The 70,975-nt window shown below is 45.7% G+C and overlaps 2 protein-coding genes and 1 non-coding gene across 7 annotated transcripts in view; 1 reads left to right on the top strand and 2 right to left on the bottom strand.

Moving 5' to 3' along the window:
• Window positions 1-2,252: 2,252 nt before the first annotated feature.
• Window positions 2,253-2,314, bottom strand: LOC112616709. Its single transcript, XR_003117739.1, has one exon. It is a non-coding gene; the product is annotated as a U7 small nuclear RNA (small nuclear RNA).
• Window positions 2,315-11,189: 8,875 nt separating this feature from the next.
• On the bottom strand, window positions 11,190-56,903 carry SYAP1 (synapse associated protein 1). 2 transcript variants are annotated; one of them, XM_025372736.1, is made up of 9 exons: window positions 56,577-56,903; window positions 39,075-39,155; window positions 38,192-38,258; window positions 32,013-32,086; window positions 29,960-30,099; window positions 18,678-18,826; window positions 17,054-17,112; window positions 16,466-16,613; window positions 11,190-11,867 (listed from the first exon to the last, which is right to left on the bottom strand). In XM_025372736.1, the coding sequence occupies exons 1-9, from the start codon at window positions 56,685-56,687 to the stop codon at window positions 11,740-11,742; spliced, it is 957 nt and encodes a 318-aa protein (XP_025228521.1). In that variant the 5' UTR covers window positions 56,688-56,903; the 3' UTR covers window positions 11,190-11,739. The 2 variants fall into 2 exon arrangements, with proteins under 2 accessions (XP_025228521.1, XP_025228520.1); XM_025372735.1 differs by having other exon boundaries at window positions 39,075-39,193; window positions 56,577-56,888.
• A 6,545-nt stretch (window positions 56,904-63,448) lies between these two features.
• CTPS2 (CTP synthase 2) overlaps window positions 63,449-70,975 on the top strand; it is a 128,906-nt gene continuing 121,379 nt past the window's right edge. The window contains exons 1-2 of one of the 4 annotated variants that reach the window (XM_025373271.1): window positions 63,904-63,941; window positions 64,082-64,148. The gene's annotated coding sequence lies outside the window, so the exon portion shown is untranslated. Of the gene's footprint in view, window positions 64,149-64,266; window positions 64,987-70,975 lie in introns of those variants that run through there. The other 3 variants (XM_025373269.1, XM_025373268.1, XM_025373270.1) reach the window with 3 other exon arrangements.

Here is a 70,975-nt window from a genome sequence, read left to right as displayed (position 1 = left end):
GTGAGACGGAGTCTCGCTCTGTCGCCCGGGCTGGAGTGCAGTGGCCGGATCTCAGCTCACTGCAAGCTCCGCCTCCCGGGTTTACGCCATTCTCCTGCCTCAGCCTCCCAAGTAACTGGGACTACAGGCGCCCGCCATCTCGCCCGGCTAGTTTTTTGTATTTTTTAGTAGAGACGGGGTTTCACCGTGTTCGCCAGGATGGTCTCGATCTTCTGACCTCGTGATCCACCCGTCTCGGCCTCCCAAAGTGCTGGGATTACAGGCTTGAGCCACCGCGCCCGGCCTACACAAGGCTTTTAAAACAACGGAGACCCCTGACCAGTGCTTCTCTCTCTGTAACTACCAATGGGTTCATTTTGCCCACTGCCCAGATAGAGCCGATTTATCAAAACAAGGGAATTGTAATAGAGTTTAATTCACACAGAGCTGGCCGAACAGGAGACCGGAGTTTTATTATTACTGTGAATAGAAAATATCTTGGGCCACCAAAATCACTAAGCTAAAGGGAAAATTCAAGCTGGGAACTGCTCAGGGCAAACTTGCCTCCCATTCTATTCAAAGCCATCCCGCTGCTCACTGAGATAAATGCATATCCGATTGCCTCCTTTGGAAAAGCTAATCAGAAACTCAATGCAAACCATTGTCTCTCACCTACTTGTGACCTGAAAGCCCTCTCCCTGCTTGGAGTTGTCACCTTTTGATTCCACTTGTCCCGCCTTTCCGGACCAAACCAATGTACATCTTACATATGTTGATTGGTGTCTCATGTCTCCCTAAAATGTACAAAACCAAGCTGTGCTCTGACCACTTTGGGCACATGTCGTCAGGACCTCCTGAAACTGTATCATGGGCACGCATCCTCAACCTTGGCAAAATAAAATTTCTAAATTAACTGAGGCCTGTCTCAGATTTTTGAGGTTCACTTTACTCAAATCAGTCTCCCTGAAGATTTGGAAACTGAGGTTTTTAAAGGATAATTTGGTGGGTAGAGGGCTAAGGAGTGGGGAGCGCTGATTGGTCAGGTCAGAGATGAAATCCTAGGGAGTCAGTCGAAGCTGTCCTCTAGCAATGAGTCGGTTCCTGGGTGGGGACCACAACACCAGATGAGCCAGTTTATTGATCTGGGTGGCGCCAGCTAGTCCATTCAGTGCAGGGACTGAAAAATATCTTGAGCACCAACCTTAGGTTTTACGGTAGTGGGTAGTGATGTTATCCCTAGGAGCAATTGAGGAGGTTTAGAATCCTGTGGCCTCTAGCTGCAAGACTCCAGAACCATAATTTATTTTTTATATTTTAATTTTTATTTATTTATTTTTGAGACAGAGTTTCACTCTTGTTGCCCAGTCTGCAGTGCAATGGCACTACCTCGGCTCGCTGCAACCTCTGCCTCCCAGGTTCAAGCGATTCTCCTGCCTCAGCCTCCTGAGTAGTTGGGATTACAGGCACCCGCCACCACGCCCGGCTAATTTTTGTATTTTTAGTAGAGACGGGGTTTCACCATGTTGGCCAGGCTGGTCTCGAACTCCTGACCTCAGGTGATCCGCCCACCTCAGCCTCCCAAAGTGCTGGGATTACAGGGGTGAGCCACTGTGCCCAGGCTATTTTTCTTTTATTATTATTATTTTTTACTTTCTTTTTTTTTTTTCTTACTTGCTTTGAGACGGAGTCTCGCTCTGTAGCCCAGGTTGGAGTGCAGTGGCCGGATCTCAGCTCACTGCAAGCTCCGCCTCCCGGGTTTACGCCATTCTCCTGCCTCAGCCTCCAAAGTAGCTGGGACTACAGGCGCCCGCCACCTCGCCGGGCTAGTTTTTTGTATTTTTTAGTAGAGACAGGGTTTCACCGTGTTAGCCAGGATGGTCTCGATCTCCTGACCTCGTGATCCCCTTGTCTCGGCCTCCCAAAGTGCTGGGATTACAGGCTTGAGCCACCGCGCCCGGCCTTTTTTTTTTTTTTTTTTTTTGAGACGGAGTCTCGCTCTCTCGCCCAGGCTCGAGTGCAGTGGCACCATTTCGGCTCACTGCAAGCTCCGCCTCCCGGGTTTACGGCATTCTCCTGCCTCAGCCTCCCAAGTAGCTGGGACTACAGGCGTCCACCACCAAGCCTGGCTAATTTTTTTGGTATATTTAGTAGAGACGGGGTTTCACCGTGTAAGCCAGGATGGTCTCGATCTCCTAACCTAGTGATCCTCCCGCCTCGGCCTCCCAAAGGAGGATTACAGGCATGAGCCACCGCACCCGGCTATTTTTACTTTCTTGGGCTTTCCAGTAAAGACCAGAAAACCTGCTAGATAAATTCTAAAACAGCTGTAACACTAAACCATAATATTGTGGCTAATTTGTTAGTCCTACAAAGGCAGTCTGGTTCCCACGCAAGAATGGGGTTTGTTTCAGGAAAGGGCTGTTATAATTTGTGTCAAAGTTAAATTATAAACTAAGTTCTTCCCAAAGTTAGTTTGGCCTATGCCCAGGAATGAACACAGAAGCAAGATGGAGCCAGTTAGGTCAAATCTACACACTGCCAAAACTGTCTCACTGTTATAATTTTTGCAAAGGCCGTTTCACATCCCCAATTCCCACTTCCCAGGAGCCATTTACAACTCTTAGCAGTTTTGTCTGTTTGCGTCTATGTCTCATAACAATATGCTTACGCCACTTGCCCTTGATTTTCAGTTGTAGATTGTGCATAGACTGCAAATTGCCCACTCTGATACCAGCTTTTCCTCAGCCTTCAGAGCTATTGCACCTCCAGAATTCCTGAGCCTTTCCAGGCTTCTGAAGCATGAAAGTGTTCTTGTTATCACTTGACTGTTGCTGGCCCTTCTGTTTTTGTCACTATGAATTTACAGCTTTTCTTTTCATTCCTTTATTGTCATTCAGTGGGGTTTGTGGATGGAGTGGCGATAAATGCATATATTTGTGTGAAAACCTAAGATATTGTACATTTCAGAAAACTAAAAAACAAAACCCCACTTTGAAAACAGAACTAAAACAGTATTTATTTTACAAAGGCCTCTTTATTTATTTTTTTATTTTTTTATTTTTTTGAGATGGAGTCTCCCTGTGTCTCCCAGGCTGGAGTGCAGTGGCGTGATCTCCTCACTGCAAGCTCCGCCTCCCGGGTTCACGCCATTCTCCCGCCTCAGCCTCCCAAGTAGCTGAGACTACAGGCGCCCGCCACCACGCCCGGCTAGTTTTTTGTATTTTTAGTAGAGACGGGGTTTCACCATGTTAGCCAGGATAGTCTCGATCTCCTGACCTCGTGATCCACCCGCCTCGGCCTCCCAAAGTGCTGGGATTACAGGCTTGAGCCACCGCGCCCGGCCACAAAGGCCTCTTTAAAAATAGGATGACATTTTAGACACAGGTTGTTAAAAAACGTGCAGTCCAACCCTTTCATTGTACTGTTAAAGAAGCTGAGTGTGTCAGGCTGAGTATTTTCACCAAGTTTCCTGACTTTCCACTCGAATCTCTTTCCCCGGCCCCGTGGTTCTCAATCTTGGCTGCTGTTACAAAGTCTTGGAGAGTTTCAAACAACCCTGTACCCTCAGGGCTACATCCCCGCCAAATAAATCAGTCTCTCTGCAGGGGAGCCTGGGCATCAGTAGCACCTGGACTTGCCAGGAGGTCCTACTGTGCAGCCATGCTTGAGGATGACTACCTGCTGCCAGGAGATTGACCGGTTTAGCCCCATTTCTAAAAGCATGGTAATGTGGACATCAAGACATCCATCACAAGCTCATTATTATTTGTTTCAGACAGGGTCTGGCTCTGTCGCCCAGGCTGGAGTGCAGTGGCCTGATCACAGCTCACTGCAATCTCCTCCTCCCGGGCTCAAGCCATCCTCCCACCTCAGCCTCCCGAATAGCTGGGATTCCAGGTGCCCGCCATCACGCCTGGTTAATTTTTTTTTTTAAATAGAGACGGGCTTTCACCCTGTTGCCCAGGCTGGTCTCTAACTCCTGAGTTCAAGTGATCTGCCCACCTTGGTCTCCGAAAGTGTTGGGATTACAGGCGTGAGCCTCTGTGCCTGGCCTATTTTTATTAATTACCTTTGTGTGTTATCCAGATTTTTTTTTTTTTTGAGACGGAGTCTCGCACTGTCACCCAGGCTGTAGTGTAACGGCGTGATGTCGGCTCACTGCAACCTCTGCCTCCCGGGTTCACGCGATTCTCCTGCCTAAGCCTCCCGAGTAGCTGGAATTACAGGAGCACACCACCACACCCGGCTAATTTTTTGTATTTTTAGTAGAGATGGGGTTTCACTATGTTGGCCAGACTGGTCTCAAACTCCTGACCTTGTGATCCGCCCACCTTGGCCTCCCAAAGTGCTGAGATTACAGGCGTGAGCCACCACACCCGGCCCCAGATTTAAAATAGTATCTATTTTCTTTTTTTTTTTTTTTTTTTTTTGAGACGGAGTCTTGCGCTGTCACCCAGGCTGGAGTGCAGTGGCCGGATCTCAGCTCACTGCAAGCTCCGCCTCCCGGGTTCAGGCCATTCTCCTGCCTCCGCCTCCCTAGTAGCTGGGACTACAGGCGTCCGCCACCCCGGCCGGCTAGTTTTTTGTATTTTTTAGTAGAGACGGGGTTTCACCGTGTTAACCAGGATGGTCTCGATCTCCTGACCTCGTGATCCGCCCGTCTCGGCCTCCCAAAGTGCTGGGATTACAGGCTTGAGCCACCGTGCCCGGCCTAATAGTATCTATTTTCATGCCTCAATTTCACAAGCATGTATTCTGTTAATCCAATTAACAATGAACACTCAACAATTTTGTTAGTGGCATCAATATGGTGTTCTTGTGCCACAGTCCTTTGATAGTGGCATATTATTTAGCTCAGTTCTCACATGCCACTTATACCCTAAAGCAAATCTCCATGAAACAGTTTAAAATTGCTGAGTGATGTGGTCATTTTGCTATATCAGGATGTTTTCATTGTCTAAGTGCAGTAATGGCAGAGAACATTATGCACTTTATGGCTACTATGCTGATTATAGCTGGACACTGGATACTGTAGGAGTAGTTACTCGAAACCTCCATTATGATGAATTGATCTATTCTATTTATTAGGTCATAGGAGCTGGTTAACGTCGCTGAGTTTTAGCTCTGGCCAGCAAAAAGCATAGTCACTGTTTATTATGGTTAGCAGGGAAGAACAAGAAAAATCACTACGTATTATCACTCCTTGGGGGCGGGTGGCAGTGAAGGAAAAATCCCACAACAGCCTTGGAATACCAGAGCTACTGACTGTGGGTTAGAATGGTCTTTCATTATGAAGGACAACCCATTGAATTTGAGAAGTCTACAGTGAAAGTAAAATGTGTTCTTAAAATGCAATACTATCTCGAGGCAGTTTTAATTCTAACAATAGGAGCCTACATACCAGATGGCTTTGAAATATTTACAGGTCCTCTTTATCTGAAATTTTAGTTACCCAGGAACAACCATTATAACTTATACCTTGCCACTAAAAGTAAGGTTTATTTATTCAGAAAAAAAGGGTAATACAATTTTTCATTTTGAAATAAATCAGGATGCATTGAATAAATGCTGTTTAAAAAGCCATACTTTCAACAACTGAAATCATAGATGGCTTTATCTAAGTAAATCCCTTAGTGTGAAGACCAGATAAATCATTTGATGATTTGTGAGAAGTATGTAACTGCATGTGATTAAAGCTTCATGTGTATTTGTCATGTCATGACTCGGTAGTTTAGCCTACAGAAGTAATCATTCATTAAAATGGCCCATCCTCCTCACAATAAAACTGATTATAAACCATATCAAAATTTCTGCCACTTTTGGTCAGGCGTAGTGGCTCATGCCTGTAATCCCAGCACTGTGGAAGGCCGAGGCAGATGGATTACCTGAGCTCAGAAGTTCAAGACCAGCCTGAGCAACATGGGGAGACACCCATCTCTACAAAAAATACAAAAAGTAGCCAGGTGTGGTGGTGTGTGCCTGTGGTCCCAGGTACTCAGGAGGCTGAGGCGGGAGGATCCCTTGAGCCTGGGAGGCAGAGGCTGCAGTGAGCTGAGATCCCACCACTGTACTCCAGACCGGGTGACACAGTGAGACCCTGTCTCAAAAAAAAAAAAAAAAAAAAATTGGCCGGGTGCGGTGGCTCAAGCCTGTAATCCCAGCACTTTGGGAGGCTGAGACGGGTGGATCACGAGGTCAGGAGATCGAGACCATCCTGGCTAACACGGTGAAACCCCGTCTCTACTAAAAATACAAAAAACTAGCCGGGCGAGGTGGCAGGCGCCTGTGGTCCCAGCTACTTGGGAGGCTGAGGCAGGAGAATGGCGGGAACCCGGGAGGCGGAGCTTGCAGTGAGCTGAGATCCGGCCACAGCACTCCAGCCTGGGCGACAGAGCAAGACTCCGTCTCAAAAAAAAAAAAAAAAAAAAAAAAAAAAAAAAAATTCTACCACTCATGCCTGTGATCCCAGCACTTTGGGAGGCCGAGGTGGACAGATCACCTGAGGCCAGGAGTTCAAGACCAGCCTGGCCAACATGGTGAAACCCCATCTCTACTAAAAATACAAAAATTAGCCAGGTGTGGTGGCACAGGCCTATAATCCCAGCTACTCTGGAGGCTGAGGCAGAAGAATCACTTGAACCCAGGAGGCAGAAGTTGCAGTGAGACGAGACGAGATTGTGGCCATTGTACTCCAGCCAGGGAAACAGAGTGAGCCTCCATCTCAAAAAAAAAAAAAAAAAAAGAAAAAAGAAAAAAAAGTTGAAAACTAAATTTGCTAAAATTAAATGTGCCTAATTTTCCTAACTAAAAAATGTTTATCTTTACTTAAAAATGGAGGGGGATATCTCACTATTACTAGAAAGAGTAACTATATAAAATAATTTGAATTACTGATGCACATTCAGAGTCCTGGTTTTTAATACCAAAAAGCCATCAAGGCCGGGCGCGGTGGCTCACGCCTGTAATCCCAGCACTTTGGGAGGCCCAGGCAGGCGGATCACCTGAGGTTGGGAGTTCAAGACCAGCCTGACCAACATGGCGAAACCCTGTCTCTACTAAAAATACAAAAATTAGCCGGGTGTGGTGGTGCATGCCTGTAATCCCAGCTACTAGGGAGGCTGAGGCAGGAGAATTTCTTGAACTTGGGAGCCAGAGGTTTCAGTGAGCCGAGACTGCACCATTACACTCCAGCCCAGGCAACAGTGTGAGGCTCTGTCTCAAAAAAGAAAAAAAAAAAAGCTGTCAAACAGGCAAATAAAATACTGCAAGTCAGACATAATCATAAGATTTCTGCTGAAACCTTTTAAATGTCTTGAAATCCTATTTTTAACAATATTTTGATTAAAGCAAATCATCTTGATTACAATAGTGCATCTTAAATCACTGGGAGTACAAGTGTAATTGCTGCTTTATCTCTGAAATGGTGTTTCTCTAGTTTTTTTTTTTTCAAAAATTACCAATTAAGGTCGGCACGGTGGTTCACGCCTGTAATCCCAGCACTTTGGGAGGTCAAGGCGGGTGGATCCTTTGAGATCAGGAGCTCGAGACCAGCCTGGCCAACACGGTGAAACCCCATCTCTGCTAAAAATACAAAAAAATTAGCCGGGCATGGTGGTGGGTGCCTGTAATCCCAGCTACTCCGGAGGCTGAGGCAGGAGAATCGCTTGAACTTGGGAGGTGGAGGTTGCAGTGAGCCGAGATCAAGCCACTGCACTCCAGTCTGGACGACAGAACAAGACTGTCTCCAAAACAAAACAAAACAAAATAAAACAAGGCCCGATTTACCAAGAATATTTCTCATCCCCCCCTTTTTTTTTTTTTTTTTTTTTTTGAGACGGAGTCTCGCTCTGTCGCCCGGGCTGGAGTGCAGTGGCCGGATCTCAGCTCACTGCAAGCTCCGCCTCCCGGGTTCACGCCATTCTCCTGCCTCAGCCTCCCAAGTAGCTGGGACTACAGGCGCTGCCACCTCGCCCGGCTAGTTTTTTGTACTTTTTAGTAGAGACGGGGTTTCACCGTGTTAGCCAGGATGGTCTCGATCTCCTGACCTCGTGATCCGCCCGTCTCGGCCTCCCAAAGTGCTGGGATTACAGGCTTGAGCCACCGCGCCCGGCCTCTCATCCCCCTTAAAACTTGCCCCCCGCCCCTTTTTTTGAAACAGGGTCTCTGTCACCCAGACTGGAGTGCAGTGGCATGATCACGGCTCACTACAGCCTGGATCTCCTGGGCTCAAGCGATTCTCCTGCCTCAGCCTTCCAAGTAGCTAGGACCACAGGTGCGGGCTACCATGCCTGGCTCATTTGTACTTTTGTAGAGGCAAGGGTCTCCCTATGTTGCCCAGGCTGGTCTTGAACTCCTGAGCTCAAGTAATCTGCCTGCCTCAGCCTCCCAAAGTGCTGGGATTACAGGTGTGAGCCACCATGCCCAGCCCTTGGGTCTCTTTAATTTTGGTAGTATAGAAATAATCGGAACCTCAGAGAAGACACCTGTAATGCCAACTAGAAAAACACTGCTGCAAAGGACATCTAGTGGAAGGGTAAAAAGTAAAAAGCAGTAGAAACTTCAGCTTCCCTGAAAGCATATTAGATCAGTGCTTCCCAAACTGTAAATAAAGTCCATTCTCATCCCCTGGGGGTTCTTGGTAACATCAACTGGTCTGGGGCAGGCTTGAGATGGTGCATTTCTAACATACTACCAGGCCATGGCCGAGCTACACTGGTTCCTGAGCCACACTCTGAGCAGTGAGGCATAATCTCCATAGTGTGATGTTCATATTTTAGCACTTTATTAAGTTTTACAGGTTTTCATGCTCGGTATATCTTGGTGGCTAATCCCTGGGCATGTAATAAATACTTAGAAATTTTCCACCAAACATGGTGATAAATTATTTTGCTCTTTAAAGGAATAACACTTATTACCTATATAATTTACTAAAGCAGAACATTTTACTCCTTGATGAATCCATAAAAATACAGCATAACTGTATTCTTACAGTATGTACAAAATCTTATTTTATCCTTTTATTTTCACAGGGCAATGCATAATTAGGTTGTTTTTAAATATAAAATTGATAGCAATAACTGTCACACACCTCTATTGTCATTTTAGGGTTTTTCTCTTTCTCTGATACTTTTTTTGGTGTGTTTATTCAACACTTATCAATAAGAATTTTAGTGCATTCACTAAGAGCCAAGCACCGACGCATCCTGATATGCTTCCATCTAGGACTTTTAGCTGCTTAAACACATTTAACATGCCTCTTTTCCTCCAGCAAACTCTATTTAAAAAAAAAAAAAAAGAAACTCTTTCCTGCAATGAGATTATTTCAGAAGTTGCCAGTCATCTTGGAACCCAAACTCAGTAATAAGCAACTGTGGGACCCCAAGTGGAAACCTTTTGATGATGGGGCCAGTGGTTTCATGGAATACACGGGTTTACTGCTATAACCCAAGAGACTCCAGTTGAGACAGTCTGGCTCATTCAGACACATGCATCCGCAACTATGAACAGGAGTAATGCCTGGACCCATACCCAGTTCTCCTGTTGACTTATCTTTGCCAAAGGACTACTGACTAGTTTTAATGGGGCCAAGAACACAAATATGTGTATTTTTCTTATAAAGAAACATTTTAATTCTATTCCCCTTTATGTAATAAAGGCTTCTTGAAAAACATGAAAGGTTTGGCGAGCAAATACTTAGGAAGTTTTCTGACATTAAACCACCTTGTTCATTCATTCATTCATTCATTCATTCATTCATTCATTTTTGAGACAGAGTCTCACTCTGTCACCCAGGCTGGAGTGCAGTGGCGTGATCTCAGCTCACTGCAACCTCCACCTCCCAGGTTCAAGTGATTCTCCTGCCTCAGCCTCCTCACCTTGTTCTTTAAAAATAATCATATTCTATGAACATGTGTCTGCTGGTGTAGCAGAAACAGAAGGATTAATCAATAAAGTCCTAGAAGGTGAACTCGGAGGAACACAATTTTATGAAGATTCAATTTAAGACAAAGCTCAAACATTTGTATGTGGTGATGATTAAAACAAGAACAACAACAACAACAAAAAACAAGAACACAGCCGGGCGCGGTGGCTCAAGCCTGTAATCCCAGCACTTTGGGAGGCCGAGGCGGGTGGATCACGAGGTCAGGAGATCGAGACCATCCTGGCTAACATGGTGAAACCCCGTCTCTACTAAAAATAAAAAAAACTAGCCGGGCGTGGTGGCGGGCGCCTGTAGTCCCAGCTACTCGGAGGCTGAGGCAGGAGAATGGCGTGAACCTGGGAGGCGGAGCTTGCAGTGAGCCGAGATTGCGCCACTGCACTCCAGCCTGGGTGACACAGCGCGAGACTCCGTCTCAAAAAAAAAAAAAAAAAAAAAAAAAAAAAAAACACAAGAACAACAGCCTTGCAGGGGAATGAGCTTCTGAAGGTTATTATAATAGAAAAAGGATGGAAGGTCCTACTTTGTATAAAAACTGTGATGTAAAATTTCTGGTATAGTTTAAAAATAAAAGAAAGAAAAGGCCCCAGAGAAAAACAAATATTTTCACACAGTTTTTTTTTTTTTTTTTTTTTTGAGACTGAGTCTTGCTTTATCGCCCAGGCTAGAGTGCAGTGGCACCATTTCGGCTCACTGCAACCTCTGCCTCCTGGGTTCAAGAGATTCTCCTGCCTCAGCCTCCCTAGCAGCTGGGATTACAGGCGCCCGCCACCATGACCAGCTAATTTTTGTATTTTTTTTTTTTTTTTTGAGACGGAGTCTCGCTCTGTCGTCCAGGCTGGAGTGCAGTGGCCGGATCTCAGCTCACTGCAAGCTCCGCCTCCCGGGTTCACGCCATTCTCCGGCCTCAGCCTCCCGAGTAGCTGGGACTACAGGCGCCCGCCACCTCGCCCGGCTAGTTTTTTTTGTATTTCTTAATAGAGACGGGGTTTCACCGTGTTAGCCAGGATGGTCTCGATCTCCTGACCTCGTGATCCGCCCGTCTCGGCCTCCCAAAGTGCTGGGATTACAGGCTTGAGCCACCGCGCCCGGCCGTTAATTTTTGTATTTTTAATAGAGACAGGGTTTCACTATGTTGGCCAGGCTGATCTTGAACTCCTGACCTCCAGTGATCTACCCACCTCGGCCTCCCAAAGAGCTGGGATTACAGGCCTGAGCCACCACGCCTGGCCTGCACAGTATTTCTTAATGTAAAATTGTGTGATGTTTATATCATTAAAATCAACTTATTTATTTTATCTTTTGGCTTTCAGGTGGAATTTTAGAAAATACCTGGCAAGCGAATAGTTCTGAAAGTGCTTCCTCTTAAGTTCTTTGGTATAATTTGGTCATTTTGATAGTAATCAACCCATTAAGTAGGTACTTTAACACCCACATATCAATTAAAATGGAATGTGGAGTACAGATATTTAGAAAACCATGACTGAGGAATAAATTGTATTTTTGACCTCATGAAAAACAGAACTCTAAAATTTTACTTATGTTTCTGTGGTAAAGATAGCCATACTGCCTACGAGGACATCTCTAACTCTATTTATACTAAAGAAACGTTCTACAAAACATCTCTTTCTGATTATTAGAAGTAACTGTTCTATATACTTTTTTAAAGTAGAAGAGGCAAGTTTCAACCTGAAAAAAGGGTAATTTTGAATTTCATAAAGTTATACTTTTTTATGCCTTCTGATTCAGTGAGCGTCAACATCTAGAATTTAATGTCAGTTTGCAGACTGTTAAGGATTATTATTCTATTTCAGGAACAGCTAATTTTCCTCTTGAAGCATTTTCTCTATTTCCTTATCCCAGTTTTCATCTCGTTTTTCGGATTCTGTCACCACTTCATATTCTTGAAGTTCCTGCTGCAGTTCTTTTTCCCAATCTGCAGAATCCTCTAAAAGAAACAAAGGAGAAGAAAAAGATTCTCTCTGAATTCATACTGCTAGTGTTCACAATTCGGTCCATCTCAATTACCTACGTAAAGTCCTAGCTGCCGTAATTTTTAACATCTCAGCCTTCATTACTGTGTGTGCTCAGAAAAACTCAGTAAATTTTAAGTGACCAAGGATAAATACAATTAGAAAGATAAATCTGTTAATGTAGAAGCAAAGGTATCAGATGTCATCAATATATTTTGGGTATTATTTTGCTTTCCCTATGCCTCTGCTTTTCCTTTTATTTAAATGGGTAATTGATAATTAATACTTGGTTGCAAGTTAATTTTTACCACTACCAATGATGATGATGGTAGCAAAAGCAGCTAATGTTTATTGAGCACTTACTGAGCTGGGCACTGGCCTAACTGCTTTCTGTGTATCATGCTTTTCATCCTTAGAACAGTCCATGGACAAGGTATTACTATTAGCCACATCTTACAGATGGGGAAATGGAGACTTAGGAGAGGTTAAGCAACTTGCCCAAGATCACACCGTTTGACAGCGACAGATGTAAGAATGGAACCACATCTGCAGGCTCCACAGTCTATGCTTAACCACTATGCAGACAAAGAGTTGTCTCCTTAAGAGTGGAGACAGACACCGGGGTCTGAAGTCAGCCTGGACTCTCTCATGGTGTTCTGACTGGAGCTCTCACACTGGTCTTTCGCGTTGAGATGTAGAGCTGCAACTTTCCGTGTGGACACTCAATATACCTGTGTGTGTGTGGGATAATGCATCTGCTATGTAATGTTATAAAACAAACTGGCTATTTAAAAAGTAAAGCTAAGATTCATTTTTGTCTTTTGTTTTTTGAGACGGAGTCTCACTCTGTTGCCCAGGCTGGAGTGCAATGGTATGGTCTCGGCTCACTGCAACCTCTACCTCCCGGATTCAAGCGATTCTCCTGCCTCAGCCTCCCAAGTAGCTGGGATTACAGGTGCCGCCACCATGCCCAGCTACTTTTTGTATTTTTTTTTTTTTTGAGACAGAGTCTCGTTCTGTCGCCCAGGCTGGAGTGCAGTGGTGCAATCTCGGCTCACTGCTAGCTCCGCCTCCTGGGTTCACGCCATTCTCCTGCCTCAGCCTCCCGCGTAGCTGGGACTACAGGCGCCCACCACCAGGCCAGGCTAATTTTTTTTGTATTTTTAGTAGAGACGGGGTTTCACCATGTTAGCCAGGATGGTCTCGATCTCCTGACCTCGTGATCTGCCTGCCTCGGCCTCCCAAAGTGCTGGGATTACAGGGGTGAACCACCGCGCCCGGCTTGTCTTTAAAAATAAACCTTAAACTGGCCGGGCGCGGTGGCTCAAGCCTGTAATCCCAGCACTTTGGGAGGCCGAGACGGGCGGATCACGAGGTCAGGAGATCGAGACCATCCTGGCTAACACGGTGAAACCCCGTCTCTACTAAAAAATACAAAAAACTAGCCGGGCGAAGTGGCGGGCGCCTGTGGTCCCAGCTACTCGGGAGGCTGAGGCAGGAGAATGGCGTGAACCCGGGAGGCGGAGCTTGCAGTGAGCTGAGATCCGGCCACCGCACTCCAGCCTGGGCGACAGAGCCAGACTCAGTCTCAAAAAAAAAAAAAAAAAAAAAAAACCTTAAACTTAGCTATACAGAAAACAAAAAATGAAATGCTTTAATTGTTCTACAGCAGCAACCTCAAAGGAAAAGACACCTTGTGTTATGCAGGAAGCCACCAATTTCACAAATATTTATTAGGGTGCTTACTGAGTGCTAAGTTCCATGTTAGGTACTGTAGGGGGATAGAAAGACAATGTGTAACTGCCCTTGGGGAGCTTATAATTTAGTCCTGGAGCCAAGACATATAATAAATAAAAGACTATTGGGGTCAGGCATGGTGGCTCATGCCTGTAATCCCAGCACTTTGGGAGGCCGAGGCAGACAGAGCACTAGAGACCAGGAGTTCGAGACCAGCCCACCAACATAGCGATACAAAAAATACAAAAATTAGCCCGGTGTGGTGGTGTGCACCTGTAGTCCCAGCTACTTGGGAGGCTGAGGCAGGAGAATTGCTTCAACCTGGGAGGTGGAGGTTGTAGTGAGCCACAGTTGTGCCACTGCACTCCAGCCTGGGCAACAGAGTAAGACTCCATCTCAAAAAAAAAAAGAAAAAAAAAAAAGGTTGTTGGGCTGCGTGTGGTGGCACATACCTATAATTCTAGCACTTACAGACACTGAGGTGGGAGGATTGCTTGAGCCCAAGAGTTTGAGATCAGCCTGGGCAATCTGGCAAGACTCCACCTCTATAAAAAATTTAAAAAATTAGCCTGATGTGGTGGCACACATCTGTAGTCCCAGCTGCACTGGAGCCTGAGGTGGGAGGATGCTGTGAGCCTAGGAGTTTGAGGCTGCAGTGAGCTATGATGGCACTATTGCACTTCAGCCTGGGTGACAGAGTGAGACCCTATCTCAAAAAGAAAACTGGTTTTTTTTTTTTTTTTTTGAGACGGAGTCTCACTCTGTGGCCCAGGCTGGAGTGCAGTGGCCGGATCTCAGCTCGCTGCAAGCTCCGCCTCCTGGGTTTACGCCATTCTCCTGCCTCAGCCTCCCAAGTAGCTGGGACTACAGGCGCCCGCCACCTCGCCCAGCTAGTTTTTTTGTACTTTTTAGTAGAGACGGGGTTTCACCGTGTTCGCCAGGATGGTCTCGATCTCCTGACCTCGTGATCCGCCCATCTCGGCCTCCCAAAGTGCTGGGATTACAGGCTTGAGCCACCGCGCCTGGCCGAAAAACTGGTTTTTAAAAGCAGCCTGGTCCTTCCCAGAAGCAATGCTCTTTTGGCATGCAGCAGCTGGGAAAAGAATCTTCCATGTACATGTCTACAGTCAAGCAGAACGCTAGCTTTTAAAAATTTATTATTATTATTATTTTGAGATGAAGTCTTGCTCTGTCACTCAGGTTGGAGTGCAGTGGCGCGATATCGGCTCACTGCAACCTCCACCTCCCAGGTTCAAGTGATCGTCCCACCTCGGCCTCCTCCCGAGTAGCTAGAATTATAGACGTGAGCCACTGCACCAGGTCCAAACATTTATTATTATTTATTTATTTTTGAGACGGAGTCTCGCTCTGTCACTCAGGCTGGAGTGCAGTGGCACGATCTCGGCTCGCTGCAAGCTCCGCCTCCTCGATTCACGCCATTCTCCTGCCTCAGCCTCCCGAGAAGCTGGGACTACAGGCGCCTGCCACCACGCCCGGCTAATTTATTTTGTATTTTTAGTAAAGACGGGGTTTCACCATGTTAGCCAGTATGGTCTCTATCTCCTGACCTTGTGATCTGCCCGCCTTGGCCTACCAAAGTGCTGGGATTACAGGCGTGAGCCACTGTGCCCGGCTGCCAAAAATTTATTTTATTAAATTTTTCAGACACAGGGTCTTGCTCTGTGTCCCAGTCTGGAGTGCAGTTGTGTGATCATAGCTTGCTGTAGCCTTCAAGTCCTGGCTCAGCTGGGTGCGGTGGCTCACATCTGTAATCCCAGCACTTTGGGAGGCCAAGGCAGGTGGATCACCTGAGGTTGTGAGTTCGAGACCAGCCTAACATGGTGAAACCCCATCTCTAGTAAAAATACAAAAATTAGCGGGCATGGTGGCATGTGCCTGTAATCCCAGCTACTCGGGAGGTTGAGGCAGGAGAATCGCTTGAACCCAGGAGGCAGAGGTTGCGGTGAGCTGAGATCGTGCCATTGCACTCCAGCCTGGGTGACAGAAACTCTGTCTTTAAAAAAAAAAAAAAAAAAAAAAATTATCCTGGGCTCAAGTGATCCTCCTGCCTCAGCCTCCTGAGTACCTGGGACCATAGGCACGTGACAACATACCAGCAAAATGCCAGCTTTTAAAGCAGAAGGCTGGAGGGCAGTATCTCCATGTGCCCAGGGGTACATGCCCTCACCCCATTCCTGGTTACATGTCCTTGGGGCTGAGATGCCCTGGGTGAATTGCTTAACCTCTCTGAGTCTCAGGCTTTCCCCTTTACATTGGGGGTTTCATCAGAGGAGCTCTATAGTCACACCAGACTCCCTAACCCTTTGATTTGCTTCTGTGAGTGCTTAAGGCAGAAGGACATGAGTGAGGTCTGGTCATGTTTGTTAGACTCCACCTTCTAGTAGGGAACAGAATATCAATTTTATTTATTTATTTATTTGAGACAGGGTCTCACTCTATCACCCAGGCTGGAATGCAGTGGTGTGATCACGGCTTACTGCAACCTGGAGCTCCTGGGCTCAAGCCATCCTTCCACCTCAGCCTCCCGAATAGCTGGGACCACAGGCCCATGCCGCCATGCCGGGCTAAATTTTGTATTTTTGGTAGAGACAGGGTTTTGCAGTGTTGGCCAGGCTGGTCTCAAACTCCTGACCTCAAGCAATCCACCCGCCTCAGCCTCTCAAAGTGCTGGGATTATAAGCGTGAGCCACCGTGTCCGGTAAGAATCAATTTTGATGCAAAATTTACAAGATTGTGCACTGGCTTCAGAATAACAATTTTCTACAATTGGCTTTGGAATTAGGGAGGTGAATAGTTTCTTTGTTTTGTTTTTTACCTTCCAGTACAGCTGTCTCTTCTTGCTTTTTGTCAAGCACTAGTTGCTCCATTTCTTTCCTTAGATCTTCCTGATTTAAGTTACAGGCATCGAAGGCATCACTGACAAACTCAGAAACACCTGGGCTAGTAGAAATTTCTTCCTCATCCTGAAATGCAACAAATGAGCTCTTGAAATGGTTTGCTAAGCGACATTTGTGTTATTCTGGTTTGCTACTGTCTCACAATTTAATGCCATGCTATTTTTATTTCTTTTCTCCGTGAGCTGTAAGACAATGAGCACTGCTCTCCAACCTTCTAACATGCAGTTGCTTGGTAACTACATGAGTTACCACCTGAGGCTATTATTCTCCCTCACAGCTTGAATCACTCCAACCATTCTCTCCAATCCCTGATGAGCACATCTAGAATTACATATGCCAGTAAATCACCCTCAAGTCTCAGCCATAGTTCCTTGACTATTCAAGTACCAGATGCTGCTTCTTCCAAACCCATATTCATACATAGTTTTAAATGGTATCAGAGATAGTTAACACAGTTACTTTATTTCCAGATATCAACTACTAAGTACAATGTAAAACTGGATTACCTCTTGAGTTTTAAGCTGAGATTTGATTACAACGGGTGGCGTTTTGGGCCGTACTGCCTCTAAGAAGTGAGAATAAGAGAGACAATAATTGCTTGGTTCAGTTCTGAATATATATTATAATCACAGTAAAATATCCACAAGTATTATGATACTAAATAATTTTCAGAAATAAATTTTTATGTTATGCTTTCAGCTTTTCTTAAGTTACAAGAAACAGCCATGGTGAAACCATCTCAACCTCTTACTTTGGGGATATTTTTATCTATCTACCTACCTATCTATTCATTTATTTGTTTTTAGACATGGAGTGTCAGTATGTTGCCCAGGCTGGACTCAAACTTCTGGGCTCAAGTGATCTTCCTGCCTCAGCCTTCTGGGGATATTTTTAACATGTCATCATATTCAATACTCCTTATATAAAATTTCCAGCAGGAAATAATTTTTAACTACAGTGTGAGCAAAATTCATTGAAGAATACTTCTGTACTTTTTTAGGATAATGAGGATTAAGTTACTTATCAAGTTTGCCTGCTGACATGAGTGCTAGAAAAAGGCAGTCTTTATGGAATACTGTCATAAGTCCATTTTGTTAAGGCAGTATTTGATAAAATGGAATTTTCCAACAAAATTAACATAAATGCTAAAGAATGATAGACAATTGGGATGCATGTTAACACTGATATACAAAATGACAAATCTTCCTGTGTAGAGCAACTTCACTCCATTTCGCTGACACTAAGAGCAGTGTCGGATCCTGTCCTAGTATTCTATATAACCTGTACCTCAGGACATGCTGTTTTGCTTAATCATTTAAAATTCCGTGAATGAAATCACCCCGCTTCTCGTGGGATGCATGTCCAGTTGTAATGAGTACCTACTATACACAGCAGGTACTCACTAAAAATTTAAAATATGACACAAAATGTGTTTCTTGTTTTAATTATTACAGATTTCAAACAGCTGCCATTATTATACAACACATTCCCACAACCAGTGGTAAGTTAGTGTCACAATGAGTCCAATGTTCATCAGTGCCTAGCTCAGAACTAGATAGATCCTTGTAACTTGGAGTGGAACGGAGCTTTGTTCTGCTCTATAGACTACACGCACTGGAGAAACATCAGGTTGAAAGAAACAAAAAGGAGGCGGACTGAATCAGAGTAGGGGACAGAAGTATAAAGAATCACATGGTTAAGGGCCAAAAATGAGAGGTGGGGAAGATGACAGATGTTTGAGAGGGAAAAAAAAATAAAAAAAACTCGCCAGGCACAGTGGCTCATGCCTGTAAGTCCCAGCTACTTGGGAAGCTGAGGCAGGAGGATCGCTTGAGTCTAGGAGTTTGAGGACAGCCTGGGCAACATAGTGAGACCCGTGTCTAAAAAAAAAAAACAAAAATAAAAACAAGGAATGAGAAAGGAGATAAGCAAAGTAAAGGAAAACTTGGGGAAGACATGATTGAGATGGGTTAGAGAGAAGGCAGTAAGAGAAAAATGAAGATTTCCTCCAGGAGGAAAATAATTTTTCCCTAAGACAATGACATTTCTGGTATGTATAAAAGGTCAAGCTCATTTGAGTCTCTAAGAACAATGTTTTCTGTAGAGTGCTGTCTTCTACCCGGAATGTACCTGTCAGCGGCAAATCCTGCTCTCTGCCATTGCTCTTCTCCTCCTTCCCTGCGGCCTGCTGTTGGGCGGCCAGGGCCGTGAGCTGGGCTGACTGCTTAATCAGGGAGACGCGGTAAAAGTAGTTCCTCCAGAACACTTCTTCCTTCACACTTTTAAAGAAAGGCAAATTAGAACAGTGGAAAAAGGCAAAATTAAAAATGAATAAAAAGCAGATAGACAAGAACACATTTGAGAACGTACAAAGACAAGTGCACGCAGGGGTTATTTTGTTGTAGAGGGGACTGCAGTAGATTATTTGCAGGAGCACTTTCAAAGCTGAGTGAGGTTCAGAGGGGGTTCGTACTGGCTTTAACAATTTTTTTTTTGACACGGAGTCTTGCTCTGTTGCCCAGGTTGGAGTGCAGTGGTGTGATCTCAGCTCACTGCAACCTCTGTCTCCTGGGTTCCAACAATTCTCTTGCCTCAGCCTCCTGAGTAGCTGGGATTATAGGTGGCTGTGACCATGCCCAGCTAATTTTTGCATTTTTAGTAGAGACGGGGTTTCACCATGTTGGCCTGGCTGGTCTCAAACTCCTGACCTCATGATCTGCCCGCCCCAGCCTCCCAAAGTCCTGGGATTACAGGCGTGAGCCACCGCGCCCAGTCCATATTCGCTTTAGAATTGAAAGCTAACAACAGGATAAACATAACAGCTATCTTCCCCGTAGCAGCAAAATACAAGTTACAGAATACCAATGAAACCTCAGCATTTCTTGGTATCTTAATGATACCAATACTGCTCTCAGTAGAAGAAAACAGGGCATTGCTGTGAAACTAGCATAATCAACCTGGGAAACGAGAAGCAGAGCCAGGACTCCACCAATCACTTGCTGTTTCTCAGATGATTAAATGCTTTCCAGCAGTGAGAAGAAAGCATTGTGGCTGTTGTTCCTTATGAAAGAGAATGTTTGGCAGCTTGCTAATAACTAGTAACCAGTAAGAGTTAGCAATGGGGTGGGAAATGCTTGATAAAAAGATTGAAGTGCAGTTCAATCTGAAAACTCTTGGTGGTTCTCAAACCTAGCTACCTATTAGAATCACCTGGTGTAATGTGTTGGTGCCCAAGTGGGTCAGGTAAGTGTCCACACAGGGGGGTGGCCTAGAATGGAGAATGAGAACCAAGCAGGGAGAGAAAGGTATTTGAGTAGAGGAGTGAGTGGCAGCAAAAATGACAGATCAGCCACATGCATGGGGAATAAGTAAAAATATTAAAGATAGTAGAAACCAGGTTTCTCACCACCAGAGAGGAGAGTTACAAACATGGGGAGGGAAAAAATGAAAATGATCCCTGTCATGAGGTAGCACCATGAACACATGGTTTTCATTCCACATAGAAATGAGCACACACACATTCCCTGGCTGTGTCCACTGAGAGCATGCAGAGCAGTGGCACCCCAATGGCAATGAGCACACCTAGCATCCAGATCTTGCTTTCTAAATACCAAGATTTAGACTTTCCACTAAAAGGATCCAGAGCTCCCTGGGTAAATGGCCAATTCCAGGGTAAGAGCAGAGGAAGAACACTATCTTGTGCCAGAAAGCAAGGAAACGCGTGAAGAAATGATGGGGACACTTGTGTGTTAGAAAGACACAAGTCAGTTTGAATAGTCTCCCACTGGCGAAACTGGTAATTTTTTTTTTTTGAGACAGGGTCTCACTCTGTCACCCAGGCCAGAGTGCAGTGGCATGAACATGGCTCACTGTGGCCTTGATCTCCCCAGCCCAGGTGATGCTTCTGCCTCAGCCTCCCGGGTAGCTGAGACTACGGGCACATGCCACCATGCCTGGCTAATTTTTTTTTTTTTTTTTTTTTTGAGACGGAGTCTCACTCTCTCGTCACCCAGGCTGGAGTGCAGTGGCGTGATCTTGGCTCACTGCAATTTCCACCTCCCAGGTTCAAGCAATTCTCCTGCCTCAACCTCCCGAGTAGCTGGGATCACAGGCGCCCACCACCACACCCGGCTATGCCCAGCTAATTTTTTGTAGAGATGAGGTTTCACCATGTTGCCCAGGCTAGTCTTGAACTCCTGGGCTCAAGTGATCCTCCCAACTAGGCCTCCCAAAGTGCTGGGATTATAGGTGTGAGCCACCATGCCTGGCCTCAAACTGGTAATAATTTGAGCATCAAAATAAACAACAGCATCGGATTATAATCCACTGCATGAGTCTGTACAAATATATATACATGGAAAGTCTGATGAACAGAATATTCACAGTTTCAGAGCACATCCCAGAAAAATACTAATTCAAAGAGGAAAAGAGTAACTTTACAGTCAAGAAACCTGGCAAACACCACCTGCATCAAATGACCCAAGTATGAACAGTAATGGGACAAATGGCTGCATGTGCCACCAGACAGCATGCAACAGACAGAAGGAGACTGATGAGACATGAAAACCAAATGTAACCTGTGAGTGTGAACTGGGTTCTTTTGCTAAAAAGGACATTATTGGGATGAATGGAAAAACCTCAATAGGGTCTGAGATTGAGATGGCAATAATGTGTAAATGATCATTTCCTGATTTGGATGGGCACACTGTGGTCATGTAGGAGAATGCTTGTATAACACTACAGCATTTGGGAGTGATGCAACATTAGGTTTCAAGTGATTTCAAGAAAGTTCTTTATGTTGTATCCCCAATTTTTCTGTAAGTTTGTGTTTCAAAATAATAATAATCATCATCATCATATCATCAATTGATAACTGTGCTCGCTTCAGAGAAATTAAATAAAAATCTTGAGGGCTGAATATGAAAAACAAAACTAAAAGCAAAATGGGTCAGGCATGGTGGCCTACAACTGTAGTCCCAATGCTTTGGGAGGCCAAGGGAGGAGGAATGCAAGTTCAGGAGTTTGAGACCAGCCTGGGCAATATGGTGAAATCACATCTCTGCAAAAAATATAAAAATTAGCCAATGTGGTGGCATGTGCCAGTAGTCCCAGCTACTTGGGAGGCTGAGGCAGGAGAACCACTTGAACTCAGCAGGTGGAGGTTGTGGTGAGCCGAGATCGCACCACTGCACTCCAGCCTGGGCAACAGAGTAAGACTCTTTCTCAAAAAAAAAAAAAAAAAAAAAAAAAGAAGGCTGGGTGCAGTGGCTCATGCCTGTAATCCCAGCACTTTGGGAAGCCAAGGCAGGCAGATCACCTGAGGTCAGGAGTTTGAGAACAGCCTGGTCAACATGGTGAAACCCCATCTCTATGAAAAATGCAAAAATTAGCCGGGTACACTGCATGCCTGTAGTCTCAGCTACGCAGGAGGCTGAGGCAGGAGAACGGCTCGAACCCAGGAGGTGGAGGTTGCAGTGAGCCAAGATTGTGCCATTGCACTCCAGCCTGGGTAACAATAGCGAAACTCCGTATCCAAAAAAAAAAAAAAAAGAAAAGAAAAAAAAGCATAAAAAAAGTACACACACATGCACACAAACATGTACACACTCCCTACCCAAGGAATGGCTTTGGTGACCTGCAGGGTGTGTGAAATTTTATTTTTGTTTGTTTTTGCCTGGAAGAGTGGCTCATTTTATGTTCTAATTTTTTTTTTTTTTTTTTTTTGGCGAGTAGAAATGACAAAAGGGTGGGAGAATGCCTCTGTATCCAGTTTTTTTTTTTTTTTTTGAGATGGAGTCTGGCTCTGTCGCCCAGGCTGGAGTGCAGTGGCGTGATCTCGGCTCACTGCAACCTCCGCTTCCTGGGTTCAAGCGATTCTCCTAACTCAGCCACCCAAGTAGCTGGGACTACAGGCACGTGCCATCATGCCTCGCTAATTTTTTGTATCAGTAGAGGCGGGGTTCCACTGTCTTAGCCAGGATGGTCTAGATCTCCCGACCTCGTGACCCGCCCGCCTCGTCCTCCCAAAATGCTGGGATTACAGGCGTCAGCCACCACGCCTGGTCAATCCCCTGTTTTTTAAGAAGGTTCTTAGAATGGGGGGAAAATTGAGAAGAAAGCCTGACAGAAAAATACTTTGAAAAAGTAGAATACGATCAGTGAGTACGAGGTGTGGTGGTTCATGCCTGTAATCCCAGCACTTTGGGAGGCTGCGGCAGGCGGATCACCTGAGGTCAGGCGAACACCTGAGGTCAGGAGTTCGAGACCAGCCTGGGCAACATGGTAAAACCCCATCTCTACTAAAAATACAAAATTAGCCAGGCGTGGTGGTGCACACCTGTAATCCCAGCTACTTGGGAGGCTAATGCAGGAGAATCGCTTGAACTGGGGAGGCAGATGTTGCAGTGAGCCAAGATGGCGCCATCGCACTCCAGCCTGGGTGACAGAGTGAGACTCTATCTCAAAAAAAAAAAAAAAAAAGAAAATCAGTGAGAACTAGCAGAAAACAATAAGACTCAGGCTTGTGAATCTGGACAGAGCTTGTCTTAGATGAGACATCAGAATGCACAGTTGTCACACCTATGAATGGAGAAGCTAGGCCTGGAAGTTAGTGTGTAAGTGATAGAGGCAAAATGCACGATTACCTATACAAGCGAGGACAGGTAACAAGATGGAATTTGCTGCTAGACACAGCCCCACTTTTATTAATGCCACCAACATTTACCGGTGGAATTATGGTGCCATGTGCATCCGGCACTATGCTAGGTGCTAGGGGAATAAGACAAGTTGTCTGCCATCACGGATGGTCACAGGAATATAACCTCTCACTTGTTAAGTTCTTACTACATGCCAAGCAGCATTTCCCAAACTGATGTGGCCACACAACTGTTGTTGTAACATCTCTTGGAAGTAGTTCGGCAAAAGGGATATTGGGCTTCATAGCAATTTGTAAAGGATTATAGTTGACCATGAGTTTAGCTGAGCAAACCACAGTATGTTACAGCTGCTAAAAGAGCTCATGAAATCTTAGGCTGCATCAAAAACATACAAGATATGCTATCGTGTGCTTTCTGCAATTAAGACAACGCATTATATTCACTCCTGAGGACTCACTTTAACGATGACACTTACAAACCAAAGGTATTTACAGGCAAATCACCCGGATGGTGAGGGATTATACAGACTAAGACATCTGGGGGAACTAAGAACTGGGTCTGTTTGTCCTGATAAGTTCCAGGGTCTCAAGCCATTAACACTGGAGCCAAACAAAAGTGAAATGAACCTTCCCAGGAGGTAGTGGGCTGCCTAAATATCTTTGAAATCACTTTTAAGTCTGAGCTCTGTGAAATGCCCAACATGAGACTTAGGTATTCTAGGTACCTATGGTAGATTGTGGGCACTGTTTGCTGTCTTGATTATAAAAACAAACATGTGGACTGCTTTGTTTTCCATAGTCTCTCCCTCTTGATATGAGAGGTGCAGTCAGAGGCACACTGCAGAAATAATCTATGTCACCCTCTGGGGAAGAGTCACAATACAGATGACTACTAAAGGTTCTGAGAAGTCAAGTCCTCTGGTAAAGAAATCCAGGTCTGGCAGGGCAGTGGCTCACACCTGTACTCCCAGCATTTTGGGAGGCTGAGGCAGGAAGATCACTTGAGCTCAGGACTTTGAGACCAGCTTAGGCAACAGAGTGAGACCCTGACTCTACAAGAAATGAAAAATTAGATGGGCATGGTGGCATGTGCCTGTAATCCCAGCTATTCATTGGGACGCTGAGGTGGGAGAATTGCTTGAGCCTGGGAGGTTGAGGCTGCAGTGAGCCATGATCACACCACTGTATTCCAGCCACGGCAACAGAGAGATACCTTCTCTTAAAAAGAAAAAAACTCACGGCCGGGTGTGGAGGCTCACGCCTGTAATCCCAGCACTTTGGGAGGCCGAGGCAGGCAGATTGCGAGGTCAAGAGATTGAGACCATCCTGGCCAACATGGTGAAACCCCATCTCTACTAAAAATACAAAAATTAGCTGGGTGTGGTGGCATGCACCTGTAGTCCCAGCTACTCAGGAGGCTGAGGCACAGGAGAATTGCTTGAACCCAGGAGGTGGAGGTTGCAGTGAGCCGAGATCGCACACCACACTCCAGCCTGGGTGACAGAGTGAGACTCCGTCTAGAAAGATAAGAAAGACAAGAAAGACAGAAAGAAAGACAGAAAGACAGAAAGACAGAAAGAAAGAAAGACAGAAAGACAGAAAGACAGAAAGACAGAAAGACAGAAAGAAAGAAAGAAAGAAAGAAAGAAAGAAAGAAAGAAAGAAAGAAAAGAAAGAAAGAAGAAAATTGAGCACAGCAACTCTCAAACATTTATCTATTTGTGTTCCTGGACAATTTTTTTTTTTTTTTTTTGAGATGGAGTCTCGCTCTGTCGCCCAGGCTGGAGTGCAGTGGTGCGATCTCGGCTCACTGCAAGCTCCACCTCCCGGGTTCATGCCATTCTCCTGCCTCAGCCTGCCAAGTAGCTGGGACTACAGGCGCCTGCCACCATGCCCGGCTAATTTTTTGTAGTTTTAGTAGAGACGGGGTTTCACCGTGTTAGCCAGGATGGTCTCGATCTCCTGACCTCATGATCCGCCTGCCTCGGCCTCCCAAAGTGCTGGGATTACAGGCGTGAGCCACCGCGCCTGGCCTCCTGGACTATTTTAAGGCATCGTATACTGTGAAAATCCTCTGGGAAACACTGGGCAAATGTCACAGGCCAAGGCCAAGGCAGGAAAGGACTTGTGATTTCCCTACTGTCATCAGAATGAGGGCCTCAGAGGGTGCTTGTGATGTACCAGCAGGACCCCATCTCGGTCACAGCATTAGACTGCCACAGGGAAGGGTTAAGCTACTAATATGCAGTTTGAAATCCAGAGCAAGAGTTTTGTTTTCTAAAGTGTTCCTAGTTAATGATGCATTAACTATCTGTTCAGAAAAGGTGTTTCAAAGGAGCAAAGTTGTGCTTCTGTGTGTCAGGGAGGAGAAGTCTGGAGACCGTATATTTGTGTCTGACAGCTTGTTTTTGTTTTGTTATGGAAATTTTCAACAAAACACACGTGGAGCGACTAGAACAATGAAGCCCATGTACCTGTGACCTACCTACCATGAGTATCAGCATTTCACCAGTTGCGTTCCATCTATCTTCCCCTCCCCTGCACACACGCTTTTCTTTGGGAACGGGTTGGAATATTTTAAGGCAAATGTGAGACATCACATTCTTTCAATTGTAAATACTTCAGCAAGCATTTCTTTTTCTTTTTCTTTTGAGATGGAGTTTCGCTCTTGCTGCCCAGGCTGGAGTGCAATGGCGTGATCTTGGCTCACCACAACCTCCGCCTCCCGGGTTCAAATGATTCTCCTGCCTCAGCCTCCCGAGTAGCTGGGATTACAGGCACGCGCCACCACGCCTGGCTAATTTTTGTATTTTTAGTAGACATGGGGTTTCACCAGGTTGGCCAGGCTGGTCTCGAACTCCTGACCTCAGGTGATCCACCCGCCTCGGTCTTGGAAAGTGATGAGATTACAGGTGTGAGCCACTGCGCTCAGCTTCAGCAAGCATTTCTAACAGATAAGGACTTATAAATAATAACTATAATTTCTAAGTAATCCTCAACAAATTAGTAGGAGGAAACTGGCATCATATTGAAATATTTGATGGGCAGGTTACCCTGTGACAAATTAGAAACACTAATTGCCAAATACCAATTCTCAGACGGTTTCAAAAAATCTAAAATTACTGTCAACAGTGAGGGGGGCGGTCCACAATTGTAAAGAACCAAAACTGTGGACAGCTACATGCCTGCTATGAGCACCCCAGGCCACTGGCCTCAGGCTCTAGCCACTCAGGGCCTCTTGCTGGTCTTGAGAGCCACAGCAGGAGCCCAGCATGTGGCTCAGGGTGATTCAAAGGGTCTTCAAGTTGATGGAGGCTGCAAGTGTAAAGGCCACCTGCACCCCGGAGCTTGGGTACCCTTCCCTCAGAGTCAGTTACTCAGAACAGGCACAGCCTCAAATTCTGAGGGAAGAGCTTGAAACACACACACACAAGCACATATGCATACACATTATATATACAAACTCTTCAAAATTCCATTCTACCAGGAGTGTGGGTAGCTCTCCTCTATAACCTCAACAACTTGAGAGGCTGAGGCAGGAAGACTGCTTCAGGCCAGGAGTTCAACACCTGCCTGGGCAACATAGCAAGACCCTATCTCTAAAAAAGTTAAAAACAGTACTAGACAGGCATAGCAGCACAGGCCTCTGAGCGACTTGGGAGGCCGAGGCAGGAAAATCACTTGAGTCCAGGAGGTCAAGGCTGCAGTAAGCTATTGTGCCACTGCATTCCAGAGACCCTGTCTCTAAAAAATAATAATTTTTAAAATAAAAAGTCAATTCCTATGATTTTGTGAGCATATGTAGTAAAACATAGATTAGATGGTACATTTTTAAAATATCCTTAACTAGGCTGGGTGTGGTGGCCTGTAATCCCAGCACTTTGGGAGGCCAAGGTGGGCAGATCACCGGAAGTCAGGAGTTCAAGATCAGCCTGGCCAACATGGCGAAACCCCGTCTCTATTAAAAATACAAAAAATAGCCTGGTGTGGTGGCATGCGTCTGTAATCCCAGCTACTTGGGAGGTTGAGGCAGGAGAATCGCTTGAACCTGGGAGGTGGGGAGGTGGTTACGATGAGCCAAGATCAAGCCACTGCACTCCAGCCTGAGTGACAAGAGCGCAACTCCATCTCCAAAACAAAACAAAACACCTTAACTAAAAATATCTTAATATAGCTATTTTAGACAAAGTCTAGCTGGGCGCGGTGGCTCACGCCTGTAATCCCAGCACTTTGGGAGGCCGAGGCGGACAGATCACCTGAGGTCAGGAGTTCGAGACCAGCCTGGCCACCCTGGTGAAACTCTGTCTCTACTAAAAATACAAAAATTAGCTGGGTGTGGTGGCGGGCGCCTGTAACCCCAGCTACTCGGGAAGCTGAGGCAGCAGAATCACTTGAACCCAGGAGGCGGAGGCTGCAGTGAGCTGAGATCACGCCACTGCACTTCAGCCTGGGCGACAGAGTGAGATTCCATCTCAAACAAAAAAAAAAAAGAAAGAAAGAAAAAGATAAAGTCGAAAGATGAAATTTGTAATGAGATTTTTTTTTTTTTTTTTGCCATGAAACATACTTTTCTTATGGGAGGGTTGGGGAGGGCTCTAGAAATTTACCACTAATATGTTAATAATTATGGAGGGAAGAGTTTCATTACAAAGAAAAAAAGATTCCATATAACTGTTATTCTGGTCTGGAAGAACACTTCCAGAGTGGTGTTTTCACAAACAGAAAACCTGTGCTGCTGTGTGAACCAAAAGGCTAGCAAATACTTGTTAAAACCACTATGTGGCTGGGTAAGCATAGCAAAACAAACGTGTTCATCTGTGCTCCCTCTGAAGATGTCAGGAAAGTAACAGAAAAGGAATTACATATGTAAAAACACAAGGACAAAGAGAATGAGAGAGGAGAGGACAGTGGAAGTTATCAAGGGCAGTCAAGTGGAAAGGTGTCAAGTGGAAATGTCAAGGGCAGATAGTAATCTTTTTTTTTTTCTTTTTTGAGACAGTCTCACTCTGTCGCCCAGGTTGGAGTGCAATGGCACGATTTCGGCTGGCTGCAACCTCCGCCCCAGGTTCAAGCAATTCTCCTGCCTCAGCCTCCCGAGTAGCTGAGATTACAGGCATGTGCCACCACACCTGGCTAATTTTTTGTATTTCTTTTTTTAAGTAGAGACAGGGTTTCACTATGTTGCCCAGGCTGGTCTCAAACTCCTGAGCTCAGACAATCTGCCTGCCTTGGCCTCCCAAAGTGCTGGAATTACAGGCATAAGCAATCGTGCCCGGCCTAGGCAAACAGCAGTCTACTTTGTTGACCAGACAAAACTGTACTGAGTTGCCTGCAGGAAGGGTGGAAGCCCAGAGAGCCCTTGGGCCTCCCATCTTGCCCTGCCCTGCTCTGCCCATGTCGGGAGGGGAGCCAAGCTGCTCTACACTCAGGGACCGGTGGCGCAGTTGAGACTGGGGTTGTGACACCAAGGTCAAGCCACAGGGGTCAAGGGACAGTCTGCCTATCAACTGGCTCTTCCCATTGTCCTGCCTGCAGCCAGGCAGGAGGCCAAGGAGTCTTCTGGGGGCAAGCTACCTTCCCACAGCTACTGAGCCTCTCCAAGCCAAAAGGCTTGTCCCCACATTCAGTGGCCATGTACCCTTTCAGTATGGCACTGCTAATGCGAAGGGACAGGTAAGGAGAGCCTGCCACATAAAAGACAGAGCCCCAAACAAACAGAAGAGTCCCGAGGAAACAGCATAGAAAAAGGAGTCTTTCTTTTATTTGAGACAGGGTCTCACTCTGTTGCCCAGGCTGGAATGCCAGTGGCGTGATCATGGCTCACTGCAGCGCTGACCTCCCAGGCTCAGGTGATCCTCCTGCTTCAGCTTCCTGAGTAGCTGGGACTAAAGGTGCGCACCACTACACCCGGCTAATTCTTGATTTCTTTGTAAAAATGGTGGTCTTGCTATGTTGCCCAGGCTGGTCTTGAACTCGGCCTCATGTGATCCTCCCGCCTCAGCCTCCCAAAGTGTTGAGATTACAGGCGTTGGCCACCGCACCCAGCTGAAAAAGGAGTCTTTTGAGAGAACTGTAACTCACGTTCTTGGGGAACAGTAAGATACTACACCCATATGACAAGGTTAAGAGAAAGGGAACACTGACAGAATAAGAAGGAACGCTGACTCCAAACATGTGACAGCTTCAATACAAGGGACTGAACTAGAGGAGGCACGGAAGAGCTTGAGGTAGAACACTCAAGGGAGGCAGCAGCAGGGAAGGTGGCCCCTGCTGGCCGCACCACCAGGGCAGGCTTCCAGAATGCATCATGCATGCGCTGGAGCCTACGGGACAAGCTGGGATTTGTGGAGCCCAGAGGAGCCGTCGGAAGAAAAGCCTTAGGAAAGAGAGCAGAAACGCTGCTGCTGGAGGGCAGACCCTAAATGGAAAACGCAATCAGCTTGGAAAAAGGATCCTGATGAGCCTCAGAGACCAGAATGTGATTCAGGGTGATGCAGCATGTTTGTGGTTTCTGTAGGGAAATGTGTTCTACCTTGTAACTGGGATTGAAAGGCACATTTCATCTCCACCCTGTATTTCCTGCCAAGTCAGCCCTTGGTTTTGATTCCAGGATGCCCTGACCAGGGGAACTGCCAAAGGGCTGCAGGGCCTGCTTTTATGAACAGATAGAGACCCTTCTGGCCCCTTCTATCGTTATGTGCTGATACTGAGCACATAACCGAGGCTGTGAGGAAACGCTGGGGAACACCCTGCTTACAGTTTAGGAACGAGGGCAAATCTCATCTTGCTCAGCAGCTCATCCTCCTGGAGCATGACCAGGGCCACAGGGTACATCTGATCAAAGTCGAAATTAAATTGCACGCCGGCCGGAGGGTCACGAAGGAAATTCCTCTTGTCCTTTGATAAAAAAAGAAAAAAACACAGGGTATTCCACAAAATGCGATTAATATGTAACAATGTTTTTTTGTTTTTGTTTTTTTGAGACAGAGTCTTGTTCTGTCGCCCAGGCTGGAGTGCAGTGGCACAGTCTCGGCTCTCTGCAACCTCTACCTCCTGGGTTCAAGCAATTCTCCTGCCTCAGCCTCCTGAGTAGCTGGGATTACAGGCATGTGCTAGCATGCCTGGCTAATTTTTGTATTTTTAGTAGAGATGGGGTTTCGCCATGTTGACCAGGCTGGTCTCAAACTCCTGACCTCAAGTGATCCACCCACCTCGGCCTCCCAAAGTGCTGGGATTACAGGTGTAAGCCACTGCACCCAGCCTACTACATAACAATTTATCATAGACTGGAGAAGTATTATATTCTTTCTTTATTTTGAAACAGTCTTGCTCTGTTGACCAGCAGGAGTGCAGTGAGACTGTCAAAAAAAAAAAAAATAGAAGCGGGCAGGGCATAGTTGTCGCTCATGCCTATAATCCAGCACATTGGGAAGTTGGGCAAGAGGATCGCTTGAGGCCACGAGTTTGAGACCAACCTGGGAAACATAGTGAGAACCCATCCCTACAAATTTTTTTTTTTTTTTTTTTTTGAGACAGAATCTTGCTCTGTTGCCCAGGCTGGAGTGCAGTGGCGTGATCTCGGCTCACTGCAAGCTCCCCTTCCCGGGTTCACACCATTTTCCTGCCTCAGCCTCCCAAGTAGCTGGGACTACAGGCGCCTGCCACCACGCCCGGCTAATTTTTTGTAGTTTTAGTAGAGATGGGGTTTCACCGTGTTAGCCAGGATGGTCTCGATCTCCTGACCTTGTGATCCACCCGCCTCGGCCTCCCAAAGTGCTAGGATTACAGGCGTGAGCCACCGTGCCCGGCCGTCACAAAATTTTTTAAAAATTAGCTGGGCATGGTGGCTTACGCCTATCGTCCCAGCTACTTGGAAGGCTGAGGCCGGAGAATCACTTGAGCCCAGTTCAAGGCTGTAGTGAGCCATAATTATGCCACTGTACTCTATCCTGGATGACCAACTGAGAATATGTCTCTTAAAACAAAACAAAACAAAACAAAAAAAATTAAATTAAAAATTTTGGCAGGGCATTGGTGGCTCACACCTGTAATCCCAGCACTTTGGGAGGCCAAGGCAGACGGACTGCTTCAGGTCAGGAGCTCGAGACCAGCCCGGCCAACATGGTGAAACCCTGTCTCTACTAAAAACACAAAAATTAGGCTGAGTGTGGTAGCTCATGCCTATAATCCCAGCACTTTGGGAAGCTGAGGCGGGCGTGGATCATGAGATCAGGAGTTCGAGACCAGCCTGGCCAACAGGGTGAAACCCTGTCTCTACTCAAAATACAAAAATTAGGAGGGCATGGTGGCGGGCACCTGTAATACCAGCTACTTGGGAGGCTGAGGCAAGAGAATCGCTTGAACCTGGGAGGAGGAGGTTGGTTGCAGTGAGCCAAGATCACGCCACTGCACTCCAGCCTGGGTGACAGAGCGAGACTCCGTTTCAAAAAAAAAAAAAACCCACACAAAAATTAGAATTAGCTGGGCATGGTGCTGCATGCCTGTAGTCCCAGCTATTCAGGAGGCTGAGGAAGGAAAATCATTTGAACCCGGGGGGTGGAGGTTGCAGTGAGCCAAGATTGCACCACTACACTCCAGCCTGGGTGACAGCAAGACTCCACCTCAAAAAAAAAAAAAAGTATGTGTACATTTTGTTAATGTATACATCATGTGTTAATGTGTACATTCCTAACATCTCAAAATATTTTAAAAACTGTAAAGAAAAATAAATTCTACTAAAGTCATATCAACAGAGATACATCACAACAGGAAGAAAGTATGTTCTATCTGGGGTACCACAAGATACTTACAGCTGATAAGGCCAAAATTTGTTGTTGAATTGTTTCTTCATCGTTAGTGTCAACCCATGGGGGCACAGCTGCTTCTATACAGTTTTTAATGGCAAAGAAAAGAGAAAAAAATAGGTCAGGGTGGTTACACTGCAGTCTATGGTTTCAAAGCATGAAAGTTTCTGCATGACCACTAAAAATAGCAATTTACCAATAAGTTCCAAATATGAACATTAACCCTAATAACCAGACTTATTATGAGTTGTATGCACATATGCATTTGATTTAAAAAATTCTACTTGAGGCTGGGCGTGGTGGCTTACACCTGTAATCCTAGCACTTTGGGAGGCCAAGGTGGGTGGATTACTTGAGCCCAAGAGTTGGAGACCAGCTTGGGCAACATGACGAAACCTTGTCTCTACAAAAAAATACAAAAGTTAGCCAGATGTCGTGGTGCGTGCCTGTAGTCCTGGCTACTTGGGAGGCTGAGGTGGAAGGATCACCTGAATCCAGGAGTCGAGGCTGTAGTGAGCTGTGATTGCGCCATTGCATTTCAGCCTGGGTGACAGAGTTGCGACCCTGTCTCAGAAAAAAACCAAAAACCAAAAAACTCTACTTAAATTATACAGTGGAGACACTGGACAACACCTTAATCAGGTGATCAAAATCAACATCACCAGTGAGGGAGAGATGAATATCAAGGCCCTCCAGATGTGACATCTTGAGGAGGACATCATCACCTATGTAGTATTCTGGCTAAAAATGGACAATCTGAGTCTAGTTATGAGGAAATATCAGATAAAGCCTGAATGAGAAAGAATCTATTAAAAAAAAGGAAGAGCAGTATTCTTCAAAAACATTAATATCATAAAAGACAAAGAAAGGTTGTTGGAATGTTCCTGATTAAAGAAGGCTAAGAGACATGACAAAGAATACAATACCTTATCCTCAACTGGATCCTATACTGAGGGGGACAAAAGTCATAAAGGACATTATTGGGTCAACTAACAAAATTAACTGATGAACAGTAAAGTATTGCATCAATGTGAAATTTCCTAATGCTGTTAACTATACTATGGTTATGAAAGAGAATATCCCTAATTCTTATGAAATGTGTACTGAACATTTATGTACACACAAGGAAAAAAGGGTACACATGACAACAAGAGCTGGAGAGAGGGCGTGAATAAGACAAACAGAATAAAACTAGAGCAATTTAGGTACTGGTATATGGGTGTTGTCTGCACTATTTTTATTCTTGCGACTCTTCTGTAAATTAAAATTTTTTCCAAATAGAAAAATTTTTAGAAAGTTACTTAAAAAAAATGAAAGAAAAATGGGTAAGTATATTTCTGGAGTAAAAAAAAAAAGTCACTGTACTTGATTCATGATAAAAGATGATGTTGTAAGACAGGTGATTAGAAATGAGAGGGTTTTCAGGAGCTTAAAAAAAAAAAAAAAAAGAAAGAAATGGACAAGTTGGAGGCAGTAAACAATAGGGCTGGAATCAAAACCTCGATGAGCCATTAGAAGCCAAATGCTGGGAATGCCAAGATCTAGCCCACCTCTTCTGGGGCTCACAGATAGAGGTGATCAGAATCCAGCACTCTAAGTGCCGTGCCAGGTGACAAATGACAATCCTCTGGAGAGGTGAGACCTACAAGATTTTCTGGTGACCTGGGAGCCCAATCTTGGACTAGGAAGAGGAGGTCAGTGGTGGATGGCGGTGGGGGTGTTTATAGTGGAAACGAAAACAACGGCAAGCTCGTCTGAGGATCTCTCCCACGTGGGCAGCGTGGAGCAGCTAGAGGGCAGAGTGAAGGCTGCAGATCTGCGAGATCGGCACAGAAGACACACAGGCAGGGGGCCCTTAATAGCCTCATTCAGCAGCCCACAGCGGCAAGATTACGAAGGGAAGCAGAAGTCACAAAAATGTGGACTAATTCATGAGCCACTCAATCACTCCTGCTGCCTTAACACTAGATTCTAGCCCTATTGGTCTTGCAACACAAAGTGAAAAGGCAAATCTTGCAAAACGCATGGTGCTTCACGAAGTCAAAGTAAAGTGACATGGGATAGCTGCCTGCATCACCACAAAGCAAATAAGGAGGACCTGGCAGTTAGGGCCCCTGTGCCTGAAGGAAACACAAGGCTGGTGACCCAGCAAGTACTTTAAAAGAAAATGATTTGATCCTAGCTACTCGGGAGGCTGAGGCAGGAGAACTGCTTGAACCCGGGAGGCAGAGGTTGCAGTGAGCTGAGAAGGTGCCACTGCATTCCAGCCTGGGGAACAGAAAGACTCCATTTCAAAAAAAAAAAAAAAAAAAAAGAGAGAATGAGTTGAAAACCAAAGGGGCAATTGAGGCAGGCCCTTGGAGAACAAATGCCTTGCTGTCCTGGAATATTTTGGCAGAAAGAGTCCCTTTACTATTATGCTCTGAGTCAGAGGGAAGACATATCATATCACGAGCCCACTGAGAGAAAAGTTACATGCATGTGTGGATGGACACAGGGACGGATGGGCAGATGAACACACGCTTCATTCTTTGGCTTGTCCCAAGTCAGCAAATGGTGGCAATTATAATCCAAATTCTATTAATGATAAGATAATCTAAACATATTTGCACACTTTAAAGAAAAAATTAGGGTAAAGCCCCCAAAACATTTTTTCTCGCACACTTGAGTCTCCATTCCAAGTCTCTTTACCTTGGGTAGTCTCTCCTGGTGTTATTTATGCTCAGATAATGAGGCCCTCCTAAGATACTTGTATGAGGAGATGCTCCCTACCCCGAGTTCCTGAAATTACTCTTTTTAGAGTGACCAAAACCTCTTGGTTCCCCAACCCCAACGACGCTTCTTAGTTCCCTTCTCTCTAGGCCAGTTTCCTTATCTGGAAAATGGAGGTAACAGTAAGTACTTCATAGAGTTACTGTGATTATGAAGTGAAGAAATGCATGAAACACATTTCCAAGGTGCCCTTCTCACGGTCATTGTAAGTGGACCTCTTGGCCCCGCCTCCCTGACTGACTGCTCTCCTGGAAACTCTCCCCTCTCTGGGCTTCTGCTACTTCTCTCTCCTAGTTGTCCACTCTCTTGGGTAAATGGGCACTGTTTTTATTTTCTTTTTTGAGATGGAGTCTTGCTCTGTTGCCCAGGCTGGAGTGCAGTGGTATGATCTTGGCTCACTGAAACCTCTGCCTCCCGGGTTCAAGTGATTCTCCTGCCTCAGCCTCCCGAGGAGCTGGGATTACAGGCGCATGCCACTAGGCCCCGTTAATTTTTGTTTTTGGTTTTGAAGGCAAATTTCAGTTTCATCACTTACCAGCTGAGCGACCTTCCCGCAAATTACTTACCCTTGCTGACTGCATCTTTATTATTTATTTATTGAGACAGAGTCTCGCTCTATCACCCAGGCTGGAGTGTAGTGGCACAATCTCGGCTCACTGCAACCTCCGCCTCCCAGGTTCAAGCAATTCTTGTGCCTCAGCCACCCAGACCCAGACAGCTGGGATTACGGGTGTGTGCCACCACGCCTGGCTAATTTTTGTATTTTTAGTAGAGATGTGGTTTCGCCACGTTGGCCAGGCTGCTCTCGAACTCCTGGCCTCAAGTGATCTGCCCACCTCAGCCTCCCAAAGTGCTGGAATTACAGGCATGAAGCTACCAGGCCTGGCCCTGACTGCATCTTGAAATGAGATGTTATACATAAAATGCCTGCTGCTCAGCAGGCACTCAGTGACTGTCAATTCCTTCCCCTCCTCCCCTCCCTAAACACTGTGGAGCTTCTGCTCATCTCCCTTCATGCTTGACACACTTTCCACAGAGGAGCTCATCTACTCTCATGGTTTTTATGTGACTTGATAATAATCTGAATCATTAGATTGAATTCTCCTTCATGCTTCAAACAGGAATAAACTGCTGCAGGAGCCTGCTTATTTAATTCAGAGCCACACTGAGCAAAAGAACTTTCTGCAATGACAAAAATGTTCTATATCTGCATTGTCCAGTGCGGAAGTCATTAGCCATATGTAGTTATTGAGGACCTGAAACGTGGCTGATGCAACAAAAGAAGGAAATTTTCCCCAGATAAAGCACTTGCATTCCCTTTCCTGTCTTTCTACATGTTCCTATCTCTGGGATGTGTAACTCACTTTAAAACTGAAGTTGACTGCAAACCTTCCACCCCCACGCCCTCACAGTTCCTATCTCAGAGGCATCAGCTCCTATAGCAAGTCCCCAAGCCAGGATCACTTTTGTTGCTTCCAAATAATCACTAAGTGATGCTAACTTGTATACCTCACTTGTCTAAAAGAGTTGCCTCATGATTTTGAGTTTACCTAGGTGCAAGAATGCCTGATGGAAATCCACCATGGGACTAACTGTGGCACAACTTGAACTGAATTGTTTTCTACTACTTTTTTTTTGAGACAGGGTCTCACTCTGTAGTCCAGGCTGGAGTACAGTGGCATAATTATAGCTCACTGCAGCCTCAAACTCCCAAGCTCAAACGATCCTCCTGCCTCAACCTCCCAAGTAGCTGGGACTACAGGTGTGCACCACCACATCCATCCGGCTAATTTCTTATTTTTTGTAGAGATAGGGTCTCACTATGTTGCCCAGGCTGGTCGCGAACTTCAGGCTCAAGTGATCCTCCCGCCTTGGCCTGCCAAAGTGTTGGGATTACAGTTATACTACTTTTGCGAACTCAAAAGACACGATGCTGGGTGCTACCAAATGGTAAGAGTAGGCATACTGAGGCCTTATAACTTCAAACATATAAAGAGGCAACTCTCAGCAGTAATGTATTGAGTACGTTCTCCAAACACCCGTGACTCTTTTTTTTTTTTTTTTTTTTTTTTTTTTTTTGAGACGGAGTCTCGCTGTGCTCCCAGGCTGGAGTGCAGTGGCATGATCTCGGCTCACTGCAAGCTCCGCCTCCCGGGTTCACGCCATTCTCCCGCCTCAGCCTCCCAAGTAGCTGAGACTACAGGCGCCCGCCACCACGCCCGGCTAGTTTTTTGTATTTTTAGTAGAGACGGGGTTTCACCATGTTAGCCAGGATAGTCTCGATCTCCTGACCTCGTGATCCACCCTCCTCGGCCTCCCAAAGTGCTGGGATTACAGGCTTGAGCCACCGCGCCCGGCCAACACCCGTGACTCTTTACGGCCCTCTGTCACTGCAGGTGCAGTCACTCGCCTCCCTGGGAAGCTCTTCCATTTTTTCTCCTGAAGAGAGCGGGAAGGGAGCCACCACTTGCTAAATGCCTGTCATGTGCATACCGAGCACTGTGTTGGGCATGTGGTAGAAAGTCAGAATGAGGCCAGGCACGGTGGCTCATGCCTATAATCCCAGTACTTTGGAAGGCTGAGGCAGGCGGATCACGAGGTCAGGAGTTTGAGACCAGCCTGGCCAACATGGCAAAACCCTGTTTCTACTAAAAATACAAAAAAATAGCTGGGCGTGGTGGCAGGCGCCTGTAATCCCAGCTACTCGGGAGGCTGAGGCAGGAGAATTGCTTGAACCCGGGAGACAGAGGTTGCAGTGAGCCGAGATCAAGCCACTGCACTCCAGCCTGGGTGACAGAGCAAGACTCTGTCTCAACGGGGGGAAAAAAAAGAGAAAATCAGGCCGGGCACGGTGGCTCACGCCTGTAATCCCAGCACTTTGGGAGGCCGAGGTGGGCGGATCATGAGGTCAGGAGATCAAGACCGTCCTGGCTAACACGGTGAAACCCCGTCTCTACTAAAAATACAAAAAATTAGCCGGGTGTGGTGGCGGGCACCTGTAGTCCCAGCTACTCGGGAGGTTGAGGCAGGAGAATGGCGTGAACCTGGGAGGCGGAGCTTGCAGTGAGCCGAGATCGCTCCACTGCTCTCCAGCCTGGGTGACAGAGCGAGACTCCATCTCAAAAAAAAAAAAAAAAAAAAAAAAAAATCAGAACTGAAAGCTTACTTGCCCCTTTCACAGCCATCTCCCCAGTGGGGCTGGCACTGGCAGCCGCCTCCCAGAAACAATCTAGTCCCTTCCTTTAAATCATGGAAGTTTATGGGTTTGTCTCCTTCACTAGTCTTTGTGCTCCCCAAAGGATGGGGCCGTTGCATATGCATTTTTGTGTTCTCAGAGCCTCAGTGTGGTATCTAGCACATAACAGGTGCTCAATAAAACTTGGCAGGTTAATTAAGACAAACCTATACCATACCTGACTTCTTTGTATGTTGCTCTTCAACAAATTTTTTCTGTTCCTTCTGAAAATCTCCTATAATTGTCTGTTAAAAAAATACACAGTCAAATTAAATAGCAATATATCTAAGGTTGAATTGATGACTTCCTTAGTTCAAATATTTACCAACATAAACGAAATGCTATAGGCCCATTGCAAAAAACAAACTCACTCCTTAGAGTCTTAAAAGGGTTGTTCCTAATAGGTTAGGACCTTAGTTGCATGATGCAAAGGCATAAATATATCCTCAAACAGTTATAAAGTTAAACTTACAACATGAAAAGTTGGCCAGGCGTGGTGGTTCATGCCTTTGGTAATCCCAGCACTTTGGGAGGGCGAGGCAGATGGATCACTTGAGGCCAGGAGTTCGAGACCAGTTTTGGCCAACACGGTGAAACCTCATCTCTACTAAAAATACAAAAATTAGCTGGGTGTGCTAGCGCATGCCTGTAATCCCAGCTACTTGGGAGGCTGAGGCAGGAGAGCTGCATGAATCCAGGAGGCAGAAGTTGCAGTGAGATGAGATCACACCACTGCACTCCAGCCTGGGTGACAGAGCGAGACTCCATCTCAAAACAAACAAACAAACAAACAAAAAACATGAAAAGTTTAGTATAACCCCCAAGTATCAATGTATTGATTGTAATATATTAAAATAAAAACAGCTATTTAAACCAAGTACTGTAATTTGAATGATACTTGTTACACAAAGAGAGGAAAAAACCAAAAATCTCAACAATTAACATTTTTATCAGAATATGATATTCTACTTAGGTTAAAAAATGTTCATAAGAAGAAGAAACAATCAAGAGGAAACAATGAATTTCATACATTTCTACTTCCAAAAGATAATTGAATGTACCTTGTCAATGATGCCATCTATTTTTCCTTCTTCTACGGATTTCTTTATTGTTTGTGCTGTTTCAGCAACTGATTCAGTTATCTTTTTTGTGGCAGCAGATGCAAAGTTAAATAAATAGTCTGTAAAGAATAAAAAGAATCTGTGGTTATTATGTTTGAGATTTTTCCCTTAAAGAGATCTTAGGAGAATCTAAAGCATTAGGGCATGTTCCTTTTTCATAAAGACTTGAAACAAGGAATGAGAAGCACTGATAGTGTTGAAAAGCACCACTTTCTTGGAGGACTGGTCAACCATATGGGGCCTTTCCTTTCATTCATCTCTTTTTGTTTGTCTTTTTTTTTTTTTTTGAGACGGAGTCTCGCTCTGTCGCCCAGGCTGGAGTGCAGTGGCCGGATCTCAGCTCACTGCAAGCTCCGCCTCCCGGGTTCATGCCATTCTCCGGCCTCAGCCTCCCGAGTAGCTGGGACTACAGGCGCCCGCCATCTCGCCCGGCTATTTTTTGTATTTCTTAGTAGAGACGGGGTTTCACTGTGTTCGCCAGGATGGTCTCGATCTCCTGACCTCGTGATCCGCCCATCTCGGCCTCCCAAAGTGCTGGGATTACAGGCTTGAGCCACCGCGCCCGGCCTGTTTGTCTTTTTTTTGAGACAGTCTCGCCCTGTCACCCAGGCTAGAGTGCAGTGGCGCGATCTCAGCTCACTGCAACCTCTGCCTCCCAGGTTCAAGCGATTCTCCTGCCTCACTCTCTCGAGTACCTGGGACTATAGGCACCTGCCACCACGCCCGGCTAATTTTTTTGGTATTTTTAGTAGAGACAGGGTTTCCTCATGTTGGTCAGGCTAGTCTCGAACTCCTGGCCTCAAATGATCTGCCTGCCTCAGCCTCCCAAAGTGCTGGGATTACAGGCATGAGCCACCGCGCCCCCGGCCTCATTCATCTCTTTCAAAGACACTTAGCATACTCTTCCTAGTAGCTGCTTCAAACTTATCTTGCTCTTCTCAAGTCTCTGGTTCTAATTTATCTCAGTAAATAATCTACCCTCCTACTTGGCCAGTAAGGACAAGGCTCCTTTATACTTTCCTTCCTTTCTAGATCTCATGTATGCCATCTTTATTTTCTCCTCCTTCCCTCCTGTTCAAAGAAAAAATGCCCCTCCTTTCTCAAATTAACATGTCCCAAGATGAATCTGGGGAAATTTTAAATAATAAATAGAAATCTTGCTAAGCCCGGCCGGGCGCGGTGGCTCAAGCCTGTAATCCCAGCACTTTGGGAGGCCGAGACGGGCGGATCACGAGGTCAGGAGATCGAGACCATCTTGGCTAACACGGTGAAACCCTGTCTCTACTAAAAAATACAAAAAACTAGCCGGGCGAGGTGGTGGGTGCCTGTAGTCCCAGCTACTCGGGAGGCTGAGGCAGCAGAACGGCGTAAACCCGGGAGGCGGAGCTTGCAGTGAGCTGAGATCCGGCCACTGCAACCTCCACTTCCCAGGTTTAAGTGGAAGTGGGTAGCTGGGATTACAGGCGCCCGCCACCACACAAGGCTAATTTTTGTATTTTTAGTAGAGATGGGGTTTCACCATGTTGGCCAGGCTGGTCTCAAACTCCTGACCTCAGGTGATCCGCCTGCCTTGGCCCCCCAAAGTGCTTGGATTACAGGTGTGAGCCACCGAGCCTGGACTAGAAATCATTCTTACTAATAATGAGCAAATATGTAGAACAAGATTAAAAGTGGAGGCCGGGCACGGTGGCTCAAGCCTGTAATCCCAGCACTTTGGGAGGCCGAGACGGGCGGATCACGAGGTCAGGAGATCAAGACCATCCTGGTTAATACAGTGAAACCCCGTCTCTACTAAAAAGTACAAAAAAACTAGCCGGGCGAGGTGGCGGGCGCCTGTAGTCCCAGCTACTTGGGAGGCTGAGGCAGGAGAATGGCGTGAACCCGGGAGGCGGAGCTTGCAGTGAGCTGAGAGCTGGCCACTGCACTCCAGCCTGGGCGACAGAGCGAGACTCCGTCTCAAAAAAAAAAACAAGGCCGGGCGCGGTGGCTCAAGCCTGTAATCCCAGCACTTTGGGAGGCCGAGACGGGCGGATCACAAGGTCAGGAGATCGAGACCATCCTGGCTAACCCGGTGAAACCCCGTCTCTACTAAAAAATACAAAAAACTAGCCGGGCGAGGTGGTGGGCGCCTGTAATCCCAGCTACTTGGGAGGCTGAGGCAGGAGAATGGCGTAAACCCGGGAGGCGGAGCTTGCAGTGAGCTGAGATCCGGCCACTGCACTCTAGCCTGGGCGACAGAGCGAGACTCCGTCTCAAAAAAAAAAACAAAAACAAAACAAAAAAAGATTAAAAGTGGAACCCAAAAAACGTCCAGTTTTTACAAAACAAAACCACAGAATTAGCTTTCTGGAAGACCTGAAAAGATATAAGTGTCAAGGTTCTTTTTTTTTTTTTTGAGACGGAGTCTCGCTCTGTCACCCAGGCTGGAGTGCAGTGGCGCAATCTCGGCTCACTGCAAGCTCCGCCTCCCGGGTTCACGCCATTCTCCTGCCTCAGCCTCCCGAGTAGCTGGGACTACAGGCGCCCACTACCGCGCCCGGCTAATTTTTTGTATTTTTAGTAGAGACGGGGTTTCACCGTGGTCTCGATCTCCTGACCTTGTGAAAGTGTCAAGGTTCTATTGCACTATCAGGGTTCATTTGTAGACATATATCATTTCAAAGTCCACATCCTACAGAATCCAGGCTGCTGAAAGAGACTTGAGGCAGGTCTTGAAGCTAGACCTGCTGAGGGATACCCCCAGGCAACTGACGTCCTCCTCTTATGAGAAATAGCTGGCACATTAGGGCAGTCTTGCCTCTCTTACTTACACCTGTTGAAGGGGCAGGCAGGTGGAGAAGGTCCCATACGAATGGCGAAGGGAGCTCTGCCCACCAGATTCCATCCTCATTCTGTGGGTGGTATTACTTTCAGGAAACCAGCAGACTGTATGTGTGCCTGGGAGCCAGTAATATTATCACTCCATCTGAATGATCCTTTCACCAGCTTCCAATTTAAGTCTACTTCCTCCCACTGTGTCTGGTACTGTTTATCTGTCAACCCCAACGTAACACCCCTAGGAAATACCACAGGAAGCTACTTGCTACTTATCTCTGCTCTAGTTCTCATCTTTCTCCTTCTTCCTATAGTCATATGATCACATGGAAATTCTTTACTACCTCCAAGGAGGCCTCCTTGGTTTGAAAGGTTTTTGTCTGCCTTGTCTTTATCTGGCTAACTCTCCATATGCTGTGGGTCGCCACTTAAATATCACTTCTCCTTAGGAAATATTCCCTTGACTAGGATGGATGTCCTGAGATGGGTTCCCTCCATATATCCCTGAAGACTGTTGCCTGATCAACAATCTTCAAAACACTCTACCGATTACTTGGTGAATGTCTTCTCAGCCAGACTGAAAGCCCATGCTGAGCCCCATGAGTGCAGGGACCCAGGCTGTCTGATTCCCCACTGTATCCCCAGTGGATGACCAGTGACCAGTATGTACTTGTTGAATGGATGAATGAGGAGTGATAGAACAAATGCTGAGCTTGAGTGAAATCACTCGTTTCTTAGTTATGACTACTCTACTTGTACAGAGTGGTATGATAAAATGGGTAGACAGCCATACTAGTTTGTAAAACTGTTGTGGGCCAGGTCTCACTAACGCAGGCCTTCATCACAACTGTTTCAGTACTGACTGAGTGGTTCAATTAAATATTAAAAGCCAGTGACCTTATACAAAGGCTGGAATGTAACAAAAGCTCACCAGGAGTTTTGCCTAGGCCTTTCCTGAACCTTAAAGCATGACTAAATGATTTCACTACTGAAAATATATGAAAGAGTTCTAATTAGTTGGCTCACAGAAAAATAAAAGTGTTTAAATACTTTAACAGAAAAAAGGAAAGACTAGTCAAATGCTTTTTCAAGTTTATGTGACTTAAGTAAAATCTTCGATAAGTAAGCTAGCTTTAAACATTATTGATAAAGTAATATTAGAAATGTCTTCAGAGTTGCCAGCATGTTTTTGCTTGTATTTGTTGATCAAGCAATTTCATACTTATCTTTGCCAAATACTATAATGTGTCAAAATTTGGCATAGAGGCTACAAAACGATAACTCAGTCCAAAACAGAGTGATCTTTGCTTGTGTAATTTCTTTTTCTTTCTTATTTTTTTGACACGGAGTTTCGCTCTTGTCACCCAGGCTGGAGTGCAATGGCACAATCTCAGCTCACTGCAACCTCCGCCTCCTGAGTTCAAGTGATTTTCCTGCCTCAGCCTCCTGAGTAGCTGGGATTACAGGTGTCCGCCACCATGCCCAGCTAATTTTTGTATTTTTGGTGGAGACAGGGTTTCACCATGTTGGCCAGGCTAGTCTTGAACTCCTGACCTCAGATGTTCTGCTCACCTCAGCCTCCCAAAGTGCTAGGATTACAGGTGTGAGTCACCGTGCCCGGCTGCTTGCGTAATTTTTAATAAATAAAACATTGATATTGGTTTAATGAAGACAGCTACATCTTGAATTATTTAGTAAAATACCCTAACTTCTGATCTTGTGGCCTTAGGCAGTCTAGTTCACAGACATAAAGGAAGTTTGTTCTGGGAAAGGACGGTTATCATCTTTGTTTCAAAGCTAAACTATAAACTAAGTTAATGAATGAGAATAGCTTAGAGGTTAGAAGCAAGATAGAGTCAGTTACAGCAGATCACTTTCACTGTCTCAGTTGTAATTTTGCAATGGTGGTCTCATAACTTTCAATGATGACTACTGCAGTTTTTATAAATAATCTAGGTAAATGATTAAAATAAATAATTAGATAAATGTAATGGGATAAATACTTGTAAACAAATGTCATAATTTTGAATCTAAAGTAATATTAAATTAAACAACAAATATTTCATTATTTGGGTATTTTCCAATAAAAATAGATTATAGGAAAACATTCTTTCTAAACAGTGTGTCCTTTTTTTTTTTTTTTTTTTGAGACGGAGTCTCGCGCCGTGTCACCCAGGCTGGAGTGCAGTGGCGCGATCTCGGCTCACTGCAAGCTCCGCCTCCCAGGTTCACGCCATTCTCCTGCCTCAGCCTCCGAGTAGCTGGGACTACAGGCGCCCGCCACCACGCCCGGCTAGTTTTTTGTATTTTTAGTAGAGACGGGGTTTCACCATGTTAGCCAGGATGGTCTCGATCTCCTGACCACGTGATCCGCCCGTCTCGGCCTCCCAAAGTGCTGGGATTACAGGCTTGAGCCACCGCGCCCGGCAACAGTGTGTCCTTTTTAAAGGGTAACTAATTTTTGTCTAACTCAAAGCTTATTTAAAGGTTATATAAAAAACATGGTAAAAGAAACAAGGAAATAAGAGATATATAAAGTAATAAAAATAAAGATAATTTAAAAGATTACTGGTAAAATATCTTCAAAACATAAACATTTGGTCTAAATTATGCAGGTCAAATATTAGGTTTGCTAAACGCTTTGCGTCATAAATTCCTTCTTCAATTTAAACATTGTTCGATTTATTGTGGAGCATTAGATTCTAGATAAGGCCTGGAGACATGTGAAATTAGCCATGCCCCCTAGCTATGCAAAAAGGTATTAAAGAAAAGAGATTTTATATAAGAAAGGATCTGTATGGCAAATTCTTGTACTAAAGTAACTGGATGTTAAAAAAGAGGGATGTTTAGGACAAGTCAGAAAGTCAAGGCATGTCATAGCTTGTCTGTGTAAGTCGTGAAAGAATTTATGAAAGGGAATTTATGCAACAAATATCGTATAATTTAAAGGTGATTAGGTCTCCTAAATGCTTTATAAAATGCCACTATGACTCCTAGCTGTACAAATTGCCTGTTTTACAGCTAGGTAAGGCCTGGGACACATGGAGTTAGATGCTGGAATAAGTCAGACCTTATCTGCACTTCTGTCTAGGTCTTAGGCTCCACACCTAGTACATAAAATCCCAAACTTATCAAAGTTTTCACCAAAAGTAAAGGCTGCTAAGAGTTAACAGTGTAACATGCATTTAAGACTACTGAAGAAATAGGTTTTTTGTTTGTTTGCTTTTGTTTTTTTTTTTCTTTTTTTGAGATGGAGTTTCGCTCTTTCACCCAGGCTGGAGTGCAATGGTGCGATCTTGGCTCACGGCAACCTCTGCCTTCCGATTTCAAGCAATTCTCCTGCCTCAGCCTCCTGAGTAACTGGGATTATAGGTGCCCGCCACCATGCCCGGTTAATTTTTGTATTTTTAGTAGAGACGGGGTTTTACCATGTTGGCCAGGCTGGTCTTGAACTCCTGACCTCGTGATCTGCCCACCTTGGCCTCCCAAAGTGCTGGGATTGCAGGTGTGAGCCACTGTGCCCGGCCTGAAGAAACAGTTTTACATGGAAAAGTAAAATATGCTCTTGGTAAAAAGCATATTTTTTTTTTGGTAAAAAGCATATTTACAAGGGAAGTAAAATATGCTTTTGGTAAAAAGATTATAAGGAGGCACGAGAATGTGAATTTTTGCCTAGATTAAAAGGAAACGATTGTTTTAAGTTGGATAAAATAAACATGAAGGTTTAAGCAAGCTGTGGAAGGTAGATTGTAAAGGAAATTCTGTGTGTAAACATACTGGCCAAAGTTAAAAGGGTATCATCCAGTTTTTCTGTAAATTGAGTATTAAAATAAAAGCACATAGGCCAGGCATGGTGGCTCACGCCTGTAATCCCAGCACTTTGGGAGGCTGAGGCGGGCAGTTCAGGTCAGGAGTTCAAGACCAGCCTGGCCAACATGGCCAACATGGTGAAACCCCATCTCTACTAAAGATACAAAAATTAGCTGGGCATGGTGGCACATGCCTATAGTCTCAGCTACTTGGGAGGCTGAGACAGGAGAATTGCTTGAACCCGGGAGGCAGAGGTTGCAGTGAGTCGAGATCACACCACTGCACTCCAGCCTGGGTGACAAAGTGAGACTTCGTCTCAAAAAAAAAAAAAAAATCAATACAATCAATAACATAAAAGCAAAACAGATTTCTCTTTGTTTTCATTAAAGAGCACTAACCTGCTCTTTAATGAAAATTATAATGGGTTATAAGAGGTCTATAAAAATCTTACCTTATGGTCAAACATTAAAATTGGGTCAATATGTCTATGAGGTTTTAATAAGAATTGGGTTTAACATTAATAGTACACTAACATAAAGGTGAAATTTGGCTTATTTAGTACCAAAAACCATACAGGAAGCATTGCCAAATATAAAATGGGGTTTGGCTTTCCTTGGGCCATATATGTATAAATATGTTATTGGCATGTGTTCCAAAATCATGTGAAACTCCTATAATTCTGATATATCAGTGTATGTTATCAGTAATAATTATAATTATGTTAAATAATTGTGTGCCACAGAGGAAACAGATTTTCTTGTCAATTGTGTCTTTTTTTTTTTTTTTTGAGATAGATGCTCGCTCTGTTGCTCAGGCTAAAGTGCAGTGGTGCAATCTCGGCTCACTGCAACCTCCACCTCCCGGGTTCAAGCAATTCTCCTGCCTCAGCCTCCCGAGTAGCTGGGATTAGAGGTGCACACCACCATACCCAGCTAAATTTTTGTAATTTTAGTAGAGACGGGGTTTCACTGTGTTGCCTGGGGTGGTCACGAACTCCTGAGCTCAGGCAATCCACACACCTCAGCCTCCCAAAGTGCTAGGATTACAGGCATGAGCCACCGTGCCCATCCTCAATTGTGTCTTTAACTATGGCTACCCTAAAACTTTTTGTCATCTATAAACAATTGTTGTCTTGTTTTTCTCCTCTTTAGTTTTTTTTTTTTAGGTGGAGTCTCATTCTGTCACCCAGGCTGGGGTGCAATGGCATGACCTTGGCTCCGCCTCCCAGGTTTAAGTGATTCTTCTGCCTCAGCCTCCCAAGTAGCTGGGATTACAGGCACCTGCCGTCATACCTAATTTTGTTTGTATTTTTGTAGAGATGGGGGTTTCACCATGTTGGCCAGGCTGGTCTTGAACTCCTGACCTCAGGTGCTCTACCTGCCTTGGCCTCCCAAAGTGCTGGGATTACAGGCATGAGCCACTGTGCCCGGCTGTTTTGGTCCTCTTTAGAAGGTGATCTTACAATCAGCTATAAAGCTCTAACATGTGCTCTTGAATGCAGGTTTCTCATAATTTTGGAGATTGTGACATCAGAATAGAGAAAAAATGTTCAGGACTCCTGAAGACCTAAAATGTTCATTAATATCAAGCAGGACAGGAATTAGCTGCATGAACTGAATAGCAGACTGGAGTGATTTTTTTGACTTTTTGCTTAAAATATTGCTAATTCTTTGTTTTGCTTTTCAGAGTCAAGGAAACTTTTCTTTTGAACTACTGACAGCTTTTAACAATTTTGTATACTCCAATGAACAAAATGGGGAGCACATTTGTTTCTTCTCTCTACCTGATTTTCTCCAGAATTTGGAAACTATTTGTGAGTATTCTTAATTATGGAAATATAGTTATTTGCATAAGTTCAATAAGAATCTGTTTTCATTTGTAACAGGACACAACTGGAAAAACTGGTTATTTTACCAAGGCTTTGACTAGAATGGTGTGTTTTCCTTTAATGAATCAAACTTGACTTATGGAGCCAAGAAAGCCCTTGGAAAACTGCCCTCATATTTTGTGTACATAGTCCCTGTACAGGGTTTCTGATCTGTGGTAAGTAAAGAATGTCACTTTCTGACAGGCCGGGAACCCCAAGTTATCTTGGAACCTCAAGAGGAGAGGAATTCACCCACGTCATAGGTATTTGATGGTACAAATCCATGGCTGGGCTTGGCTTTAAAAAGGTCTTATCTTGCCGGGTACGGTGGCTCACTTCTGTAATCCCAGCACTTTGGGAGGCCGAGGTGGGTGGATCACCTGAGGTCAGGAGTTCGAGACCAGCCTGATCAACATGAAGAAACCCCGTCTCTACTAAAAACACAAAATTAGCTGCGCATGGTGGCGTGTACCTGTAATCTCAGCTACTTGGGAGGCTGAGGCAGAAGAATCACTTGAGCCCAGGAGCGGGAGGTTGTGGTGAGCCGAGATCATACCACTGCACTCCAGCCTGGGCAACAAGAGCAAAACTCTGTCTCAAAAAAAAAGAAAAGAAAAAAAGTCTTATCTCAGATTCCTTCTATGGAACAAAGTTTCATCAAAGCCTTTTTTTTTTTTTAATTTTTAAAAAATATATTAAATAAAAAATTTTATTTAAAAAAATAATTTTCCTTGCTGCACTTTATTTCTATTTTTAATTTTTTATTTTTTGAGACGGAGTCTCGCTCTGTCGCCCAGGCTGGAGTGCAGTGGGGTGATCTCGGCTCACTGCAAGCTCCACCTCCGGGGTTCACGCCATTCTCCTGCCTCAGCGTCCCGAGTAGCTGGGACTACAGGCACCCGCCACCACGCCTGGCTAATTTTTTGTATTTTTAATAGAGACGGGGTTTCACATGTTAGGCAGGATGGTTGCGATCTCCTGACCTCGTGCTCCGCCTGCCTCGGCCTCCCAAAGTGCTGGGATTACAGGCATGAGCCACTGCGCCTGGCCCCTTGCTGCACTTTATACAAATAAACTGGCCAAGTACAATAAAGCAAATTGGTCCTACCATGATTTGTCTTCTAATAAAAATAGGAAACTGGAGGAAGAAAAATTATGTTTCAAAAACTATTGTATACCTGTTAAATTCTAGTCTTGTCTGATGTTTTCCAGTTTTTATTATTTTCTACAGTTTGGATTAAATTCTAATTTTTCTGGCTACAGGTCTTCAAAATAATGTTTTCAATTTTTCCTTTTCCTTTTCCCCCATTTTTCCTAATTGGAAATCACTGAAACCTAAGCTGTGCTTTCTTAAAGCCCTGTGAACTGAAGACTAGAAAACTTAAACTTCAGAAGAAAACAGCAGTAACCTATTTATATGTGTTGCTGTTGCATACTATTAAGTTTCAGCAGGTGCTGCCTCGAAGCCTCCGAAACAGAGAGTGCTACTGGGAACAAGTCAACCTCTTTTACTTCAGTGCTGCATTCGGTGCCCCATGAGGATGAGCCCCTCTAAGCAGGAAGTAGCCAGAAAGATTATGATGCCCCATCTCCCTACGATTCTCATGATAAATAAATATACAAGCATGATAGAAATCATGCTCAAATTGACAGTAGGGATTGTGGCAGACCAGGTCTCACTAACATAGGCTTCCATCACAACTGTTTCAGTACTCGCTGAGTGGTTAAGTTAAATATTAAAAGCCAGTGCCCTATACAAAGGCTGGGATGTAACAAAAGCCCAAGAATTTTGCCTAGGACTTTCCTGAACCTTAAAGCACGATTAAATAAGTTTTACTGGGGGTCTGAAGAGACTCCCCAGGCCTCCACAAACAACTTGATTGGGAGCCTGAAGGAACTCCCCAAACCTCCATGATTCAGCTGGAGACAAGATAAGGGTAATCACCTCAGCACTTGGACCCAGTTAGATTAAGTAAATTTACTGAGGCTCCAGAGGAAGGTCTTCAGGACTCAGACCTTAGTTATAGATTAAAAGAAGTTAATCACTTATGTCTTTAGATGAATGCACACTTAACACGTAGACATATAGCTTAGAAGGTATATAAGCTCTGGAAAACTTTGTAATTTTGAGTTGGTCTGGTGATAATTTCCAGGTCTTCTCCCTGTAACAGAAATAAAAACTCTCTTCCTTCCCAGTTCATCTGCATCTCGTTATTGAGCCATGAGAAATAGCAGCCCGACCCTCAGTTTGGTCCAGGAACAAAACCATGCTTTGCAGTCAGAGAAACAAATCTAAAGTTCCAAAAGAAGAGGGTTCTTTTGGAAATAAATTCCTTTCACCCTTTCCTCAGAAACATATTTTGAATTCAAACAACGATTTTTATTCCAAGGGAGAACTGTCATTTAAAAACTGGTATTTTAGCATAATCATTTCATTCCTCAGTTAGATTTTAATGACTCTGTGGGTAGAGTTTACTGAACACACTGAATATTTGAGAAAGCACAGTTCTTGCCCTCAAGGAACGTCCATCTCTAAAGCAAAACAAACAAATAGAGAATCAAAGACAAAAAGAGGAACAAGATTATTCATTAAGCAAATGTGGCAACATGGAGGGAGAACTGTCTCCAGAGAGTTATTAGAGTGGCCTGGGAGTGAGATGCAGAGCATGACAAGAGATTTTCAGGGAAGAAGCCCATAAAGACAAAAAGTGATTTATTAATTTTGCAAAGAGATCAGCTGACACCACATTAAAGACAATTTTTATTTTGATTTTTATTTTTTATAGAGATGGGGTCTCACTATGTTGTCCAGGCTGGTCTCAAACTCCTGGGCTCAAGCAACCTACCTGCCTTGGCCTCCCAAAGTGTTGGGATGACAACCATAAGCCACTGCACCTGGCCAAAGGCAGTTTTTATGAACTGGCTAGGAAAAAACTGAAACTAAGATAGGCATTAACAGGAAGTAACAGGAGTACAATGTCCACTTCAGTCCATAAAGTGAGGGTCTGAAATGAAGCAGTGCCAAAGAAAAGGAAGTCAAATTCACATGTATGTGAATACGACTTAGCAACCTTCTGGAAGGTGGGGGCCGACAGCTAACATTTAAAGTAGTTATTTTACCTTCATTTTAATTGTCATTTTATTCTCATCACCTTCCTGGGACAAGGAGAAGGAATAATCTGCCCAGTTCAAAAAAAGGGAAGCTGAGGCTCACAGAGTAAAAACGAATTGTCCTATGTGATAGGGGCAGATCTTGCTTACTGCCCAGCCAGTAGCCCATCTCTTCTGCCTTGTCAAAACCACCCCAATTTTGATGGGTGCCCATGTGGCCAGCCCCAGAGAATGAATCTTGACAAGTCCACACCAACGAAGGTAATGGCACTGCCTTTGTCAGGATCTCTGCCAGATACTTGCTTTCTGAGAGTCCCGTGAAGCTTAGAAAGGCCATGTGACAGCTCCACCCCCAAGAAATTTAAGGGACACCTGCAAGGTGGCATCCAGAAAGATTTTCTTTCCTAATAAAAAGGGAGCTATGGGGAGAGTCCTCGTCCTCCCTTTTCACCGCAGTTGCTGTCTTGTGAGTCTGAAGTGACGAGCCTGAGGATGGAAACCAACTCACTGTGAAGGAGAGGAAGCGTCGAAGAGATTGGTTCCCTGATCACATTGTTGAGCCATGGAACCGACCCTGGGACCTCCCTCCCATCCCCAAACTTCTTGGAGATTCTGCAGAAAAGCATTAACATGGCAGGCCTGAGACTGCTATCCTTGGAAAGGTTGCTTTCAAGGTTGGCCACTGACTGGGTGTCCGGGAACTTAGATTTCAGGAGGGCTCCCACCATTTCTTAAACTGCTAAGAATGCCTCACTGTGGTTTATGCTGAACTCCTGCTTTCCTTGTGGGGGTCTGGAATTTGGGTATGTGGCAAGCAGAGGGTACCTATGTGACCAGTCCCCAATAAGAGTCCTGGGCACTGAGTCTCTAATGAGCTTCCCTGGAAGACAGCATCTCACATGTGTTGTCACAACTCCTTGCTAGAGGAATTAAGCACATCCTGTGTGGCGCTACTGTGCCTGCTTACCCCTGGACTTCCAACCCATGTGCCTTTTTCCTTTCCTGATTTTACTCTTGTACTCTTTCATTGCAATACATCACGACTATGAATACAACTATATGCTGAGTCCCATAAGTCTTCCCAGCCAATCATCAAACCTGGGGATGGTTCTTGGGGACTCCCACACACAAAAATAAAGGTCCTTTCATTAAGCTTCTGGTCACTGGACTTTCTGCAATTTGCAAATGATATAACAATAAAGACAGCAAGTAGTGTAGGGAACTCAAACACAGGCTATCTGCCTCTAAATCCCAAGCTCATGCTCCAATCCCATACTGCCTCAGGTCAGTTGAGCAAGTTGACAAGGGCTTGAAGAACTGAAAGGAATGGTAAGAATAAAGGAAAGTAGGAAGAGCTTCAAAGGTCAGAAAAAAACATAAATTTGTCAAAGTAAACACAGCGCAAGGTAGAGTTTAAGGCCTGCAGCAAGAATAGGAAGAGAATAAGGATACAGTGGCAAAGTTTTAGGAAATTAATATTCTTATAAAGTAGTTGGTTAATTTTTCAAAGATACTATATTTCATACAATTTTAGAATTTCAGCATCTTAGTGTGGGAATGGACCTTCCTATCCAGGTAGCCCCACTTCCAGGGGTGGGGAGCACAGGACTTAGAAGGGCAGCTAGTAATTATCGTTACTCATCTCTAATCAGAAAATTCTTCTCACTTCTCTAGTAATTTCTACCTCACAGCCTCAGGTCTATCCTCATAAGGAACATCTACGACTTCTTTTCTGCAAAAGACCTTTCAGATTTTCTGCAATGTCCCTAAGTTTCTTCTTCAAATTGAGATCCCCAATTCTAAAAAGTATTGTTTATAAGCCCTAGGATCCAAGCTATTGACTGTTTGCATTGTAAACCTGGGTGTGTTATCAGAACTCAATTAGATATTTTACTTCTGCATCAAAGCAGGTACACAGTCACCTCTGTACACTTTAGGAGTCCTCTTAGTTTGCAAGTTAGGCAGCTGGAATTTGAAATATACTTTCCCCTACAGAAAAAAAGGACAGTCTAACATAGTCCCTCTGCAATACTAATAGCACTTTTCAAAGGAGGAGGAGGAAGTGGCCCTTTCCCCATTCCTAAGCATAGAGTAGTTTTAGGGATGGTTTAGAAAAAGCCAAATATCACAAAGCTCATCTTTGGTCATCCTCCCACTGATGTAAACTGTGTGAATGATTCAGATATTTAACATTCTCAGAGGTACAGATTTTCTTTTTATTTATTTATTCTTTTTTTAGAAAGAGCAGAGGCAAAGCTCTAATTTGGTTGACTTAAACAAAAACCAACCAACCAACTAACTTAAGGGCATAGGGCCTTGAGGGAGGTAGGGAGCTCTTAAGTGAGTTCTCCTATAAATTGTTCCTTCCTTTGGAGACAGTGACAACAGGAGGTTGTAAGTTTATCAGGAGGGAAGGCCAAGAATCAGGAGATCAGGAGGTTTGGTTTTGAGTGAGGGAGTGGAATGCAGGCCTGGGTGCCCACCACTAACTGGTGAGTTGCCTAAATGTATAAATAGGTCACCAGGAACCAGGAAGTATTTAGTGTCCAGTCTTGAAGGTAGGCACTCAACAAATGTATGCATAACAAATGGGGCTCCTAGGAGATTTTTTTTTTTTTTTTGAGATGGAGTCTCGCTTTGTTGCCCAGGCTGGAGTGCAATGGCACGATCTCGGCTCACTGCAACCTCCGCCTCCCGGGTTCAAGCAATTCTCCTGCCTCAGCCTCTTGAGTAGCTGGGATTACAGGTGTCCGCCACCATGCCTGGCTATTTTTTGTATTTTTAGTAGAGACAAGGTTTCACCACGTTAGTCAGGCTGGTCTCGATCACCTGAGCTTGTGATCTGCCCGCCTCAGCCTCCCAAAGCTGCTGGGATTACAGGCATGAGCCACCGCACCTGGCTGAGATTTTATGTAGATTTCAAAAGACTTAAGAAACGAATCGGCCGGGCGCGGTGGCTCAAGCCTGTAATCCCAGCACTTTGGGAGGCCAAGACGGGCGGATCACGAGGTCAGGAGATCGAGACCATCCTGGCTAACACGGTGAAACCCCGTCTCTACTAAAAAAATACAAAAAATTAGGCGGGCGCCTGTAGTCCCAGCTCCTCCGGAGGCTGAGGCAGCGTAAACCCGGGAGGCGGAGCTTGCAGTGAATTGAGATCCGGCCACTGTACTCCAGGCGGGGCGACAGAGCGAGTCTCCGTCTCAAAAAAAAAAAAAAAAAAAGAAACGAATCTACTCTGGGAGTCAGGTTCACAGATGTTTAATTCCAATTTTCAAAACATAAATGGGTCTTCTTAAAGACAATATACTTCTTAGGATCAATATGTAGAAATAAAAAATATCGGATCATCTCTCTTGTCTCTCACAGTTTGTATATGAACTAGAACCTTCACGACTTTCTAAAATTGCATAAATTTCAGAAAGGAAAGAATTCTCATTTATTCTGAAGCTTTAAAATCACAATGTGTGGCCGGGCGCGGTGGCTCAAGCCTGTAATCCCAGCACTTTGGGAGGCCGAGACGGGCGGATCACGAGGTCAGGAGATCGAGACCATCCTGGCTAACACAGTGAAACCCCGTCTCTACTAAAAATACAAAAACTTAGCCGGGCGAGGTGGCGGGCGCCTGTAGTCCCAGCTACTCGGGAGGCTGAGGCAGGAGAATGGCGTAAACCCGGGAGGCGGAGCTTGCAGTGAGCTGAGATCCGGCCACTGCACTCCAGCCTGGGTGACAGAGCGAGACTCCGTCTCAAAAAAAAAAAAAAAAAAAAAAAAAAAAATCATAATGTGTGTGTGTTTGTGGGTACTTCCATCTAACCTCAGCTTCCGTAAATATCGAAAGAGAATCTGGTGAGCAGAAAGATGGCAGCATTAGCTCCAAAGTACACATCCATATGAAAAATGCAGTTATTAAAAAATATTCAGAGGGGCCAGGTGCAGTGGCTCATGCCTGTAATCCCACCGCTTTGAGGTCAAGGTGGGTGAATCACTTGCGATCAGGACTTTGAGACCAGCCTGACCAACATGGTGAAACTCTGACTCTATTAAAAGTACAAAAAAAAAAAAAAAAAAAATTAGCCAGGTGTGGCAGCGTGTGCCTGTAGTCCCAGCTACTCAGGAGGCTGAGGAAGGAGAATTGCTTGAACCCAGGAGGTGGAGGTTGCAGTGAGCCAAGGCTGCAGTGAGATCGTGCCATTGCACTCCAGTCTGGGCGACAGAGCAACACTATTCTATCTGGGGGCCTTGGGCTGAGACCATGTACTATCATGGTTTGAGATGATGTCTGTTTTCCCTGTGCTTTCATCCCACAGTAAACTTTTAAACGTTAGGGCCCAGCCTGCCCAACGTGGTGAAACCCCATCTCTACTAAAAATACAAAAATTAGCTGGGCGTGGTGGTGCGCACCTGTAATCCCAGCTACTGGAGAGGATAAGGTAGGAAGATCACTTGAACCCGGGAGGCGGAGGTTGCAGTGAGTCAAGATCGTGCCACTGCACTCCAGCCTGGACAAAAGACTGAGACCCTGTCTCCAGAAAAACTGTTAGGCCCTGTCTTACTCAAATATGTGTTTATCCACTCTCAGGCTGCTCTCCTCCCACACCCCCATCTTTTAGTAGATTCTTCAAATGCTTGCTGAACTTAATATCTACCTTTGTTGCAGTTCTCTCACTTCTAGTGCTGGGCTGCTTTAGGGCTTAACTCCTCAAAGATGCTTTTTTGTTTTGTTTTGTTTTGTTTTTTGACATGGAGTCTTGCTCTGTCACCCAGGCTGGAGTGCAGTGGTGCGATTTCAGCTCACTGCAACCTCCACCTCCCTGGTTCAAGCGATTCTCCTGCCTCAGCCTCCTGAGTAGCTGGGATTACAGGTGCGCGCCAGGCTATTTTTTGTATTTTTAGTAGAGACGGGGTTACACCATGTTGGCCAGGCTGGTCTCGAACTGCTGACCTCATGATCCGCCCACCTCAGCCTCTCAAAGTGCTGGGATTACAGGCGTGAGCCACCGCACTGGGCCTCAAAGATGCTTCCTCTGATCACTGAAGCCCACTACGGTCTCTCCATAAATGAGAATTACTACAGCATGTGTTTACTTCACGTCTATTATTACTCGTCCCCCAACCCCTGTAGGCTGTAAACTCGGAAAGAGCACGGGCTTTAAAATTAGGCAGATCGAAGTTCAAATTCCATTTCCACCACTCACTATCAGTATAACTTTGGCCCAATAGCTCTGGGCTTGTTCCCCTAACTCACTGGGGGTGTTTAACAGATGAAACGGGATATCTTTCATAAAACATCTAGTACTGCAACTTGCGTAGAGCAGACAGTGGCATTTTCTCTCCCTCAAGGAAAAAGGTCCCACTGTATCTAAAAAGCAGATGGCCAGGGGCAGACATTCAGTAATTGTCAGTTTACTTCAGACAACACATTCTGACCTAAGGGCAAAAAAACATTTTTTCAACCAGTTCAAGCTCGCCAACGATCCCGATCTGGGGGGTGAAGGTGAAGGTTTTCAAATTGAACAAAATAGATTCCTCGTCAAACCTGAAGACGTTGGGTCACACTGCTTGGCTGCATACCAGATTCCAATGTCTGCAAACTTTGTAGACTTGCCACCAGGAACTTCAGGGACAGGACCTGACTGCTAGACGAAGCTGTGGCCTTGTCCAGATCCTCACCAATCTCTCCCGACCCGGAGAGGACTGACCGACAGACACATCTTCCTCCCCTGCCTCTCACCTCGGCCCCCTCATCCCACAGCCAGTCGGGCCCGCGCGCCCCAGGGTCGTCCCAGAGGAGGAACGCGCCCCTCACCATCCCGGTCCCAGAGCCAGGGGAGACTCACTGCCGAAGTCTTTGGCCTGGTGGAGGAGCTCCTGGTCTCCCGTTTGCTGCAGCTCCTCCTCCGCGGACTCAGCCACCGTCTCGGATGGCTGCTCGGGTGGAGCGTCTGCATTGGGCTGCCCACCGCCTGCCGCCGGCTGCTGCAAGCCCAGCCAACTGCTCAAGCCCCGGAACATCCCGTCCGCGGGGCCGCCGCCGCGGTCCGGATCCCCAGAGACCGGAGCGAGGACTGGTTGCCTCTCACTCCACTCTGCGCGACTCTCAGGGAGATGTCCGGAAGTCGGAGGAAAACGGGAGTCGCCTGCGGCCCCGCCTCTATGACGACTCCGCCGCGGCTGCATAAGCGTCACTTCCGTCCAAAGGCTCCGCCCCTGGTGACGTCAGTTGTGACAACTGTTTTGTGCATGTGGATAGGGGACAAAGAGCTTTCCCAGCGTAGCCCCGCCTTGCCTTTTTCCTCATTCGCCGGCTCTGTAGGTGACTGACCTAGTAGGCGTGTAGACGGTGTCTTTGTCGAAATCCTAGCCAGTCTCATTTTAACACTGCCTCTAAGCAGCTTGGCTGGTGACTTAGCCTCGCCTTTTCAGGTCCCGCAGGGCTGGGTTCCCGCGGAATTGGATGTCTTTAGCCTCCTCCTGAGCCCAACTGAAAACTAACCCAAAGCTGCCAAGCCCAACTAACAGGGAATAAGAGAACAGAATAAGTTGTTAAACAACACAATGGGATGCTGTCAGCAGAATCTAGACTATGAGAAGCCACAGGACAGACAAACTTGTTTCTTCAAATAAATTGCAAGGAAGAGGGGGGTGTGGTGGGGAACCTATAGATTAAAAAAGACTTAAGAGATGTAACCCATGGCCCCTTGTGCATTTTATTAGGACCCTAATTCAGCAAACACATTGAAAAAAATAGTATGCTACTTATAAGAACTGGAAATTTGAACACTGGATAGTTGATAAAATGGAGGAATTGTGAAATTAAAAATTTTTAATTGTGGTAAAATACACAAAATTTACCATCTTAATATGATTTACCATCTTAACCATTTCTAAGTGTACAATTCACTACTGTTAAGTACATTCACGTTGTTGTGAAATGAATATTCAGAACTCTTCATCTTGCAATTAAAAGAATGAAAAATAGACCGGGCACGGTGACTCACGCCTGTAATCCCAGCACTTTGGGAGGCCGAGGCGGGCGGATTACAAGGTCAGGAGTTCGAGACCATCCTGCCTAACACGGTGAAACCCCATCTCTACTAAAAATACAAAAAAAATTAGCCGGGCATGGTGGCGGGTGCCTGTAGTCAGCTACTTGGGAAGCTGAGGCAGGAGAATGGCGTGAACCCGGGAGGCGGAGCTTGCAGTGAGCTGAGATCAAGCCATTGCACTCCAGCCTGGGTGACAGAGCGAGACTCCGTCTCACAAAAAAAAAGAAAAAAAAAAAGAATGAAAAATAGAAAGAACTTCATCTTGCAAAACTGAAACTACCTATTAAACAATTCCCCATTCCTGTCCTTGTCATCCCCCTCCTACCTCCATTCTACTTCTTGTCTCTGTGGGTCTGACTAGATACCTTAATATAAGTGGAATCATTCAATATTTGTCTGTGACTGGCTTCTTTCACTTAGCATAATGTCCTCAAGGCTGTGTCAATTTCTTTCTAAGACTGAATAGTATTTCCTTGTATGTATACACCACGTTTTGTTTATCCATCGCGTGTATTGAGATTTTACCAAAGAAATGATACCATATCTGGGCCAGGCGCAGTGGCTCACACCTGTAATCCCAGCGCTTTGGGAGGCCGAGACGGGTGGATCACCTGAGGTTAGGAGCTTGAGACTAGCCCGACCAACATGGTGGAACCCCGTCTCTACTAAAAATACAAAAAGTTAGCCAGGCGTGGTGGCGGGTGCCTGTAATCCCAGCTACTCGGGAGACTGAGGCAGGAGAATCACTTGAACTCAGGAGGCGGAGGTTGCAGTGAGCTGAGATCCTGCTGTTGCACTCCAGCCTGGGCGACAAGAGCAAAACTCCGTAAAAAAAAAAAAAAAAAAAAAAATGATACCATGTCTGGAATTTGCTTCAAATTAATACAGGATGGGGGTGGGGGGGAATGGGTAGGGATATAGATGAAACAAGCCTGGCCATGGGTTGAAGCTGAGTAATTAAACATTTGTCTTTTCTATATTTTTAACTTTTCCCACAATAGCATGTAAAACTGACAAAAAACTAGTGATGTGAATAAGTACCGCTTCAGAGCAGGGAGTTCATGGACGCATTTCCCAAGCACAGTCTCCAGTCATTAGTTGTGGAAGGACATCCATGATTCCTTGGTCCCCAGCTATTTTGAGAAGAGGAGGATGGTTCCAGTGACCTGAGGGAGTACATGAGGAATTGATTACAACTCTGATTTCCCTGCTGTCCAGTTTTCCAGCCTGACTTATATGTACATTTTATTCAGGTCCAGGATTTTAGGTTATCAAGCCCAACCTGTTTTTTCTTTCCCCCAAACAGCTTTATTGAGATTTAAACAATTCACCTGTCTAAAGTGTACAATTCAATGGTATATATTTTTGGTATATTACACTATTAATATTTTAAATTGTAGTGAACATAACTTTTTTTAGTGTACAGTTCAGTGACATTAATGACATTCCAGCCTGTTTTTAGAGTCCAAGTATCGATTCAGCTTTGAAGTCAGGAGATGTCTTAGGATCAATGCCTTTCTAGGCTTTATTAAGTCAGTGAGAACCTGAAAGTGATTGCGACTTTCCGGAATAGGATATTTGCTTCAAGTATGATTGAACAGAGCCTGGAATTTGAGTGAGAAGCCTAGGATGGGCTTCTAATTCCATCATCTAGTAGGTGAATAAACTTGACTATTTTTTTTTTTTTTTTTTTTTTTGAGACGGAGTCTCGCTCTGTCTTGCCCAGGCTAAAGTGCAGTGGCACAATCTCGGCTCACTGTATCCTCTGCCTCCTGGGTTCAAGCGATTCTCCTGCCTCAGCCTCCCAAATAGCTGGAATTACAGGCGCCTGCCATCACACCTGGCTAATGTTGTGTTTTTAGTAGAGAAGGGGTTTCACCATGTTGGCCAGGCTGGTCTCGAACTCCTGATCTCAGGTGATCCACCCACCTCGGCCTCCCAAAGTGCTGGGATTACAGGAGTGAGCCACCATGACCGGCCTAAACTTGATGTTTTACTTGTCTTTTTGCCCTTCAAGTTTCCTCACTTGCAAAAGAAGTATGGTCCTTCCCATAGCAGAGGTGGGGCCCAGTCCTTTCAGCCTTACTCTGCTTTATCTTAAGGTACACTTAAAATCGTGGTGAACACTGTGGTCACCAAGGGATAGACAGTTTTACAACTGTTCTGAAAGGTAGAATTCTTAAAAATAAGAGATTAGGCTGGGCACAATGGCTCATGCCTATAATCCCAGCACTTTGTGAGGCCAAGGTGGGAGGATTGCTTGAGTCTAGGAGTTTGAGACCAGCCTGGGCAACATAACGAGACCCTGTCTATACAAAAAATAAAAAATGAGCTGGGTGTAGTGGCTTGCACCTGTTGTCTCAGCTACTTGGGAAGCTGAGGCAGGGGGACTGCTTGAGCCTGGGAGCTGGAGGCTGCAGTGAGCTGTGATCATGCCACTGTACTCCAACCTGGGTGATAGAGTGAGACCCTGACTCAAAAGATAGAAAAAAAAAAAAAAGATTACAAAAGGAGAACATAAGCAATCAACTTAATGATGGGCTTCATTTTCATTTAAAAAAAATCATCTGGCCAGGCACGGTGGCTCATGCCCATAATACCAGAACTTTGGGAGGCTGAGGTGGGTTGATCACCTGAGGTCAGGAGTTCAAGACCAGCCTGGCCAACATGGTAAAACCCTATCTCTACTAAAAATACAAAAATTAGCCGGGCGTGGTGGTGGGCACCTGTAATCCCAGCTACTCAGGAGGCTGAGGCAAGAGAATCACTTGAACCCGGGAGGTGGAGGTTGCAGTGAGCCGAGATTGTGCCATTGCACTCCAGCCTGGGCAACAAGAATGAAACCCCATCTTAAGAAAAAAAAAAAGTCATCTTGTGCGGATTTAGCAAAATGTTATGCTGGTGGTGGGCCATGAATTGACACTTGTTGAATGAGGATACACCCTTATCCCACACAATTCAGTCAATCCGCACCCTGTTATCAAATTTGTTTTCCAGCTCGTTATTTTTCCCATTTGAGATTAAAAATACAATAGTTATTATACTGAGCCCTTTGTATATACAGACTATCTTTATCCATTAGCCTCATAAATGAATAGGACGATTAGATCAGGCCTTACATCCTGTGGTGGAGTCTGGCTGTGCATTGATGTCCTGGCTTTGCCACTCATATTAATTAATGTACCCTTGGTCAAGACATTTCACATCTCTGAACCTCAGGTCCCTCATTCTAAAAAGGGGATCATAACAACTGTCCTGGTTGTAAACAGATAATGAAAGACGAAACTGTGGAAGGAAACCTTACATATGTGGCAGGTATTAAGTATTAGCACCCACACCAACCCATTTCACAAATGTTCTTTCCCCTGAGCCTTCTGGAAGACTTGTTTATTCCTCTAGCCTTTTGACAAGGTGGTTCCTTGTCCCTCCCCTGGACCCCCCCAATACCCATGGAGACCTGGATCTCTCCCAAGGATACCCTGCTGAGTGAAGCCTCTGCTTATTTTCCCAGAAATTGACATCATTGTTCCAAGCTTCTTACTGCTTCCTCCACAATACTGTTCTTTCGTCCTCGGTGGGGAGAAACTCCATTGTGTTTATTTTTTTTGAGATGGAGTTTCGCTCTTGTCGCCCAGGCTGGAGTGCAGTGGCACGATCTTGGCTCACTGCAATCTCCGCCTCCCGGGTTCAAGAGATTCTCCTGCTTTAGCCTCCGAGTAGCTGGGACTACAGGCGCCCGCCACCACGCCCGGCTAATTTTTTGTATTTTTAGTAGAGACAGGGTTTCACCGTGTTAGCCAGGATGGTCTCAATCTCTTGACCTCGTGATCCACCCGCCTTGGCCTCCTAAAGTGCTGGGATTACAGGCGTGAGCCACCATGCCTGGCCGTGTTTATTTTTTTAAATTAATTGATTTTTTTTTTTTTTTGAGACAAGCTCTCACTCTGTCGTCCAGGCTGGAGTGCAGTGGCACGATCATAGCACATTGCAGCCTTGACCTCCTGGGCTCAGGCGATCTTCTCGCTTCAGCCTCCCCTGGGACGCACGCCAGCACAACTGATAATTTTTGTATTTTTTGTAGAGACGGGATTTTGCCATGTTGTCCAGGCAAGTCACCAACTCCTGGACTCAAACTATCTGCCTGCCTCGGCCTCTCAAAGTGCTGGGATTACAGGGGTGTGCCACGGCACCAGGCCTCCATTGTGTCTTGAAAGGCACTGGACATTTATTCTGCAACCTTCTCCCTTTCCTTGTCAGTCATCTATTAGTTTCAGACTCACTACCCACCCTGCAACCCCAATTCTCTAAAGTTCCTTGACCTCGATTGACTCCTCCACCTCCTGCCATCCTTTTGGGACCCTCGATGTCCAACACGCCAGCCTTGTGGGCACTAAACCCAAGGCCAGTGATGCCCATCTCACTTTTCTATTCCATTGTAGCTGCTACACCCCAAAGTGTCTCATTTCCTGGAATATCCGTTTGAAGGCCTGAACTCCAGCACCACACTCTGGGGCCAGTTTGCCAGTCCTCTCCTCAGAGGCCCTGGCCTTGGAGCCCTTCTCTCATCTGTCTCCCAGTCTATCAGCTCCCCACTGGTTTTATTAATAGTTCCTGTCCTCTAGGACTAGAACTCTGGCCCATCACTGCAATCACAGTCTTTCTGTGTCCTCCACCTCCTCACCCTCTTGTCCTTCTACTCTATGCAAGCAGGAAACTTGGGTTTTATAACTAAGCTATATTTCTGTAGATACCTTGCCGGATTATAGCTGGACACCACTACACAATGATGGTTTCTAAACTCCACTAGGTTTTCAGTGACTCTTGACTAACTTGTCGCTCTAGCATCTCACACTAGTTATGCAACATTTCCACCACTTTCCTAAAATCTTCCATCTCACTTCAGACCCTTCTATTGTCCACGTTAGCTTCCTTCAGTGGTTTGCTTCTTGCCTTCACCCGAAAAACCTCCTGTATCCGTTCCCAGCACCAATCATCCTCCAGTACTTTTTTTTTTTTTTTTGAGACAAAGTCTCCTCTGTCGCCCAGGCTGGAGTGCAGTGGCCGGATTGCGGCTCACTGCAACCTCTGCCTCCCGGGTTCAAGTGATTCTGCGATTCTCTCTGCCTCAGCCTTCCGAGTAGGTGGGATTACAGGCAGGTGCCACGACGCCCGGCTAATTTTGCATTTTTAGTAGAGACAGGGTTATACCACGTTGGCTAGGCCTGGTCTTGAACTCCCGACCTCAGGTAATCTGCCCGCCTCGGCCTCCCAAAGTGCTGGGATTACAGGCGCGAGTCACCCGAAGAGTGACTTTTTAGAGTATTTGGGCCGGGTGCAGTGGCTCAAGCCTGTAATCCCAGCACTTTGGGAGGCCAAGGCAGGCGGATCACCTGAGGTCGGGAGTTCGAGACCAGTCTGGCCAACGTGATGTAACCCCGTTTCTACTAAAAATGCAAATTTAGCCAAGCGTGGTGGCGCTCGCCTGTAATCCCAGCTACTCCGGAGGCTGAGGCAGGGAGAATCGCTTGAATCCGGGAGGTGGAGGTTGCAGTGAGCCGAGATCGCGCCATTGCACTCCAGCCTGGGCAAAAAGGGCGAAACTCCGTCTCAAAGAAAAAAAAAAAAAAGTCACCCTTCCAAGCCTTAATTGCCTTTCCCCCTCCCTGCACCCCCGCAGCTCTTTGCTGCAGAAATATTGTTCTAGGGAACCTTACTGGTTCCAACAGACGGGTGGACCTCCCTCCAGACTGTGAGCTAGTTCCTCAAAGGCAGGCATTCTTTTTTCTTTTCCTTCTCTCCTGAGCGCTTCTGCAGTTCCTGGGGCGTAGTAGGGGATGCACAAACGTTTGTGACCAGTGAAGTTCTTTACAAGGGTAAGATCTGGACGGGAGGACTCGAGCGAGGGTCTCGGCTTGCCAGGAGGCCGGGGCTCTCCGGGAATTGTGGAGTTCACCCGCGCACTCGAAGTGCCTTTGCGAAGTGAGCCACGGGAGGGAGGAGCGGTCCCCGAGCTGGGCGAGGCCTGGGGCCCAGTGCGTCCAGAGAGGAGGGTGACGGGAGCTGCCTGTGCTGGAGGAATCACTTTTTAGGCGCTTGTTTTGGACCATTGCACAAACCCGGGTGCAAACCCCAAGCTCACCAGCGTGAGTCAGCTGGGCCAGCAGCAGGGAGAGGGGAGGGTGGGCGAGGAGGGCGCCGCGCACCCCAAGGCCCGGGTGGGCGGTGGCAAGATCCTGGGGGCGGCTTTGGACAGCCCCGGCAGCGACCCCTTCCCCAGCCCGACAGGTGAGCGCCAGGCCAGCTGCGGGGTGGAGCCCGCCGTGCCCACCAGCCACCCTACCCGGCGCTACCACCACCGCGCAGGTAACTTCCCTCCTGGGCCTGTCCCAGACCCCCAGGGCCTTGGCGCCCGGGCCATCCCACGTCCCCAGGGCCTCTCTGCCCTGCACCCCCAAGCCTCGGTGCACTTGTGAGGCTGGGCTCCTTTGTCCCCTCTCTGATGGCGCCGGCTCCCTCCCCAGCGCTGAGTCCAGAGTCCGGCCGCCAGCCCCGCGCGTCCCGCACCCCGCGCTCGCAGACCTCGGCTGCCGGGTGTGGCGCGGACACTGGGGAACGCTGGCCCGTGCCCAGTGCGGTCGGAGCCTGTCCCGCGCGTCCCCGGGACGCGCTTCTTCCCGCCCCCGCCGGCGCCAGCGCCCGCACCCGGATCCCCACTTCTCCCGGCCCTCGGGAACCCGGAGAGCCCTGAGATGGCGTTGGCGGAAGTGAAGCCCCAAGCGGGGGTCGGCGAGGCTGGTGATCAGCGCCGGTAACATGGCCTTTCTGTCCTCTCTCCCGTCGCAGTGCACCCCTTAAACAACAACCCCCGCGTTTTCCCCGTACTAGATGGTTAGGGCTCGTAGTGCCGAACTACGATGCTGCTACAAAATAGCTTTTTGGGGGCAACATAAAAAAAATTGTATGTATAGTTTATATTCAATAAAATGCCCCATTTTCAGTGTGCAAATCGACGGGATTTGACAAATTATACACTCCTGTAACCGTTATCCCAAGTGGACACTGACCATTTCCTTCACCCTGCAAAGTTCCCTGGTACCTCCTTCCTGTCAATCCGCCCCAGGCCCCTCATTCAACCCTGGTTCTGATTGTTATCATAGTTTAGCTTTGCCTGTTCTAGAACTTCATAGAACAAGATCATCAGGTAAGTACTCTTTTGTGTCTAACATTACTTTTTAAATGGCCATCACTGAGAAGGTGTCTCTGGGTGCTTTTATTTGCTCTAGGCCTGCCTGGTCTAATGTGGGAGCCACTGGTCACATGTGGTTATTGAATACTGGAAATGTGGCAAAATCCGTACTGAGATGTGCTCTAAGTATAGGCACCTGATTTCTGAAAGTTCAGTACACAAAAAGGGTGTAAAATATTTCACTAATAAATTCTTACATTGTGTGTTAAAAGTTATAACATTTTTGGCTACATTGGGTTAAGTAACATATATTAACATGGACTTCATTTGATTCTTTTTACTTTTTTAATATGGCTACTAGAAACTTAAAATTACATACCTGGCTGTGTAATATTTTTTATTATATAGTGGAGACAGCACAGCTCTACACGGTGCTATTCTATAAACACTTGGTTCTGCTCACTGCATGTAAGAGTAAATGAAAAGCTTGTCTTGACACCAGAAACCATCCCCAATGGAGAAAGTGATCTAAAACAGGGCCAGCCTTTCCCTGCACCTTTGAAACTTTGTTAAAGTTACTTGTTTGCTTAAAAGAGGTAAAGGGCCGGGCATGGTGGCTCACGCCTGTAATCCCAGCACTTTGGGAGGCCGAGGCAGGAGGATCATGAGGTCGAGATCGAGACCATCCTGGACAACACGGTGAAACCCCGTCTCTACTAAAAATACAAAAATTAGCTGGGAATGGTGGCACACACCTGTAGTCCCAGCTACTCGGGAGGCTGAGGCAGGAGAATTGCTTGAACCCAGGAGGCAGAGGTTGCAGTGAGCCCAGATTGTGCCATTGCACTCCAGCCTGGTGACTCAACACAACTCCATCTCAAAACAACAACAACAACAACAACAAAGTAGAAAGAATTAGGTGTCTCCCTGGTATTAAGTTGCATTCTTACAAAAGGTCTCTAAAATATCCAATGTGCTTTAAAAAGGTATCTTGTGTTTTTGACAAAACAGAAAATGAGTAATTGCTGATGTAGGGGAGGAAAGAGCTGATATCATAAGGGTCACGGCTGACAGCCTTAGACAAGAGACAGATTAACAAGAGAGAAGCATAACAATTTGTTGAATCGTAGGTTTGTGTGACATGGAAGCCTTCAGAAATGAAAACCCCTTAAAGATGCAAGGGAAATGATCTGATTTTATGCTTGGAGTCCATGAAGCAGGGACGGATGAGCTGATGGAAATAGACGGAGTGGGGAAACCCAGCAAGGCCTGTCCACATTCTTCTTGGCCTCTCTGTTGTAGCTTTTCTTCCTCCCCAGTATGGGGTAGAACCTCTTTGGAATGAGGGTCTTAATTTCTTTATGGCCAGCTGTTGTATAGAAAGGTGGTTGAGAGGAAGGTTAGAGTCATATTTTTTGACTTTCTGGCTGGCTTTGCAGGGAAAGAGGTTCTAGTTTCTATGACTTGCCTTGGGGGAGTATGAGGGGTGACAGGCAGGAGGGCAGGAGAAGGTCAGAGAGAAACTTTGCTTCTGAGGCCTTCATTTTGGGGTTTTGTTTTCTTGAGCCCCAACACAGACAACCTAATCACCTAAATATATTAAGACATAACATGGTGTATCTTTGACCAAATAAAGATGGAAATTTTTTTTTTTTTTTTTTTTTTTAGACAGAGTCTCACTCTGTTGCCGGGGTGGAGTGCAGTGTCGCAATCTTAGCTCACTGCAACCTCCACCTCCTGGGTTCAAGTGATTCTCCTGCCTAAGCCTCCCAAGTACCTGGGACTACAGGCAGGCGCCACCACGCCTGGCTAATTTTTGTATTTTTAGTAGAGACAAGATTTTACCATGTTGGCCAGGATGGTCTTATCTCTTGACCTCGTGATCCACCCGCCTTGACCTCCCAAAATGTTGGGATTACAGGCATGAGCCATTGCACCCGGCCATAAGACGGAAATCTTAATGGTGACTATTAACATTTAGATCTTAATTTAAAAAAACATAGTCAATAATATATTCAATGTTATAGTCTGCTCTCTCTTTTTTCAGGTAACGTAAGCATTTTCTTTCTTCCTTCCTTTTTTTTTGAGACAGAGTTTTGCTTTGTTGCCCAGGTTGGAGGGCATTGGCACAACCTCCACCTCCCAGGTTCAAGCAATTCTTGTGCCTCAGCCTCCCGAGTAGCTGGGATTACAGGTGCACGCCACCACACCCGGCTGATCTTTTGTATTTTAGTAGAGATGGGGTTTCCCCATGTTGCCCAACCTGGTCTTGAACTCTTGAGCTCAGGCAATCCGCCCGTCTCGGCCTCCCAAAGTGCTGGGATTACAGGTGTGAGCCACTGTGCCTGGCCACATAAGCATTTTCTTTTTTCTTTACTCTCTTGTTTTTGAGATGAAGTCTTGCTCTTGTTCCCCAGACTGGAGTGCAATGGTGCCATCTCGGCTCACTGCAACCTCTGCCTCCGGGGTTCAAGTGATTCTCCTGCCTCAGCCTCCCGAGTAGCTGGGATTACAGGCACCTGCCACCATGCCTGGCTAATTTTTGTATTTTTGGTAGAGACAGGGTTTCACCATGTTGGCCAGGCTGGTCTTGAACTGCTCGCCTCAGCCTCCCAAAGAAGCATTTTCTTATATAAAAAATTATTAGGCATAATGTGACTTCGCACGAATGTATGCCAGTTTTCTTCACCATACCTCTACAGCATTTTTCCATTTTGGTAACTTTTACAAAGAGAGTCATTTGAACAGTATGACGGTGCCAGAATAAGGTATAATTAAAGCACAGTTCATTTGCCCCTTAATCCTGCAGGAAAGGTGAAGTCCAGTGGGACATAGACCTTGTCTTTTTATCTCCGTATCCCTAGGACTTGGAAATATGTCAAGCATGTAATAGATGTTCAAATAAACATTATATATGTAATATATGTATATATATAATTTTTTTTTATTTATTTGAGATGGAGTCTCACTCTGTTGCCCAGGCTGGAGTGCAATGGTGTGATCTTGGCTCACTGCAACCTCCTGCTTCCAGTTTCAAGCGATTCTCCTGCCTCAGCCTCCCTACTAGCTGAGATTACAGGTGCCCACGACCACGCCGAGCTACTTTTTGTATTTTTAGTAGAGATGGAGTTTCACCATGTTTGTCAGGCTGGTCTTGAACTCCTGACCTCTGTGATCCACCCACCTCGGCCTCCCAAAGTGCTGGGATTACAGGCGTGAGCCACCGCGCCTAGCCGTGTATATATATTTTAAACAGATATAAGGCCTCGCTATGTTGCCCACAGTGGGCTTGAACTCCCAGGCTGAAGCATTCCTTCCACCTCAGTCTCCCAGGCAGCTGGGATTAAAGGTGTGCACCACGACACCCAGTTTATCAATAAACATTTGTGAGCTCATTGACTGAATCATTATGTAGGTGGCACTGAAAATGGTAACAGCTAAGCTTAATTTAGCATTTAGGCACTGTCTTTGTAAATCCCTGCTAACTCTCTAAGGTAGGTACTATCATCATCCATAAATACTGTATGGTTTGTAAAAATTGAGGTTTTGAAATGTTGAAGAATTTGCCAAGGATCACAGCTGTAAGGGACAAGAGTCAGGATTTGAACCCAGGCTGTCTGATTCTCCTGGACAGGCACTTATCAAAATTGAACAAATCAGGCCGGGTGGCTCAGGCACGATGGCTCACACCTGTAATCCCAGCACTTTGGAAGGCCTAGGCGGGCAGATCACCTGAGGTCGGGAGTTTGAGACCAGCCTGGCCAACATGGTGAAATCCTGTCTCTACTAAAAATACAAAAATTAGCCGGGCATTGTGGTACACACCTGTAAACCCAGCTACTTGAGAGGCTGAGGCAGGAGAATCGCTTGAACCTGGGAGGCAGAGGTTGCAGTGAGCCGAGATTGCGCCACTGCACTCCAGCCTGGGTGACAGAGACTCTGCCTAAAAAAAAAAAAAAAAAAAAGAAGAAGAAATCAACAGTGGGATGAATAAGGTAGGGCTGTGAGGAAATTATCGCTGTAATGATTACCTGGGGCAGTAGAAGTAGAAAGAGGACTATTCAGATACATTTTGGATCTCCAGGAGGAGTGGTCTGGGTTTGGATTGAGGATGTTTTAAGTTATAAACATAGGTCAGATAGTTGGGTGCTCCGGTGGCTAGTGAAGATGTGCAATGGCATTGAATGTGATCAACTGTGTTGTGTAGAGAAAGGCAGGCCCAGGGACTTAGGGAGGCCATCTGGGATGGAACATGTATATTTTGAATAGCTTCAGTTTACTCACCCTGACCATGGTCAGCTAGTTCAAATGGAATTCATAGCTCTGAAGTGCGATAACTTTAGTTAAGATAGTTGTTTTGAAAGGTAAACTGAGGAAACCACAAAATCAGAATGGGCATTCCTTTGAGGAGGACAGATAAGAAGTGGGTAACTGAAATTGTTCCTACCCAAATGCATTTGTGCTGAATTTCCAAGTACTTAAAAAAAATTGTGAAATTACAAATGAAAGCGAGATTTATAGTTATTACCTTCTGTTAGTTACTGTCTCTCTCTCTCTCTCTCTCTCTCTCTCTCTCTCTCTCTCTCTTTTTTGGTACTGGGTCTCACCCTATCGTCCAGGCTGGAGTGCAGTGGTGTGATCTTAGCTCACTGCAACCTCCACCTCCCGGGTTCAAGCGATTCTCCTGCCTCAGCCTCCCATGCAGCTCGTGTAGCTGGGACCACAGGCACACGCCACCATGCCCGGCTAATTTTTGTATTTTTAGTAGAGACATGATTTTGCCACGTTGACCAGGCTGGTCTTGAACTCCTGACCTCAGGTGATCCACCCACCTTGGCCTCCCAAAGCACTGGGATTACAGGCTTGAGCTACCACACCCGGCCTCTTTTTTTTTTTTTTTTTTTTTTTTTTTGACAGGATTTTGCTTTGTCACCCAGGCTGGAGTGCAGTGGCACAATCACTTGGCTTACTGCAGCCTCGACCTCCTGGGCTCAAGCAATCCTCCTGCCTCAGCCTCCCCAGTAGCTGGGACTACAGGTGTGTGCCACCACACCTGGCTAATTTTTTATTTTTCTTTTGTAGAGAGGGAGTCTCACTATGTTGACAAGGTTGGTGTCGAACTTCTGACCTCAAGAGAGCCTCCTGTTTCAGCCTCCCAAAGTGTTGGGATTACAGGTGTGAGCCACCATGCCTGGCATTATTTTTCTCTTTCTGTAACTGTAATTTTATATTAGTGGTCTTACTCAGTTGCCCATTTGCCTGCCATGAGTACATAGATAATACTGTTTATGGTCTATTTTCACATACATGGTGAAATTACAAGAGCAGAAGGCCCCTGTACACACTCAAGGGAAAAACAGTAGTACTCAAAGTAAAGAAAATCAAGAGTTATCGGGCTTCCTATAAAACAAAAGGGTTTGAATCAGACAGCAGCAGAAAAGTCAAATAAATTTTCCTTATGACTGTCAACTTAAAAAATCACAAGATCTATATATTTAGAAAGGAGACTTTCTTTTTAAAAACATTTTCTTTTCTTTTCTCTTTTTTTGAGACAGAGTCTCACTCTGTTGCCCAGGCTGGAGTGCAGTGGCATAATCTCAACTCACTGCAACCTCTGCCTCCCAGGTTCAAGTGATTCTCCTGCCTCAGCCTCCCGAGTAGCTGGGATTACAGGTGCATACTACCACGCTTGGTTAATTTTTTTTTTTTTTTTTTTTTGAGACAGAGTTTTGCTCTTGTCACCCAGGCTGGAGTGCAATGGTGCGATCTCAGCTCACTGCAACCTCCGCCACCCAGGTTCAAGCAATTCTCCTGCCTCAGCCTCTCAAGTAGCTGGGATTATAAGTGCCCACAACCACGCCTGGCTAATTTTTGTATTTTTAGTAGAGATGGGATTTCCCCATGTTTGCCAGGCTGGTCTCAAACTCCTGACCTCAGGTGATCCACCCGCCTTGGCCTCCCAAAGTGCTGGGATTACAGGCATGAGTCATTGAGCCCGGCCAAA

This window comes from Theropithecus gelada, chromosome X, assembly GCF_003255815.1.
Source record: "Theropithecus gelada isolate Dixy chromosome X, Tgel_1.0, whole genome shotgun sequence".
NCBI lineage: Eukaryota > Metazoa > Chordata > Mammalia > Primates > Cercopithecidae > Theropithecus > Theropithecus gelada.
The sequence above is the reverse complement of the archived record's forward strand: the minus strand, read 5'-3'. Positions and strand labels throughout refer to the sequence as shown.

Excerpts from the sequence above, each read along its gene's own strand:
- SYAP1 (XM_025372735.1), bottom strand. The coding sequence starts at position 56,751 with ATGTTCCGGGGCTTGAGCAGTTGGCTGGGCTTGCAGCAGCCGGCGGCA. Across the intron at positions 39,194-56,576 it reads CCAGGCCAAAGACTTCGGCA|ACTATTTATTTAACTTTGCA; the intron begins GTGAGTCTCCCC and ends TATTCTTTACAG. Across the intron at positions 16,614-17,053 it reads CTCAGCTTAAAACTCAAGAG|GATGAGGAAGAAATTTCTAC; the intron begins GTAATCCAGTTT and ends GTTGCATTTCAG.